Here is a 63558-nt window from a genome sequence, read left to right as displayed (position 1 = left end):
CTCTCATATGAAGTATCAAAATTTAGTCATTGGTTAGTAACTTACAGTTATTCATATCACTTCTTGGATACAGTTGTCCAAGATGAATAAGCATAAAAAACAATAATATACTTGCTCCAGCATATCTCGTCCAAAACATGATGCCTATAATAAGGGAAAACAACTAAAAAGTGTACATACATTAGGCTATACAACTATTTGCTACATTTCTACATTTTAAATGGATTCTTTAAGATCATAAATGTTTCATTTGAAAAATTACCTTTGTTCTTGATTTCCTGCGAGATGTGATCAATGTCTTCCCAGAAACAGGTATAGCTACCTTTTATACCTTGCTTACGTCTGCCCCGTTGTGTGCGTGTGTGCATGACCAAGTGTGTGAGTGTTCCCTTGCTGACCTTGTAATCCATTAGGTAAATGAAATAAAGGACTGAATATGTACTGAAGTTTCAATCAACAATATTTTATCTTTGAGATATATGGAAAAAAAGCACCCATTTTGTACAGAAAAAAAATTATGCTGTTTTTTTTTTTAATTCAAACCTTCAGATTGTTACATGATTTACTGACACATAAATTAACATGTAATTAACGTTGTCCTTAATCTCCACTATAAACACACATATCAAGTGTCAAGGTTGAATGTTTGCTTTGCCTTCACTATCTCTCAATCTTTCCATCTGCAGCAAATCCACAAGACCTTGGTTTGGATTGTGCAGTTTCATGCCTGATGCAAAGGTAATTCAATATTTTCATTGCCAGATGGAGAGTCACATTAATAACAAACTGAGATTGTAGGAAATGACAATGGCAACATGCAGACATATTCTCAAAAATGCACATTCTCTTTTCTACCGTATTTTCAACCCTGCAGTTTGTTTGAAGCCTTTTGTCTAGATTTTGTGTTACTGTCAATTTATTGTTCTGCTTCCGTTTACAAGTCCTTTTTTTAAGACAAGAAACTTTATAGTTGGTTTTAATAATTGTTTTATTAAATTGTTTTAATAATTGTGTTAAGTGAACACAATGCATCCACATTTTGCTTAGGGAGCACATGATGAAAAACAACTTTCAACAGATCTCCATTACTTTTTAAATTGCATTACAAAAATGATGGCTTGAATATCATGTTCCTAACCACTACTGTTTCTGATCAGACCCATCAGCTATACCCCTTTATGACACTGCCACTTCAGTTGAACTATGGAATCAAATACATGCAATTTATTAGGAAATATTATTTTAGTCTTTCGACTTCAACATTTGATGTTCAATTCAATGTTACTTATAATTCCTTTATAATTATTCATAAAATTCACTAGCAATTTCAGAGTGAAAAACGCTGGTGAACCGTTTACTAAACACAAAACTGACAAAAGCAGAATTTAAATATTCTTCTATAAATCTGAAATTGAAACAGCAGATCTAACAAACTATTTGTGGTCATTAATAATGGAAGTGACCACAAACTATAGTCAAAATCTTACTCAGTTTTTTTTCTTTTGAAGACATTTAGGCTGGAACAAACATTTTCCCAATCTAACTCCAAACTGCAAGATTCAGAAAAGGTGCACATCTTTCTATGGTTACTGACAGATGAATCAGCCCATAACAGGCCACGGAGATATTATACCTTCTCTTCACTTTAAAATGAATTGCAACAATCCCTCATGCAATTTAATGCCACTACTTAAAAATGTATTAAATTTGAGCAGTAGGTTTTAAGGCCAGAAAGTGTGAATTAAGACAAAAATGTGACCATTTTTGTGTGTGACTACCCATGATTATGATTTGAGATTCAAATGATCAATTTATCCTACCTCATTTATAGACTACTTCCATTCTTTGCACTTCCTGACTGGATATCACTTGACTAAATTACAACTAAATTACATTTAGTTATTTAGTAGACGCTTTTATCCAAAGCGACTTACAAATGAGGAGAATAGAAGCAATCAAATTCAACAAGAGAGCAATAAAATGTAAATGATATGACAAGTCTCGGTTAGCCCACGTAGCAAGGTTTTTTTTTTAATATATATATATATATATATATATATATATATATATATATATATATATACACATACACACACATACATACAGGTGCATCTAAAAAAAAATTATATTGCGAAAAAGTTCTTTTTTATTGTAACTTTTCAAAAAGTGAAACTTTCATATATTCTAGATTCATTACATGTCAAGTAAAGCATTTAAAGTTTTTTTGTTTTAATTTTGATGATTAGAGCTTACAGCTCATGAAAGTCAAAAATCCAGTATCTCAAAATATTAGAATATTTACATTTGAGCTTCATTAAATGACCATCCCTACAGTATAAATTCAGGGTATCTCTTGTTCTTTGAAACCACAATAATGGAGAAGACTGCTGACTTGGCAATGGTCCTGAAGACAATCATTGACACCCTCCACAAAGAGGGTAAGTCACAGAAGGGCATTACTGAAAGGGATGGCTGTTCACAGAGTTCTTTATCAAAGCATATTAAATGCAAAGTTGACTGGAAGGAAGAAATTGGATAGGAGAAAGTGCACAAGCAACAGGGATGACCGCAAGCTTGAGAATACTGTCAAGCAAAGCAGATTGAAACACTTGTGAGAGTTTCACAAGGAGTGGACGGAAGCTGGAGTCAGTGCATCAAGAGTCTCCACGCTCAGACGTCTTCAGGAAAAGGGCTACCAAGCCACTTCTGAACCAGAGACAACGTCAGAAGCATCTTACCTGGGCTAAGGAGAAAAAGAACTGGACTGTTGCTCAGTGGTCCAAAGTCCTCTTTTCAGATAAAAGTAAATTTTGCATTTTGTTTGGAAATCAAGGTCTGGAGTCTGGAGGCACAGAATCCAATACTCTAAAAAATGCTGGGTTAAATACAACCCAGTGCTGGGTAAATATTGGACAGAACGCATACTAGGTTGTTTTCAACCAACTTAAATGTTTAACCCAACCGTTGGGTCAAAAAGAACCCAATCGCTGGGTTCGTCCATATTCAGGGCTGGATTGGTAATCGGGCATATACTGGGCATTTTCCCGGTGGGCCGACAGAATGTTTTAAAAAAATGTTTGCCAAGGACCATCAGGCAGGGACAGCAAGCAGCCAGTGTCCCATTGGTTTGTCTCTTGTATTGACAGCGTAAACCACACAATGCCAATGCGCTATAGACGGAGCGATGAAGTATTTTGCTCACCTAAAGAAAGCTTCACAGCAACTTCTTCCTCGTTGGCTTTTCCCACATTTTCACAGCAGCTTTATCAAGAAAGGCAGCAAGGTTATTTTCGTAAACTAAAACTAAAGCCCTATTCGGACGGGATTAGTTTTACAGGGGTAGATGGGGTAATGTAATTTTACCACAGGACGTCTGTAATATTAATGGCCGAGTCGCACGGGATTAGAAATCTCAGTAGAACTATCAGAAGTGGGGGTTTTATGTTACTTCCTGAATGTAAGTGCTCTTCATCGTTCTGTAACAGTAAAAATGCTTGAGGTGGTTTACACAAGACGAGTGATGCTCTGAGTGACTGACAGAAGGCGTGACTATGTAGAGAGAGAGTAAGTGTAGCGTGGCTGGTGTGGTTTAACTAATCCTGCATAATTTTATGTTGAAAAGAATTGAGGTTTGCCACTGACTTGACCCTCTGCTTAGAACGCAACTGAAAGCTTCTTCAAGCGCCTCCATATTTGAAAAAAACGCGGAAAATGACAGGAAATGATGGAATATGGAACATATATTATTACAGATGGTCTATTCGCACAGGATTAGTATTACTTGAGGTAATTTCTCCGGACCTTTTTACAGAAGGTAAAAGTTGCCGTAATCTTTACTGATATTGTCTGTAATGATTACGGAGATGGCGCATTCGGACAGGACTAAAATAACTGAGAAGCTCTGGTAATAATTACTTTACCCCACCTCTCCATGTAAAACTAACCCCGTCCGAATAGGGCTTAAGATGAAAACAAAATTCGTGAAATAAAATAAAAATGCCAAAATATTTGAAAAACTAAAATGAAATTAAACTAACAACAGTTATTGAAAAACTAACTGAAATAAAATAATAAACAAAAATAAATAATCGTTTTCGTAATCATTACGTTCTCACCCCTTGGCTGAAAAATATATGAGCTGTGTGGCGGTTTAGGGAAATACCTGTAAATGGCGCATCTCTGACGGAGAGACGCAAAGCAGTTTAAGCAGAGTCCTGCACGGGTCCCGTTTGGTAAACGTGCACCAGCAGTACTTAACAGAACACCCAACCCGTTATCCGACAGCAGCACTAATTTATTTCTGTAGCCTTCCAGACCAGAACCATTTGACAAAGACCGAGAGTCGCAACCCAAACCGGACCTGCATTAGGCTAATCTACATCATCAAGTAGGCAAACGTATTAATTTTCTCATGTAACACAAGTGTTGCAGCTCCCACCTCCGGAGACCCGTGGACAGATTACTGTGAACACTGTAAACACAGAAAACAAAGAAAAGAAACGGGAGTCGCATCTGCTCTCTGCCAGCTCCTGTTTGTGTTAGGAGTTGCTATGAAGACAGCCCTATATGTGATCTTCCCGTTTTAAAATAAGTCTCTGCTTGGATTATTCATAAGAAATATATATATATATATATATATATATATATATATATATATATATATATATATATATATATATATATATATATATATATATATTTACACACATAAAAATAAGGGGATTCATGAATGTTCATAAACACTTTCTGTGGGTACCACACTCTCCCTGACAAAAAGATCAAAGCTTCCCATAACCCATAACACTGTAACCATTCTCAATAAACAGATGTTGTAACCCCATAAGGTGTGTGGACTGAAGGTAAGTACCAGTGAGGGTAAGTAATGGGTGTGGTGTAGTTTTGTAAACCCCAAACAGGCATGTGTGGGATGGAGTAAGCAGTAACTGAGTTCAGTGTGGGGGTGTAGGGGTGGATCACAGGTTGGGCCAACATGTCATACGTATAAATCTGCCTTGGTCTCCTCTCCCTAGCTGACCATCTCACACTGGTCTCTTCTTCCATTCCCAGAGCCTCAGCTCTGTCGACAAAATCACCACAGAAAGGCTCACTTTCAACTGGATGTACTGCCTCAAGGTCAGTAGCTGCCCTTCTCTCTACTGGACTCTCACTTGTTCTTTGCATTTCTCTGTCCTGAATCTGCCCTGAGCTTTCCCTTCCCGGCATAACCTGAATGTTTTCCCTTACAGGAACTTGCTCTGGGGGACGGTCACTTCCTAATGTCGGCAAGTTGACTGGGGCTCTTAACCAGTATCCTCCTGCACTACTCTCTGCATCAGAGCTGACCAGGTCACTGTCTCTGTCATCCATATAGTCATTGCTCGTGAGTCTCACTGTCTTTTTCTTTCTTTCAGGTCTCGTGGATCCAGGTGTCGCCGCTGGAGCTTCTACAGGTAGGTCGTTCACTAGTAACAACAGGTTTCGATATAGTGTCCTGGTCTTTCCACGGTCACTGTTCTCAGGATATATGACATACACAGGGTTGTTTGATACTTGTTCCTTCACCACATATACATCCCAGTAGGACCGTAACTTTCCTGGGTCTCCTCGCTCCCCAAGGTTCCTGACCAACACTCGGTCTCCTGCCTTCAGCACAACCCCCTCACCTTCCGGTCATACTGCGCTTTCCCTCTCGCACTTGACAGTCGACTGTGGCTCTCCGCGATCTGGTATGCTTCACTCATTCTGTGTGCCCACTGCTTTGCATACCCCTTTGGTGTGATTTCTTCTGTTGGTTCCACCAGGCCGAAGATCATGTCAACTGGAAGGCGAGGATGCCGCCCGTACAAGAGGAAAATGACTCATGCCGTGTACAGTTGTAAGCATGCACAATTTGAGGTAAGTGATCGTTCCACCTCTCCTTTTCCTTGTCCGCCACTGTTCTTAACATTTGTAACAGAGTCCGATTAAACCTATCAACTGGGTTGCCCTGGGGGTGGTATGGCGATGTTCGAGAGTGGCCAATTCGAGTGAACTGTTGGAGAGTGCGGAAGAGTTCGTTTTCAAACTCACAGCCCTGATGTAATTTAGCCGGATATCCAAAGCGTGGAACGTAATCTTGGAACAGGCGCTCTGCTGCAGTCCGCCCCGACTTTTTCTTGGTCGGGTAAGCTTGGGCGAACCTTGTGAAGTGGTCCATGACCACCAGGATATATTCATACCCTCTGCGTCTTGGTTCCAGGTGCAAGTAGTCAATGCATACCAGTTCCATGGGTGAGTGTGTGGTGATGCTTTATACAGGGACACTTCCTGGTCACGTACCCTTCTATCTCAGCCTTACTGGATTACTGGATCATCTTTCTGAGCTTGAATCAGTTCACTTTGTTCTATTGTGGGCAACACGGTTGCGGGTTGTTGTGACTCATCCACTGTAGAAATGTACAAAGCAGCAACCCAGGCCACGTCTTTTCTCTCTGATACATGACTGCCCTCCAATGCCGCTTGTATCGCCCCCATGGGTAGTTCTTCTGTGCACTCCGATTCATACACTTCGGTGTCCAGAGGAAGACGAGACAAGGTGTCTGCGTCGATGTTGACTTCCCTGGTTGGTACTTGATGTCAAATTGGAAGTCAGACAACTCCCCAATCCACCGATGGCCTACTGCGTTGAGCTTGGCCGTGCTCATCACGTGCGTCGGGGGTTGTTGTCGGTATACACCGTGAAGTATGGGGCGTAGAATAAGTAGTCTCGGAATTTTTCACATACCACCCACTTCAGTGCCAGGAACTCGAGTTTACCACTGTGTAACCTGTAGTTCTTCTCTGTTGCCGTCAATATCCTTGACCCACATCCACATATCCTTGATACCCGATGACCCACAACTTCCCGTCTTTTCGCTGATATAGGATAGCCCCCAGGCCCCTTTCCGATGCATCTGTGTGGAGGGAGAAGGGTAAATTGAAGTTTGGATATGCCAGCACAGGTGGGTTTACTAACATTTCAATTAGTCTTTCCAGGGTCTGTTGGTGGCTCCTGGTCCATTCTACTGGAGTCCTGGAGGGTACTTGCAGACCTTTAACTTTGCTCCTGCATTGTGGACCCTTTGCTGTCTCAGGCTTTGCTTGCAGCAAATCATACAAGGGTTTTGCGACCCTGGATAAATTTTGGATGAATGTATAGTAGTAGCTGAGAAACCCAAGAAGCCTCCTCAGATCACCCACCATCAAAACTTGCCCTAGCATCTTGTGATCACTGCCAAACTTTCGAACAAATAAATATGCATAGGCTAAATCACATCATACACACGCTTATAATTCTTCATAAATAAAAATAAATAAAGAAAATAACATTCAAATGTGAGCTTTTAAATACGATTGCCGTTATTATTGAATTTCATTAGTCCCAATCATGATTTATGCATGGATGTTTACGGAAAAGTGCGCAAGACACAACAGTTACAATATCATCATGATTATGGAAGAGACATAACTAAATTAGGCTACGTTTATTTTCATATTAAATACCTCAACACACCATTAGATATGACATTAAGCGCAACTTGTGAAGATTTATTTGGTAAAAAGGCTTGCTTCCTTTGGTGTATATTTGTATACTTTTACCATCTATCAATCTCAGCATGGGTTAATTTTGCAGCTAAACGTTTGCCTCGCTAAGGTTAAATTATGCCTACGTCTTTTTTTGGCCTTCGCTCTGGAAGTGATCTGTTGATTCTGCTAAACTTTAATTAAAACAAACTAAAACTAAACTATATAAAAACTAAACTAAAACGAACAAAAAAATTAATGAAACTAATAAAAATTAAACTGAGTTTCATGCAAATTTGAAAAAAAAATTTAGAATTAAAATTTTTAATAAAAACTAATTCAAAAATTCAAAACTATAATAACTTTGCCAGGCAGGAGGAGGAGAGTAGAGCAGTTGAATCGGCAAAATGCTTGATAGGGACTCGGAACGGAGGCAGGCATCTAATCTAACGTGTGCACGCACCATGAGTGTAGAATATGCAAACACTTCTTAATAAAACGTAAATTCATCCCCCACGATTTTTAGGCCAAGTCAAATATGTTCATAGAGGTTTCCATGGGCCAATGTCAATAAATCTACATTTAAATAAAAAAAGAGATGATATTGTCAAACCTGACATTTTAGTTTTATCCAAAAAAAATTTGAACAGTAAGATTTTTAATGTTTTTTAAAGAAGTTTCTTCTGATCACCAAGCCTGCATTTATTTGATCCGAAATCAAATACAGCAAAAGCAGTCATATTGTGAAGATTTTTTGTCCCAGGCCACCCCGTCCATATTTTATCCAGCGCTGGGTTGTATTTAACCCAGCATGTCTTAGAGTGAATCTGCTTGAAGTCCAGTGTGAAATTTCCAAAGTCAGTGATGATTTGGGGTGCCGTGACATCTGTTGGTGTTGGTCCATTGTGTTTTATCAAGTCCAAAGTCAATGCAGCCATCTATCAGAAGATTTTGGAGCACTCTATGCTTCCATCTGCAGACAAGCTTTATGGAGATGCCAATTTCTTTTTCCATTAGGACTTTAGCACCTGCCCACAGTGCCAAAGCCACTTCCAAGTGGTTTGCTGACCATGATATAACTGGGCTTGATTGGCCAGCCAACACGCCTGACCTGAACTCCATAATCTATGGGATATTTTGAAGAGAAAGATGAGAAACAGTCGATCCAACAATCCAGACGAGCTGAAGGCTCAATAGTGCCTCAGCAGTGCCACAGGCTGATCGCTTCCATGCAACACCTCACTGATGCTGGAATTTGTGCTAAAGGAGCCCCGACTAAGTATTGAGTGCATAAATGAACATACTTTGAACTTTTCTGTTTTGCAAATACTTTTTTTGATTAATCTTAGGAAATATTCAAATATTTTGAGATACTGGATTTTTGACTTTCGTGACTTTCTAATCATCAAAAAAAAAAAAAAAAAAAAAAACTTTTGAAATGTTTTACTTTTCATGTAATGAATCTACAATATTTATTAAAGTTTAACTTTTTGAAATAAGTTACAAAAAAAACTTTCACGATATTCAAATTTTTTGAGATGCACCTCTGTGTGTGTGTGTGTGTGTGTGTGTGTGTGTGTGTGTGTGTGTGTGTGTGTGTGTATATATATATATATATATATATATATATATATATATATATATATATATATATATATATATATATATAATGATAAGTGCTGTCAATAGATTCAAAATGTAATCGCGTTAATCACAGTCATGAACTGTGATTAATCACGATTAATCGCAAATTTAAAATAAATAGTAAAAACAAATCTTTAGCCAGCTGTACATTGTCCCAGTAGTCTATTTTACAATTACTTGCATTCAAGTCATCCTGTGTGTAGCACTGCAGAATGTAAATATGGTTTTAGCCACAAGAAGCCCACTATAATTAACAATAATAATTGACAAACAGCAATTTGACAAACAAGGACACTGATAAATTTATCCATGGTGATTTTTTATTTATTTATGACAGCCTACAAACAAACATCTACATCCGTGGTGCGCCATAATCATCTGGCATCCTCTCAATGTTATACCTGAAAAAAATTAAAATAAAATTATAAGTTATATTAATTTACACAGGCGATAAGATAATATTCTTCTGTTACAATAATCGGTCGGACGTGAAGCAGTGCATGCCAGGTAGAAATTGTGTCTGACTTGAGATGGTGACAATGCCATGTCACTGTAATGTATGCCATCAAAGTTTTGCGAGAGCGATCTGAGAGCAGTTGGCTGGCTCAATCTGCGCAGCTTCTCCAGAGGGACCGTGTGCGTTTCATGTTATTCTGACACCTTCATTTCCGGTATTGCTCACAAATCTGTTTTTATAATAGAACTAACTTATTTCCTGCATCTCTAATACAAAAATAAAATTAAAATAAAATGCAATTTTACTAGTATTGCCCTGTGCTAAACTTTATTCATCTATATTCAGGGGATTTATTAAGCAGTAATTAAAATTGAGCGAAAAGTGTTTGTTGCAAGTTAAAAAGGTTCGAAACGTCTGTATATTTAACAAATATTGCATCTAATCCACTCAATCTATGAAAAAGTACACAAACACTGCCAGACCATCACTACAGAAAGCATCCTGTAGTAGTTTGTACATAACCTAGACTTTCTCACTTGCACTCACGAGCTGATAAGGCAAACCCGCCAGACCCACTCCTCAGTAACATCACGGTAAAACTTAGCAAAGAGAGCTTGAGTACCTGTGATTGGAGATGTACATGATGGGGACACCTGGGATCTTCCGAATCCTCCTTTTTAGGTCCCTGTCCACCGTGGCCACAATGTAACATTTGTGCTAATGAAATAAATGGGAATGCTTTAGTCATAATATAAAGGTTATCAACTCTGATTAGAATTGTTTCATAATCTCACTTATTTTATTGACTTGTGAATTTACTTCATTTTTACTCCTAATATATATTTGAGAATCTCATTTTATTTATTTGTTTTGTGTGTTTGATTGCTTGCTTTTGTGAACCCTCCACATTTGCTGTGCCTTAACCTTCATAATGCATTCAAAATCTGCATTCGACTTTGCATTCCTGGGTCCATTTTTATTAAAATAAGATTATTAAAACAGTCACATTTCTGAACTAAAGCCATATTGTATCTGATCAGTAACTTCTAATTAATTAATGAATATGCAATTATTTTAAAGTTTTGAATGTTAGTGTTTTTGCAACATTTTAGCCTCTTTTTTATTAAATTGAACCATGAAAAAAATGATCATCAATCGGTGTGCATATTCATGTTTATCAAAATTCAGTCCTAATGGTGTGTGAGAGACATGGGAAAGAAGCAAATTTTTTGACAGAAGTTGAATTCCTGTAGCTTCTGAAGAGTAACAGCAAGGTCATGCGTTCGATTCCCAGGGAATGCATGAATTGATCAAATGTATAGGCCTACTTTTAGCACATTGTTAAAAACAACAACAACAAAAACGTCTACCTGTGTATAACTGTAAATGATCTAACTCACTGATCAAAAAAGTCTGCATAACATTATGTGTTAAGCCTCAGTTGTTACTCGGGTCAAAATTGGACCTGAACACAAAAGGTTTTATGGTTACATCTCTTAAAACATAGATATAAATGGCCACCCTGAATTAGCTGAAGTTCAGTTATCTTTAAAAGAAAAAAAGTATCAGCTGTATGCAAAATGACACACATTTGGTTTTCGACCACTGAAAATGTGTACAATTTAACTAATTCTTGGAGCCACGCTATGACTCCATTATATCTCTGTAAGCATATGAAGATACCAGAAAAAAAAAGATCTAAAAACCAAATTCTACAAGGATATTAAGATATCTTTAATACATTTTTGGGGAAAAATTATATTTTTTTACCCACCGTCACAACTGGCATATAATGCAACACAGATTGCTATATGTAATTTGGTTCCAAATCTCAGGTGAAAATTGTTACAAATAATGATGCTGCCATTTTAGAAAAGGTAAACAATTATAACCCCAAAGATCACAAAGTTCTCATACCTGCGTTACTCTTTGCACCAAGCAGTCATCAGCATATGTTCCTTTGTGTGAGCAAGGTAATCGATCAAAGCGGGGATCTTTTGCAATCCTATAAATAAAGTCCAAATCAGCATAAAAACCAAGGAAGAAAGCGTAGCCACTTTCATACATAAAACCTGTTAAAACCACAGAAAAATGCCAATTTTAACTTTTCTGGTAAATGCACCCTATGTGTTAAGCCTTTGCGGGGCACTGGGCTAACGCAGCTGATGCCTTAAATACGTGGCGATACGGAACAGTTGGCAACCCTATAAAATGCAGAATTGACTCGGGAGGGGCCCCTGGGCTGCAGCCCATGTTGCCCATTAGGATAGCGCGGCCCTGAATGCACCACATCTACTATTCACATCTATTATCTACACTGTTACCATTCCAGATGCTGACAACTTTTGATGAAATGACCAAAAATAAACTTTAATACCCTGGAAACAGGGCTTCTCTCTCTCACTCAATTTTTGGGATTTTGCATAGAATTTGTGGGTGTCAGAGAGCCGCTATCAATATGACGGACACTGCAGGAAAAGTGTGATGTCTGCCATTCGCAAATCAGAACAGCAATTACGACAGATTGATTCTATTGTCCTCATTTGTAAGTCACTTTGGAAAAAAAAAAGTCTTCTAAATGATTACATGCAAATGTAATATAAACTCTGTTGAAACTGTAACGATATCAAATTGGTCAAACTGTTTAAATGTCATTTACGGCTGTCCACAATGTAGTTAATATTATGACCACTGCAGTGGCACACACTTCAACAAAGGTGGAACTGAAGTTACTACTGCTTAAGCCAGCAAATGCTGCAGCTGATTTACCAGCATTTCAAAAACTCTTCACACATGAGCTCTAAAAAGAAAAATGCCTTTTAATTACAACATTGCGACTAATTACAAGTCTAAGCATGACATGCTAAGGGCAAACAAAGCTAGTAATTTTCCCTATGATAACAGAAATTTCTGCAAGATATTTATCATGCATATGGATTTAATTTTGCATTAAAATTATATATTTTATATGACTGTATTTGTGTAATGAGCATTAAGCTTACATACCATGTTAATGTATTTGTTCATTTTGTTCTGTAAAATAGTGAATGGCATGTTTGTTGTTCCTGATGCTGAGCTGCTGTACTATGTTACACACTGTGTGCTGTTAGGATGGCGTTTTAGGGGATATATTTTTAGGATCAACTGCCTCAGAGGTCTAACAGTGCTCATCATTGACAAAATGACTACGATGGCCAATCAAATCAGAGAAGACTAGCTTTACTGTTCAGAGTAGCTGAGTGTGTGTCCCACCACTTTAGTTTTAACAGTGAAAGAGTGCAAGATGCAAGTAGCTAAACATATTTGCCAACTGTTTTAGGAAAGAAAAGTGAAACAACCGACAGTATTATGCTTTTTTGTTTAAGTTTTTTCAGTTTTAGATAGAAAATATAGGTGTTATTCATGTAATTCACAACTGAATGTGATTTAAAGTGAATGTGCATATTTTAAAATAAAACTATTATTTGCAAATAGTTCAATTTGATTTTACAAACTAAACTTGTTTTACAGCTTTTCATTATTCCCTTTAAATCTTTCATTTAAATAAATAAAAACAGGACATTTAAATAAAAAGGATTATTATTATGCCCCTGTCCCCAAATACTGGTTTGGTCCCCAGTGTTCAAGACACTGATACTGTAACATGTATGTCATGAAAGTGTGCATTACCGCAAAGCCACTCGAAACTTCATCCCTAATTTCTCAAGCTCAGCCATCACACAGTCCGTTATGCAAGGAACACCTGAATGACACAAAAAAAACAAAATTAGCTTAATTATTAGCTTGAAAACTACAAATGTTAGTAGTTTAGTCAGATTGTGTAACTTGTGTGAAGATTAGGGGCTGTATGCATAAAGCACTCAGACAGGGTAAAAATGTATAGGCCTAAACATTTATATTAATACATACAGGGAATTAAAATTGGCCTTCCCATTTCATTCATCCAAAATTATTCAACAAAGAAACCTGTTACTAAAATACCATTTTGTGTTGTAATAAATCATGAATTAATGAATGGTGTCATATAATACTATTACATCAAACCCTTGCAAATGTACTACTGGTTAATTCAGTGGTTGAGTTTTTTTCTACACAACACTTAAGTGTGATCTGTTCTTAAGAGCATTTCTGAAGTTTGATGCATATGACCCCAGATCACATCAGTGGAGATGCCACTAAGAGCCAATAATAGAAAAAATAAATATATATATTTATTTATATATATATAAAAAGGGGAAGTCGTGGCCTAATGGTTAGAGAGTCGGACTCGTAATCGAAAGGTTGCGAGTTCGAGTCCCCGGCCGGCAGGGATTGTAGGTGGGGGGAGTGAATGTCCAGCGCTCTCTCCACCCTCAATACCACGACTGAGGTGCCCTTGAGCAAGGCACCGAACCCTCAACTGCTCCCCGGGCGCTGCAGCATGGCTGCCCACTGCTCCGGGTGTGTGTTCACGGTGTGTGTGTGTGTGTGTGTGTGTGGATTTGTTCACTACTCACTGCTGTGTGTGTGCACTTGGATGGGTTAAACGCAGAGCACCAATATCGAGTATGGGTCACCATACTTGACAATACGTCACGACTTTTTAAGTTATATATAGTAGGAGAAGTAAATATTATATCATTCATTATCATATCACAAATTATGTAAGCCTTGAATTTTTCACCAGGCCCAACGGTTTAAAATCAACAATCAAATCAATGAAAATTACCATAATTTACTCACTCATGTCATTCCAGACCTGTATGACTTTCATTCTTCTGTAGAACAGGTAAGATATTTTGAAGAATATATATACACACACATATAAATACACATATATATATATATATATATATATAGATATGTATGCGTGTACATGTATTCATAATGGTGGTACTTGGAAAGCCAAATCATTGTCATTTAACCCTGATAACTGAGCCGCTGAAGACACGGTGGATTACTTTTGTTTTTGAAGGTAATGTGCCCCTCGGTTAAACATAAACGAGTCTGTTTACGCGAATCATATGTGATCCAGCTTCACCTACAGAAGAAGTGAGTATAAAGTTTTTTTATGAATCTTTGCAAATTGCCTTTCCTAATAATGTGCTAGTTAGCAAGTTCTGCGACAAACGCGGCTGAAGTTTACAGCCTCAGAGAACTGCTCGTCACTCCACGGAAGAGGAAGTAAACTTGTGGAAAATGAGCATCCGATGACCCCTTTAAGTATAAAAACTATAACAATAATTAGAACTATAATTAAACTAAACTAAAATAAATTAAATAAAAATCTAATTAGGTTACAGGTGAAACAGTTCTATTTCTGCTGTTCTACAAGCACCATCTACTGTCACAGGGTGAATTTTCATTTTCATTTTGCCTGGTGCTGCTTTTCTGCAGACCGGCATGGAAATCAACATGCTGACTTATCCATTCTTTCTTTTGTATTTTATTTATTTTTTACAAAATATGGTTAAACAAGATGAAACTGTTTTAGAGAAAGCTTATTGTTTTGATGATTACCTCAGACTATTAATCAGTTTAATTCTCTCTCCCTCATCGCATGAGGTTATGAAACTTTTTTTACTCAATATACAGTATGCCTCAATAACAGAAACTCAAGCTTTTTTTTTTTAAATTCCAACAGTTTTATCAATTTCATAACATGTTAAAAAAGATTTTTGTTCAGTTTTTTGACTAAAATCTTGGTTCATTTCAAGATAGAAATCTCTTTAATTTTCTGTTAAAAAAACAAAAAACAGGAACCCTCCATTTTCAGCCCTGTATCCACAGGATTATGATGTAAACTCTGTATTAAATACAGCATAATTTTTGTTCAATGTTGCTGCAATGGAATCTCCACAGTGATCATGACATGTAGGCAAGTATGGTGTCCAATACTGGTGGCTGAACTTGTGCTGTGCATTTATCCCATTCAAACACACACACCCCCTAAACACACACCCGGAGCAGTGGGCATCCATTTTTGTTGCGGCGCCCAGGGAGCAGCTCTGGGTTCGGTGCCTTGCTCAAGGGCACCTCAGTCATGTTATTGAGGGTGGAAGAGAGTACTGTATATTCCCTCCCCCCACCTACAATCCCTGCTGGAATTGTAGACTCGAACCTGCGGCCTTTGGGTTACAAGTCCAACTCTCTAACCATTAGGCCAAAACTGCCTCATAACACCCATCCTCTTCCACATTAGCATTGATGAAAGTAATTCTGAGAATGTGGAGACTTACATTTAGCATAGAGGCAGTCCATCATTGACTGGACAACATCTAATTTGGCCTTAATAGAAAAGTTGATAAAGTTGGTATCAACAAGGATGTAATATGGAGGTCCAAGCTGGGTGTTGTATTGAAAGAACATACAAGATGGGTACTTTGCTCTGAAAGAAAGATAGGTTGAGGCATAAATTATTATAATTAATGCAAACACATGCATGCAAAGACTCAAAAGCATTACTCAACATATTACTATAATTATCACTACAGGAATTATATAGACGTTTAAGAGAACAGAAGTTTTTGCTCTGAAATTTGAAATTCATTTTCTGCGATGACGTGTGACGTTCGACTAGGCCAGCCAGAAGTTATAAATTTGATTTGATTTGATATTCTGATGTACAAAATCTTCTAAAGTGATAATTTACCTAAGAAGACTTGGTAATACCACTGGTACAGCTTGTACAGTTGTACAGATTACTTCTTTTTGGTGCATGAAACTTATGGAAAACATTGACTTTCATTATATGGACAAAAACAGCCAATTAATTCAAATTAGGGGCTCTATGGATCATAGTTGTTCTGTGATCTGTTTGGACCAGCCCCACCGTTTGGCACGGATGTGATTTGTGGATTAGTTGCAAAGTTTAACCATCATTGACTGATGCACATGCGCTTCTAAGTTTTGACAATTAAACATTCAAGCATTTTTAAAAAATGAAAGAAGCGAAGAGAACACAATTTGGTACCCTGCATGCTGTTTTCTGCGCACACACCAAGCGTGTTTCAGAAACTGCAAGAACACAGAATTCAGTTTTCTGTTGCGTCTTCTCGCACATGAATGGACACATACCTACAAATTTATCTCAGAATACGTTTTTCAGCAAGTTTTTGTTCAACAAGCTGTTGTTGGTCCCATTTTATTGCTGACTGTTCTGTTATTATTGATAATGTTTGAACTTTATTAGGTTGGTAGTATTTGCTGTGGTATCAAAGTACTTAAGTAATAAATAGAACACAAAGTTCATTTTTGCGTAATATGAATTGATCTGTGAGTTTTGTGATCCATTGAGCCCCTAATTCAAACATCTTTTGTATTTCACAGAGAGAGAGAGAGAGAGAGAGAGAGAGAGAGAGAAGAAAATCCAATGAGTTTGGAATGTTGTGAAGGTGAGTAAATGATGACAGTATTATCATTGTGGGGTGTACTACTGCTTTAAAATATTTATATGAAAAATCATTAATGGTAAATTGACAAGTATGGATAAAAAAAATAAGAAGATGACAGTTTGTCTGCAAATATCTTGTTTTATGAAAAATTTGTCATGTCTAATTTGAAGTCTATCCAAAAAAAGAGTAAGGACATTACAATAACAGTTATTTCAATTGAAAATTTGGAAAATGTACATTTATCATAAATAGTTTGGATGTATCTAGTGATCTAGCTGCATTACTGGACAGTAGTGTTATCACGGTACCAGAATTTCAGTAGATGAAACTAATACAGTAAATTTCGGTACTATAGCAAAACTATTGGGACTACTTTACATATTTTAATTAAACCTTTTTAAATTAAAACAATACATATTTTAATTGTTTAATTAAAAAAAATATATAATGAGTTAATTATTAATGGTATTAAGTAGTAAACAATAAGTTAAAACTTAAAACATTAGCATGAAGCCTTAAAATAGTATTGCATTAAAAAGATCAACACATAATGCACAATTATATTTTTATAAGATATTTGTCCTGCACTCTGGAATCTTTGCAGTGTGTAAATTGCAGATTGAAAAATAAAATTTTTAATCAAATTATGAACAGTTTAGCCTACATAGAGAATCCAAGTAAAGAGCACTCACTTTATAATCAATGAAACTAATATCACTTCACTTCACTCGCTATAGACTTGACCTCTATTTCAGTGGCACTTGTTTCTGAAGTATTTTTTCAATAAATTTTCCATAGGGATTTTTAAAAATATATATTTTTTAAACCTCTTTAAGCCATGAACCAAGTCAAAGAGCCTCAAGGTGAACCAAAACATTACAAACTTTTTAGTTGAAGCAAAAAAGTATATGAAAATCTGACAAAAAGACATGTACAAGACGGTATATCTAACGGTTTTGGTGAAGGAAAAAAAAGTCCCATGAAGTATTGATGAGATAATCGAATTAAAAACGATGGTGAAATATAAAATTATTCAGAGCTCATTTGGCACGCTTTGTTCGCTGTGACTCAAACTGAAATTTTTCATGCTCTTCACAGAGCGCTCATACAAATACAGTAAATACTAAAAGCTGCTGCCTATTGGCAGGTACTAGATCGATCCACTACGCTCTATTACAGGTTTTGCAGAAAGACTGGTATGCTTACATTTTTCAAATTTAAGTATCGACTTGGTACTGAAGTACAGGTACTTCAAAACTACTGGACAGTATATAAAAATAATTTTAAAGTTTAATTTGATTTGAAATAATATTTGTATGGTACAGCTAAATGCTCTGTCATTTTAAATTAAGTTTAAACTATTTTGTTTTACATGTGGGGATGGAGTTTACCATGATCCTCAAAATGCTTTATTAAATAGAATATGGAGAGGCCACCACTTAGAGCTTTGAACTTCTGTTTGGTTGTATTATTTTTAATACATGAAGTTCAGATTATTATTTATTATTCTTATCATTTATTAACTTTATAAAGTACCATATCTAAACTTTTCACTAAAAGCAATTCTATATTTGGAGAAAATATTAGAATAGATATGATCAAACCGTACACTGTGAGTCAATGTTTATATCTCATGCCATTCAAATAAGCATATTGCAATTTCTGCACAATAATAAATCAGCATGCACGCATCAACAGATGCAAAGTAACACAAACACAATCCGAAATATAGAATTCAAACTTACACTTCTTGTTCTTTAATGACTGAGGGATCCTCTTTCTTCTTCTTTTGTGTTTTTGCCCTGTCCTGTTCTTTTCTGGACAAAAAGAGAAAAAAAGCAAGGTTATGAGATGCTACTTTTTACAGACTGTGCATACTGTAGCAAATTGAGTTATTTTCAACTCAATCACTAAAATATGCATTTTCAAGCATCATAAAATGAATGCCAGAAATTATATTTATAACAGTAAATGGATCTTATAAAGAGTGTTTTACATTGAGGCCCAACAGGAAAAATAAATGGCAGTAACATGGTAATGTTACTTTGCTCAGCGGACTACATGTCTGTGTATTTTCTGTACTTTATACTCATACAATATACTTTTCTGTACATAATATGAGTTTTTAACCCCTTAAACACCCCCCCATCCCCAATTTCAGCCCGTGTTATAAAAAGCCAGGCACCATTTTATTATTTTCAAATCTTACCCCAAACTTTTGAATAGCAGTGTATCATGGTCTCTGTAAAAGTTTTAAGCAGCAAAAACTGTTTTCAACATTGATATTAAAAGGAAAAAGTTTCTCGATAACACCAAATCAAAACAACCCAAATTTGGACTATAACGTTTGTGTAATTTATATCAGTTTATTATTTCATTAGATTCTCTCTGTGACACGCTACCAATATTATCATCTTGTGAGAAGCATTTTAATCCATGTGTTGCTAATAAATAATATAATACAATACAAACGATGATACTCACATCCTCTGATCCTTTAAACTGATCATTCTTTTCATCGTGGCATATTTTTTCTGTTTCTTCTGTTTTCCCTAATTCACACAAACACAAGTTGTCACTCAACCAAAGAAGAAATAAAGCCATTGTGTGCATTGTTAAGCATTATTGAGATAAACACTTTATTTTACCATGACGGCTGAAAATGTCCTCGTGTGCGACAACGAGTCCTCTGACGTCAACATTATGCGACACTTTCCAAATTTACTTACGCAGCGTCATTTCCTGCGTCATCTGTGCTAGCGCTAGATCCTGCGGTGTTTCCGGTTCTCAAAAGACATCCATCAAGGTAAATATCTAGAAGACAATACTGCAGCTGTTGTCTAAATATGAATAGTAAAGAGTCGTACAGTACTTTATAGGCTTAATTGATTACTTTTAACCGCATTGTGGGTATTTCAGTACTGAGTGTTGTTTTTCTATGGCATTGTGTGATTGTTCTGGTCGTATATGTTGTGTTTATGCCACTGATTCGAAGTTCAGGATATGTAGGTTTGGATTGTTATTTAGGTAGGCAATATATGCTAACATTTTTCGGGGACTTTATTTTTGTGTATTTTGCTTCACTAGTATGCACCGATGAAATATATTGAATATTAAAGTCTGTACTGATAACAGGACTTCAATGTTTAAAGACCTAAACGACATCATGGAAGAGCTGCAGTAATTATTTATATACATTTATATACATTTTTTTTCCACATTATGAAATGTTGAAGCATTTTGCGAAATGCTCAATTTTTATTTTTACATCATTCTGTTCTCTATAACGTTAACGTTACCCTGTAAAGCAAAAACCAATCTATTGAGGCAAAGCAGATTTGTGGTAACCTTGTAAATTGTAAAAAACTGAAAATGCATACCAGAGTAAAAACCAAGCCATGTGGTCAAAGGAACAGACACAGGTTTGTGTCGAGGCACAGATCTTGAGAAGGCTCAAACATTTTCTGCTGCATTGGAAGCTGCACAGGAGCACAGTGGCCTCCATAATTCAGACATGGAACAAGTTTGGAACAAGTAGAATTGTTCAAAGAGCAGGTTGTCCGGCCAAGCTGAACAATCAGGGGAGATGTGACCAAGAACCTGACAGATTCACTGGTTGAGTTCCAGAGATCATGTGTGTAGATGGGAGAAACTTGCAGAAGGACATCCATCACTACAACACTCCACCAATCTGAGCTTTATGTCAGAGTGGCCAGATGGAAACTTGGAATCCCCCCCCCCCCCCAATAAAAAACGGCCCATGATGAAAAATTGAGGCCTCTTTAAGGAGGAAACCAGGAACTGCTCATCATCTGTGTAATATTATCTCAATGTTGTAGGTACCATCATACTGTATTTTAGAGGCAGGAACTGGTCAATGTAGAAGGAAAGCTGAATGTAGCAAAATACAGAGAAATCCTTAAAGGGATAGTTCACCAAAACATGAAAATTAAGCCGTTTATTCACCCTTATGTTCTTACAAAACTTTTTTTTTTACATAGAAGATATTATTTTAATATTTTATTTTTTTCATGTGATGGAAGTCATTGAGCTCCAATATTGTTTGGCTCTCAACATTCATCAAAATATCCTTTTTTTGTGTTTCACAGAAAATCCCCAAATCTGAGATGTGCAAAGCTTGTCGCATTATACCCTCGACCTGAGGCTTTAATTGCCGCTCAGTGTGCTTCATCTAAATATTAAAGGGATAGTTCACCCAAAAATGAAAATTGTCATTTACTCTCCCTTAAGTTGTTCCAAATCTGTATTAGTTTCTTTCTTCTGTTGAACACAAAAGAAGATATTTTGAAGAATATTGAACATGACTGTTGTTGCTTGCATAGCATCGTGCCAGGTAGAGGTTGTCTACAGTAGACTGAGCTGTTTCAGATCATTTGACCTTTCTGTCAGCATTCCATAAATAGAACAAGGCATCAGTTTACTGTTGGAGATTTGTGGCCCACATTGTGCTGCATCCAGTGGAGACAGAATTTTATTGTCTTTAGCCACGTCTCATCATGTCGTACCACTCACGTCCAGTGTAGACACGGTGCAAAAATGTGACAATGAAAGGGTTTGAATACTTTCTAAATGCACTGCAAATATTTGTACTTAAACAATCAAACAATGCTTCACAAGTCCTAAATCATATGTATGCTGTCCTTTTCCCCAGTAGGAGAAGACATGGGAGAAGTACTCCAGACCAGATAGGACAGCAGAAAGCAAGGCAGACCCTGAGCTCACAGAGGTCTGAGTGGAGCCGGAACATGGTCTAATGGACCGTCTCTTTTTGCTGACCTTCGTCTTCTGTTCAGTCTCGTGGATTTTCTTCTGGGAGGTGCGCTGGAAGAAAGGCAAGGAAAGTCAGATTGAAGAATGGCTCCAGAGACACAGCCTATCCGAATACAAGTATTTGTTTGAAGGTTAGTTCAACACTTTAAAAACAAACACTTTTAGTTTATAGATTTGCCTCACCAGGATTGTTTAGAATATTAGAAATATTAGAGCATTGGTTTTCAACCTGTGGGCCACAACAGTATTGCAGGGGGGGCCGTCAATTTTTATTAATAGAAATAATAATATTGTTAATATATGTAAAAATGTCTAGTCATAATTAAATATTACGCCAATTTATCGAACATATTTTTGCTGCATACATGCTGCAACAGATTTAAACATGGATAAATGGTAGGGGTGCTCCGATCAGGAATTTTGAGGCCCATCATCGATCACAGAAAACACTATCTGCCAATACAATCACCGATACTGATCTCTTTAAAGCCTTCTATTTATCATGTAGAATTATTTATAGTGATAGTCCAATCAGGATTTTTAGACATTTATTCAGGGCCTGAATTTCATTTTTGAAAATGGGTGTAATTGGCCTCTTAGGTGACTCTTGTGAGAGGGGATTTTTTTAATTTGAGGGGTGGAGGGGGTTATTTTTTTATAGGGTTGAGCCGATAGACGATGCCATCATCAATCGCCAATGGCTGATAGACATCATGATGGTGAGCCGGCATCGTGATCCCCCGCAATTCGGGCCGCATCCCAATACCGTCCGTGTTCAGAAAGAAAATGACGTGTAGATGGAACCCCTAAAGGGAATAAATACGAGATGGGATTCGTGATCGCACGTACTCTTTTTGTACTGTGACAGTACTTGCCACACATTTTACAAGATTATATGATTGTCAGTGGTGCTCAGGATCTGCAAATCATTCGCCATCATCCTCACTCATCTCTCCTTACTCTGTTTAGTGAAAATTATGTACTGTAATGTAACAGGCAATCGTTATTTGTTTTCCATGCCTTTCTGAATACGGATTCACGTTTCGGGCACACCCCCTAAATGAGAGTATGACAACCACAAAATGAACGTTTTCATCTTCATTGGGATTAGAGTTGAATGCTTACGGACATTTTGCTGTGTTTTCTTTGGGTTTAGGAAATAGAATAAAATAAATTCCATTGCCTGTCCTCTCAGGAAAGCTGGAATCAGTGTTTCAAGTACCCCAGGCACATCATTTTTGATGGAGTGTGGAGTGGAGTGGAGGTGGAGTGTGCGTCTGAAAAGTCTCCTGTTTGATGGGACGTTCTGTGCATCTAAGGGGCTGTTTACACCTGGTCACTTCATGTGTTTTTTCTGATCGCTATCCGATCGTGAAATGACCAGGTGTAAATGCCCTCCGAAACGCATTCGAGACGGATATCAATCCGATCGCTCAAACCACTTCAGGAGGTGGTCTCGGCCGCATTCCAGATGAAACTGGATAAGTGTAAATGCATCTGGTTGTTGAAACCCCATATGCTAATTTCACTCCTCCCAAAATAAAAAAAAAATAAACGTGTGAGAGCGTTTTATAGGCTAAATGGTATTATAATCCGATATGACAGCGCTAATGCCACAAGCGTCACCGCGGATGAGTAGCTGAGTATCTCCTCAGCAAGTCGACACGCAAACTGGCATGAATGAAACTGAAAATAAGTCGCAGATGCTCAACACACAATCATCTTCATTAAAAGTAGTAAGACTAACCTATCTTTCCAGTGCTGATGCCGCGCGGTCTCTGATATTGAAATGAGCTGATAATGAATAAAATGCAGCACATATCGATTGCTTTCATCGACGTGAACTCCGTTAAATTTGCATATAGTGCGGAAATTGAAAAACGAATTTATATCCATTTTGCAAACACACATTTATGTGGCCAAGTGTAAATGGAAACATTTTAACATGTCAAATAGATATCCGATCAGAGAAAACGCATGAAGTGACCAGGTGTAAACAGGCCCTAAAAAACACAATTCTTTAGCAGTTGTGTGGGGGGTGGCCAAACCTAGCTCCGCCCATGCATTAATTGCGTTAAATATTCTGAATATTTTCTAATATCTGTAGGGCTCTATAAAATCTGTTTCACCCTTCATTCGTTGACTGGTTGCTGTTTTTTCTAGCAGTTTAGTGGTTACACAGTGGTTACAGTTTTTATATATTTAAAAATATATATATAATTTTTTTAAAATATATTTTTCAAATATAAACATTTTGTGGCCAAGTATGGTGACCCATACTCAGAATTTGTGCTCTGCATTTAACCCATCCAAGTGTACACACAGTAGTGAACATACACCCGGAGCAGTGGGCAGCCAATGCTGCGGCGCCCGGGGAGCAGTTGGGGGTTCAGTGCCTTGCTCAAGGGTCTCACCTCAGTCGTGGTATTGAGGATGGAGAGAGTGTTGGTTATTCACTCCCCCCACCTACAATCCCTGCCGGACCTGAGACTCGAACCCACGACCTTCAGGTTACAAGTCCAACTCTCTATCCATTAAGTCATTACTGCCCATACATTTATGTATGTATAATTGACAAAAAAAAACATTATCTCTTATAATATGATATAATTGGCTAAGAAATAAAATACACTGCTGGACAATAACCAATAATTTGTCTTCTATAATATTTTTGATAAATATTTTACTAATGACAATTTTATGATTATGATTGTACAATCAGTATACACACTACAAACACTTTTTCCATTTTTATCACAGAATAAGGCAGAAAATGATATTTTATGGCTTATGTACTGTAATTAATGCTGTTAATTACCACTGTATAATTCATATTTCTTACCTGGAGAAGACTTGAAAAACACACATAAACCATATCGTCTTCACGTTTCATCCGTTTTATGCTTGTTATTCAGCTTAGCTACAGCGATAGCGGGATGCCTGTCAAAAGTTATTATTACTTCTCATATGAGTTTGTCTTAGACTTTCTGCGGGAGAGCACCCTCCAGCTTTGAGTATGAATGAAACATACAGCGCATGAGAGCGTTTAGCGCTCCGTGATGTTCACATCGACGTGACTATCTTTAATCTTTTAATTTAAATCTAGATTTATTCACATTGGCCCTTGAAAACCTCTACTTTAACACACCTGACCGAGAAAAAGTGCAGGAGAAGAGTTTAGGTTGTATTAAAAGTCGGGGAGACACCTCCCCCGCATATTGTACACCCACGCTACAGGGATCCACCGCAGAGGGATGAAAGGTTGCCGACCCCTGTACTAGATGATCTATTATCTTGTAATAAAAATTAAAGTAGGTTAAAAAAAAAATGAAGGTATAAAATGAAAGGGTGCCAGTAATCAAAAAATAATAGTTTTCGCGTTAAGAATCTTATAACATTTTCTTTCAATTATTTTACTTAATTAAAGATGTACAGACTCTGGAGGAGCTGAGTTTATGTGTGCTGTCTCGGCTGGAGGAAGTGGTAAAGGAAAAGCATCACTGGAGGGCGATTACTGAGGCCCAAGTGCAGCTGCTCAGAGACTTTGCCTTCCAGGAGTGGCTTTGTTCCCAGAGCCTGGAGCACTACTATCACACGTGAGTTCACATACACATCATTGTCACTCAGAAAACATCAACAGCTATGTTGCATGTATCAGCTTTCTAATGGGAGAATGAGAAGAAGGAATCAAATTGTTAGTGATTTCAGAGTTTGTTTATTTTGATGACTGAGTGATGGATGACCGAGTGATGGATGAAAGAATGAGAGGAGGTCTGGTCAAGCCAGGTTCAAGTGCACCCTTAAATGTGTCACGCTGTGGTGTAGATGAACACGCATGAAGATGAAGATGAACGTTTTTAATAAATCCACATATAGGTTATCCATACAGAGGAAGTCCTTGTTGTTGTGACAAAATGATGATGCTCCTTACTACTTATGTTACTTCTGAGAAAGTACAGCTCCTGTAGCCATCTCTGATATGTCTTTCTGCTTGATAAATGGCAGAGAAAGTCAGGAAGTTGAAACATTCACTCATCCGTCTATCCTGTCTGTCATATAATGTCTTTTCTATATACTGTATTTCGGCAGCCTGAAGACCCTGGGCTGCACTACCCTGGATGACATAGCACAGTTTGACAGCCAGCTTCAGCTTTCTCTAGCAGCGTGGGGCTATTACTACGAGGATTACATCAAACTGTCCACAGGTGTGAGGGTCCTCCAGGCATCTAAGGGAAGTAGAGATCTAGACTACGAGATTCAGCTGGTGCATAGCCTTGCTGAGAGGCGGCTGAATGAGAAGTGGTCTTTTGGTATGTATCCTATTGTTGAATTTATTTTTAAAGGGGTCATCGGATGCCCATTTTTCACAAGTTGATATGATTCTTTAGGATCTTAATGAGAAGTCTATAGTATACTTTGGTTAAAATTTCTCAATGCTAGTGTAAAACAACACCCTTTTAACCCTGTCAAAAACAGCTCTGTTCACAGCAAGCCGTTATGATGCATTTCCCTTTAAATGCTAATGAGCTTAACTCACCCCGCCCCTCTCTTCTGTGGGGTGACGCGCGGTTCTATGAGAGACTTTAAACTTTAGCCACATTCATCGTAAAACTTACTAATTAGCACGTTATTAGGAAAGGCGATCTGCAAAATTCATTAAAAAACTACTCGCGTCTTCTGTAGGTGAGGCTGGATCACGATTGATTCGTGTGAACGTACTCATTTAGGTAGATCGTGGCGCATTCCCTTCAAAAACAAAGGTAATTCACTGTGTCTTCAGCAGCTCAGATGTTGGGAGTAAATGATGACTGCTGTGTTCATTGTTACATCCAACAACAAAACACCTCAATCGCTTAGGAGTCATTCTGGTCTACACCTGCTCCGGCGTCGAAACAATGACGGACTGTTTCATAGGATAAGAACACGCAGCCTCATGAATAATTTAACAGACACCGACGCATCATCGATGTACTATAGTCCATTGCCACGTCGCAATAACTAAAAATAACTAGTTTTCTCCAACAGTTAAAATGATCGGATGCTAACATTGTCTTCTATGATGTGCAACACAAACACCTCTGCTAAAATCTCAGAAAAAGTAGTCTGGGGTTTCATGACCCTTTAAGTCATTTGTTAAAAAAGGATCAAAAACAGAGGTCAAAACATCTAGTGCATGTTTATTAAATAAAGTGCATGTATTGCAGATAGAATACAAGACTTGACAATCCCCAAATCTACATCAGGAAGATTAACAAACTTAATTGCTCTAAATGGATTGAATTTGGCCAATGAGAGAACATTAAAACATACAATAATGACTTCTAAAGCCATTTTTTGTGAGACCTATTTAGTGCTTTTGTCTGCAACGGTACTGAAATCCCTTTAAAGTGGTCATATGATGCTATTTTTAAAGATCATTTTGTTTATTAGGTGTAATAGAATATGTTAGCCTGATTTAAAGGGTTAGTTCACCAAAAATGAAAATTAGCCTGTGATTTACTCACCCTCGAGGCGTCCTAGGTATGACTTTCTTCTTTCAGACGAATCCAGTCGGAGTTATATTAAAAATTGTCATGGCTATTCCAAGCGTTATCATTGCGGTGGGAGGGTGTTTCTGTTCAACAGTCCAAAACACGTCAAATAAAATGTGCGCATGCATAATAAAGACACAAAATTCGTTTAACATTTTGCTGTCAATAAATTCAAGACTCTTGACAAGACAAATAAAATAAAAAAAATACAATTTTGTGCAGACTAGTTTTATTTCTTAGCCCATCTCCCTTTCTTTCAGTAGCGGAAATTTAAATGTGAGATTCTGAAAACGAGATCTAAATCTAGCAGGAACGGTCGGGTCGTGAAGAAAATTATTCTAAGTTGACAGCGAGTGAACAAAGAGTGAATCTATCGCAGGAGCGTGTGGGTGCAGAATATAACCTCGCTTGTTTTGCTCCTGTGATTTGTTCTCAAATAAATGTCCTTTTTCTTAAATCAGAGAGCAAAATAAAGAAAAAAGGGATTGGTATTAATGATTTAATGATGATGTGATTCATATAAAGTTTGTTTCAATGTCTCACCTTTCAGCAGGAGCTCTGATATTTGGCTGTACCATTGCTCTGTGCTTTCTGATAAGGGACCTCATGTTTTACGTGATTGGTAAGTCAATCACTTGATACCATTATATTTAAAACTTAATTATGTAGTTCTAAAATGTGATAAAACAAATATTTTGGTCATTCCACGAAATCGGTGCCTTTTGCGTCCCTAAGAAATAATCAAACACAGATTTAATATAACAACGAATAAATTTGCAATTCAAAAACATAATACTATATATCCTTTCATCAATATTACATTAAAAAAAAGTCAATTAAATATTTACTAATTTAAATACCATTTATGCTGATAAGGGTAAGGTTTTTGGCCTGTCCCTCATTATGATTTTTCTTTTTCAGCAGGACTTTTAATTTGCAAAATGAAGGCTAAATTATATAAAAATCACATTTGCATATTGTTTTAAATATAGTCTTATTGTTAAGAAATTTTTTGGCATAAGTATGCATTTTTTCTATTAAATTTAAATAATTTTATTGGTGTCCCCTGATTTAATGTCAGCCCTGTTACCTTCATTTTGAGTGAACTTGACTATTAGCTAGAAATGAGCAAATTACTTTGAAATCGTCAAACCTGTTACTTTTCATGGAAACAGTTTCTGACGTGGGTAATGCTTATTTTACCTGCTATAGATTAGGTGTCACCCTGTTTTTAAAGATTGTCTGTGTAAAATGCAAACATATTTAAAGGTCACCCTGGGTGTATTATTAAGCTAATGCCATACAGTGGGGAAAAAAATATTTGATGCCCTGCCGATTTTGTACATTTGCCCACTGACAAAGAAATTATCAGTCTATAATTTTAATGGTAAGTTTATTTGAACAGTGAGAGACAGAATAACAACAAATAACAATCCCCTATCAATCAGCAAGATTTCTGGCTCCCAGGTGTGTTTTATACAGGTAAGGAGCTGAGATTAGGAGCACTCTCTTAAAGTGAGTGCTCCTAATCTCAGTTTGTTACCTGTATAAAAGACAACCTGTCCACAGAAGCAATCAGTCAATCAGATTCCAAACTCTCCACCATAGCCAAGACCAAAGAGCCGTTCAAGGATGTCAGAGACAAGATTGTAGACCTCCACAAGGCTGGAATGGGCTACAAGACCATCGTCAAGCAGCTTGGTGAGAAGGTGACTACAGTTGGTGTGATTATTCGCAAATGGAAGAAACACAAAATAACTGTCAATCTCCCTCGGTCTGGGGCTCCATGCAAGATCTCACCTCGTGGAGTTTCAATGATCATGAGAACGGTGAGGAATCAGCCCATAGCTACACAGGAGGATCTCGTTAATGATCTCAAGGCAGCTGGGACCATAGTCACCAAGAAAACAATTGGTAACACACTACACCGTGAAGGACTGAAATCCTGCTGCGCCCACAAGGTCCCCCTGCTCAAGAAAGCACATGTACAGCCTGTCTGAAGTTTGCCAATGATCCAGAGGAGAACTGGGTGAAAGTGTTGTTGTCAGATGAGACATGTTTTGCAGATGTTTTGCGACGGGGTCAAATACTTATTTCACTCATTGAAATGCAAATCAATTTTTTTGAAATGCGTTTTTCTGGATTTTTGTTGTTGTTATTGTCTCTCATTCTACCATTAAAATTATAGACTGATCATTTCTTTGTCAGTGAGCAAACATACAAAATCAGCAGGGGATCAAAAAATTTTTTCCCCCACTGTATCAATCATGAGCATGTTACATTTTACTTAGTATTATTGGTATTGTTACTATTACTGTTGTTGTTAATGACTGGGATAGGATGATCAGTCTCAATAAAACAAATTTTTTTCCATAACTCATCGTCAATAATGCATCCATATAAATTCAGTTACAAACAAGAGCAGCAAAGTGACTGCAGACCTTCACCCCAGTCTTGCAATGTTCAAGAAAGTCTTGGTCTGGTTTCACAGAAAGACCAAGATCTGATCATCTTCCTTGCCTAATTGAACCAGATCAGTATATTTGAAGTTCTGTGAGGGGACACAGACAAACAGATGGATTGCTTTATCTAATTACAATACCCTTAAAACATTAGATCTCTTAGAAATGCAATGTGTTAAACCAACAATGAGCTGACTTAAACTGAAAAACTGTCTGTTTACTATTGTCATACAACAATAACTAAGTGCAAAATAATATAATGCAATTTAAAATTGTTAAATTGTACAGTATTATGTAAACAAATAAGTGCAGTGTGATGAAGAATGTGTGTCCTGTCACAGTATACCACTGTGACTATGACGTCAATCCTGTTACTGTCATTAATTTAATAAAAATTGTAAAAATTATATTTGATACAGCCTTCCAGGTTTTTCCATTGTAACTTTAACTATATTTTATTTTGAACAAAGCCCTTTTTCTCCTTGTAAAAATATATATTTTTCTTAATTGATGTGGTCACCCTCCAAAATTAGGATGTTCTTGGTCATCTGAATGACAAATATAAAAATATTTTAAAAAATCCAAAATTTGTCAACAATCCCAGTGAAAAGAGTGACTAAAATGCTGCTCATATATCTGAAAACTTATCACATAGTTCTAATTAAAATATAATATCTAGTAATGGTTGTGTCAGTAACAGGATTGACAAAAATACCAAAACATGAGGTAGAAAATAGTCATAAAATAATAAATTACATAGCCTGAGATGGAACAATACAATTCCTTGTCATTTCATGGATATTTAAAAAAACATTGATTAAACTTATTTTATGTTTTAATTTTCCAAGTGGAAAAGGCACTGATTTCATGGAATTACCCATTTTTATTTGTCAATGAATAGCATGATCTATGATATACACTGTATACAGTACTGTTATCACAGTCTTAGAAATGTCACTGATTGTTTAAGTTATTTTGTTTAGAACAAATGAAGAGACTTTTTGCTAGTAGGATATACGTTTACATTTCCAAATAATAATTGTTTTCTGGATTCAATGCTTTAATATATCATTAAACAGTCAATTCATCATTTACTCACTATCATGTTGTTCAAACCCAGTATGATTTTTTTTTTTTTTTTTCATGAAACAGAAAAGAAAAAAATTTAATTACATTTACATAGCTCATTCCTATCCAGCAAACACATGCAGGGACCAGGGGCTGCAAGGCACTGAAGTACAAAAATATTATTTTTATTTGAATTTGCGTTCCCCCCTAATGCCGGACATTTGGAGTCGTCCTAACCACCCTTACGCCATCCCTCATCTTGAGTATCTATAGAGTAGTATTGCATCCTTCATATCTCCAAAGAGTATTTAGTTTTATTATATTCATAAAAGAAAGATACAGATTTACGATTCTGTCCAAAAACAGCCGAGCTCCTGGAGGGGAGCTAAAGAGTCACAAGCGCTTGTGTGCCGATTGCCAACAAAACACAGAAATTTGATGCAGTTTCACTTATCGCCTGCGGTTCCGAATCATGACCAGGATCTTTTATAGCTGGGACTGCTCCATCTTTCAGTATCAAGCGACGTGCAAATCCAGTGCCGAACTGGGCCTTGTTTATAAAACATTCATCACCGAAATGACGGGAACAAATAAACACTTGTGAAACTCCGTTTCTGCCCCAGAAAAACAAACAGCATTCAATGTTCACATAACGCTGGGTTGTTTGGGAAGCTGAACAAGGTTATCTTTCCCTCACATCCAAAAAACACACTCCTTTAGAGACATTTTTCTTGAGCAAGTCCTGTGCAGTGCTGCCGATGATGTTGAAGGGCATGCTCTCGCTCTCCCTCTGGTTGATATGTGCACGCGCTCTTTTGGGAGAAATGCCCATACAATGACGTCATGAAGGACCATGCTCGTAAAAATTTTTTTTACGAAACTTATACAAGCCCGAAAGGAGTGTATTACTCCTATCTTTGAAAGTGACATGTGGCCAAGTATGGTAACCCATACTTGGAATTAGTGCTCTGCATTTATCCCATACTAAGTGCACACACATTAGTGAACACACACACACACGGAGCAGTGGGCAGCCATTTATGCTGCGGCGCCCGGGGAGCAGTGGGGGTCGGTGCCTTGCTAAAGGTCACCTCAGTTGTGGTATTGAAGGTGGAAGAGAGCGCTGTACATTCACTCCCCCCACCTACAATCCCTGCCAGACATGAGACTCGAACGCACAACCTTTGGATTACGTGTCCGACTCTCTAACCATTAGGTCACGACTTCCCGCTATTACTTACTGCATAGAATTACTCCGTCATACGTTTAAATCCAACTCTTTAACACTGTAGATAACTCAGAATGCATGAAATAGCTTTAGACCAGGAATCCTCAAATATGGCCCACGAGATCCACATTCCTGCAGAGTTCAGCTCTAAAGGTCAACTAAGCACTCATGAAAAATCCTGTTCTACAAAATAAATCAAATCATACAATTTTAGAGTAAATGATAATTTTTTTCTTAATTCATGCAAGTTTCAGTGAGTTTCATTTTCTTGGATTAAGGGAAAATACCTTTTTAATTTTTTTTATGTTGTCACACTTTAGTTTGGGGACCAGTTCTCACTATGAACTAACTCTTAACTATGACTTTTACCTCAGTAAACTAATTTGTTGCTTATTATAGTAAGGTAGTTAAGTTTAGGTGTGGGGTAGGATTAAGGGATCTCTAAATAATGGTAATGCAGAATAAGGTATTAATAAGTGCTTTATAAGTACTAATAAACAACCAATATGCTAGTAATATGCATGCTAGAAAGCAACTAGTTAATGGTGATAATTGGTCCCTAAACATGTCTTTTACATTTATTAATTGTCAGTATTTTAAGACTCATATACTCTCTTTAGGTGGAATAACTGTTTCCATCATCGCATTCGTCTTTACCATCAAATTTCTGTGTGAGCTTGCTGCTCGTGTGGTCAGCTTCTTACAGAATGATGACCCTGCCCGACATGGGGACCGCAGTATCTATGACTATGTGCGGGGTAATTATTTGGACCCACGCTCATGCAAGGTCTCCTGGGACTGGAAAGAGCCACAGGAAGTGGGTCAAACCATGAGTTTCCGAGTGCAGGTGAACAATCACAAGTTTTTCTCAAAAAGTTGTTTTAATGTTGTATAGTCTGTACTGACTCTATAATTGACTATAAATTGGTGCTTCATGCAGCTCAGTTAAAATGACTACAATTCATGTATTTATTAGTTGTTTTGAAATCCCCCTCCCAGCTCTTTTACAAAAATGGCCAGCCTTTTCCTGCACACAGACCTGTGGGATTGAGGGTGAACATCACTCACATAGAGCTGGCTTTAGAAGTCCCTGTGACCCAGGAGGTCCTTCAGGAGCCCGAGTCTAATGTAGTCAAAGTGGCCTTCACTGTGCGTAAGGCTGGACGCTACGAAGTAGCTGTCAAACTTGGAGGCCTGAATGTGGCTTACAGCCCTTACTACAAGATATTCCAACCAGGTAAAATGCAAGTACAGATTCCTAATTCTTACTTTTCTAATACTCTGTGTTTGGAATGAGGGACCTCGTATACAAGGTTTCGTCTTAAATGTCAGAATTAGAATTCATTTATAAAACTCTAGGAATATAACCCATTTTACTTATATGCAACCCACAACCCTCATATAATACTTGGTTGAAAGACCTGCTTTTAATACAGCAGCCAGTTTTTATGAATAACAGTCTTAATTTTTTATAGCTTCTATTTGTTTTGGTGCCTTAATTTTTATTCGTTTTTACATCTCATAGGGCACATAGACTATAGGTTATATCGACTGTGTGTGTATGTAAATATGCACTGCTCAGAAAATTTAAAAGAACATTTAATCATCACAGTATAACACCAATCTATTAAACATTAGGAATATTCAAACTGTCCAGAATAAGTGATTTTGAATCAGTTTAACCTGCTTTTGTGCAAATGAGAGTGACAACAATGAAAGTGTCAACAAGTACTCTAGAGAGGCAACAGCAAGACAGCCCCCAAAATGGGAATGGTTTTGCAGGTAGGACCACAGACAGTTACCCTCTCCTTATCCCTCATGACTGATTTGTTTCTAGTTTTGTGTTGCTACAGCTGTGCATGTTTCTGACCAAACTGTCAGAAACGGTCTCTATGAGTGTGGCATGAGCATAGATATGTGTAGCTAGATGCCCTATTAGCCACCGTTTCTATGGGCTGCTATACATAAGCTATCTGCCATATTGGAATGTCTGTGAACACTCTAGAGCAAGTTGCTGGTGCATCTGCACTGCTACTGTAGTTACACACATGTATAAATATTTATATCTTCAGTAGATTTCAGAAGAGGCTTTTGCTAACCTAACAAGACAATAATAATACAACAAGACAAAGCCAACAAGGCATTTAAAAGGTACTTTAGTTAAAAAACCTGTAATATTGAGTTACTGCATATTAAAAGCACAAACCAACACATTCTTACTTGTGAAAGGTTACTCAGTTTCTTCAAGAATTTATTTTTAGGCAGTTATTACAACCAGATGCTGCATAATGTTTTTGCGTTTTGAAACTCGTTGATTGTTATTGTGAGTCACGACATAGACCATTCCAAGATGCCAAACGCGCCAACGTAATTGGAGCGGTTGAACATGGCATCTACATATACCTATGGGCATGAGGGCCTGACGTCCTGTAATGGGACCCGTGCTCAAAGTCCAGCACTTTGCAGCTCGAATAGCATTTGCCAGAGAACACCAAAATTGCCAGGTCCACCAATGGTGCCATTTTGGCAGTGGGTCAGTGATGATCTGGGGAGAAATATCCTTGGAGAGTCACACAGACCTCCATGTGCTAGCCAAAGGTGCCCTTACTACTGTTTGGTACCGGGATGAAAACTTCAGAGCTGTTGTTGGCATTGACTGGCCCTTCCCCAGACCTAAATGCAAATCTCTGCTACGTTATGTATTGGAGCATCCAAAGCCAGAGTGCTCAGTGATGCCCTGATCTAGGTCTGGCCCCCAGGACATCATCCACCATCTCATCGGGAGCATGCCCAGATGTTGTCGGAAGTGCATACAGGCACGTGGGGGCCATACACACTACTGACTGACCTTGAGTTGCTTCGATGAAATTCATGCCTTTTTCTGTGTGATTTTTTTTTTAAATCTAGCACTTAGTGGGTTAATGAGTTTGGTTTCCATTGACCATTGTCACATAAATTTGTTCTAAATGAATTAGGAAATATTTTCAACTTCAGTATTTCATTCATTGAGATCCAGTGTATGATTTAAGCGTTCCCTTAATTTTTTTGAGCAGCGTATATGAATGAATGAATGAATGAATGATGCATTTATATAGCGCTTTATTGTGTATTGCTGTACACCCAAAGTGCTTTACAATCATGGAGGGGGGGGGGTCTCTCCTCAACCACCACCAGTGTACTGCATCCACTTGGATGATGCGACGGCAGCCACACTACAACGGCGCCAGTGCGCTCACCACACACCAGCTACAGGTGGAGAGGAGAGAGAGTCATAGAGCCAATCAAGTGTATGGGGATTATTAGGAGGCCATGACTGACAAGGGCCAGTAGAGGGAATTTGGCCAGGACACCGGGGTTACACCCCTACTCTTTGCGAGAAGTGCCATGGGATTTTTAATGACCACAGAGAGTCAGGACCTCGATTTAACGTCTCATCCGAAAGACGGTGCTCTTTTTGACAGCATAGTGTCCCCATCAGCATGGGTCCTAACGCCCCATACCGGGGCGTTAGGACCCACACAGACCGCAGGGTGAGCACCCCCTGCTGGCCTCACTAACACCTCTTCCAACAGCAACCTAGTTTTCCCAGGAGGTCTCCCATCCAGGTACTGACCAGGCTCAACCCTGCTTAGCTTCAGTGGGCAACCGGTCTATACTAATGAAAGGTCGTATTTGACACTTCTCAACTCAACAATTTGTGTTTTTTGGTCTAGGGCTGGGCAATATGAGCAAAAATTCATATCTCAGTATTTTTTGGTTGATTTACCGTATACGGTATATATCTCGGTATTTTGTATTTGGATTAAACAAATAAAGTGAATATAACCATGTAGGCATATTTTATGTGCAAAAAAGGGTTAAAATCACATTACATTCTAACATTGTGACATTGCAATCTAAAAACAAAATGAGTGCTTTTAAAGCAGAAGTTAAATTTACTAAACTAAAAATTAAAATAATAAAAAAGCACCCGACTAAGCTAATTGAGTAAAAAGGTTATTTTGATTACCCCGTTACAGTCACTTTACAGTTAATGCTATCATACAAATACACTTACTTGTAGGTTTAAAATTCTACATATGTCACATTTATTGTCCAACTACAAATATTTTAGCAAAATTTATATTTTAGTCACGCTCCTATTTCATTGTGCTCTGTCTGTTTGGCGCGCATGCGCCCGGTGGCGCTCGTTTTTAAATGAAGTCTGAAGTTTAGTAGAGAATCGCAAAGCAAAAGCTCATGCACTTCTGACAGCAAAATGGAAATATTTCCATGGCTTTCTAGCATTTATAGATGGAGAATATACCTACGAAATATAAGTTATGCATTTAGGAAAACAGCACATCTCAAACACATTAAACAGTGCGTCTTTGTCAGCGGTACACGCAGACTTTCTGTCAGAGCCGCTTTAAACTGAAGCTATAAACTATTGGCTACTATATCTCGATATACCGCCCAGCCCTAATGCTTGCATGACCAATTACATAAGTCACTTATTTAAGTAGTATTGTGCAAAATTGTATTAAAAAAACAATTAAGCGTTTTGGAAACACTGTAACAAAACTGAATTAACTTGAGCTGTTATACATACATTTAGCCAATGCATGTGCTGAAGTTGAGTAGCAAATATGGCCAAGTCAAAAGAGCGCTCACAAAAGCTGAAGCTATAGAGAACATACATTATTACATTAGAAAGTCTATGGCTGCAAGACTATTTCCAAAACACTTAAAGCTCCTCGAGACACAGCTGACAGCCTTATTCACAAGTTTAAAATATGTTGTACCAGAAAAGCTTTGAGGTTGTTGAAGAAAAGGCACAAAATCATCAAGGAGAAACTTGAAATTGAGAATAAAATGTTTGATTAAAGCAACTGAGTAAAACCACTCAATTTACTGTCAAAGACTTGCAAGATAGTTTCATGAAAGGAGGCAAAAACATTTCAGTACAATTTACAAGAATGGGAAACAGTAGAACTGTTTTTTAATAGTAATTAGTAACTAGAAATAAATCATTATTATATTATTTTGAAACATTCTGCTGTCCAAACAACTTTGTCTTCCAGTGTAAGTTAAAATATGTATGTTTGCAGTCTCTAAAAAACACGCTCGCTCTACAGTATAGAAAGTCCTGTAAATGGGCCACGAAAAGAATCCTTTGCCTTTTTAAAAAAAAAATTTTTTGTAATATAAAATAATTATCTGGTAATATGTTGTTACATTTAAGCTTACATTGAGCTGTGCATTTAGAAAAACTTTCTTTTGTAGTAAAATGAAAAGATGCTGATGACAAGTGACATGAATTGCATGTGTTGCAGGTACAGTGGTCCCATCCAAAACAAAGATAGCGTATCACTTCTCAACACTGGTACTGACTTATGGCCAACAGCACACGCTGCAGATAGAACCACGGGATGAGTATGGCAACCCCACCAGTAACTCTGTCTCACTTGTGGATGAGGTCAATTACAGCATGCATGTCCACCCAGTAAGGACACTTACTGCATACCCAGAGTTTTTTTAATTCAAACTTTCAAAGTTTGGATATATGTCTTAGCATTAAAGGGGTTTCAGGTCCAGCAGAATTTGCTGAGTTTCCATTCAGATCTCTTTTTCTTACTGTTCCTACAGTTGGGCACAGTGGATGAGGAGAGCTCAGATGATTGCTACAGCACATCAGTATCAGCAAACAAACCACAGTGCCAAGTTCTGATGAGGCTTACCTTCAGGAAAAAAGGCTGCTTCAGAGCATGCATCTCATACAGGGACCAGCCCCTTAGCAATGGGGAGTTTGACATCATTGTACTCAGCGGTGAGTTAATCTTGGCATTGGAGAGCTTGTTGTAGAGACTTTTTACCAACATGGATCCCACCTTGTCACCAAATTCCATGAAATTTCCAGTGTGTTTAGAAAACTTTTCAAAAAGAATTTGCTAAATTTTTCTTTACATTAAATCACAATTTTTCGAAAGACATGCAACATAGGTAAATTGGTGAAACTAAATGTAAAACAAAAACAAATCTGCCGGTGCAGACAAAATACAACTCTACTGAACATACATTCTCAGAAAGGTCTTAATATGTATCTCAAAACATCAATATATAGTATTGAATGAATATCTAGTATTGCCAGTGCTAAAATGTATTGCTCTGAATGGCCATATTCAGATTAATCCCCACAAGGTTCTGCCTGTTCTTGTCTGGCCACAACCCACAATAGTACTTCCTTTGGTTTGCGATTTTTTTTTTTTTTTTTTTTTTTTTTTTTTTTTTTTAATGAACATTTTGTGGAAAACTTGAGTAATTCCTCATTTAAACCTGACTGATTCAAGGTTTTGGCCCAGTCTGTTTCAGTGGTGTTCAGGCAGATCTGTTGCCAGTCAGTAAAGCTACTATTAATGTAACCCAGGGCTTCCAGACCCAACGCTATATCCCAAGATACTCCTAACGTGTTTTCAGTACGAATCAGAGACAAGGGGTCACCCAACATGTCAATAGGAAGAATCGCTGACAATTTTGACTGATCTACAAGCTGATCTAAAAAATAATGTAAGATCACACGCAAGACTGTGTTTCTTCCTGTTGTAGCCCGCAAAAAGCTAACAATACAAGTTGTTTGGACACTGGTTTGCAGTGCAAAAGAAAAAAAAAATATGAATGAGAAGATGGTTGCTTGCAGAAGGCATGAATGCTAATGTTTCTCTACAGATCTGACTCTACCCCCCAAACTTTCCCATGCCCTTTATCATGGCTATATCAGTATCACATTTCACATTGCAGGACTCTGATTCGGTGACAGGTCCAGATATTTAGCATGCTAATGCTGGGCACACATTTTTGTCAATTAATTAATTAATTAATTTATTGCTTTTGTATAATAATCTTTCAAATCAGTTAATTCCAAGGATCAGTAATATGCTAATTAACATTTGCCACTATAATCATAAATGTAGTGGCTTCCTATCCACCCAGGAACAGGTGGTAAGATGTTCTTCACGCATAAGTTGGAAATAAAGTCATTGTCCATGCTAACAATCCATTTCTTGCTTTGTTCGTTTAATGACTGAGATGCAGCGTTCAACAAACATGTGTATTCATGGTTCAATGGCTCTTAGGATATGGTAAGAACCATATATTCCCGGCACCTGTTACCCTCCCACACACACAACCATGAGGGTTTAAATCATATGACATACACCAACTCCTCCCATCCGCCATCTAGTGGCTAAAAAATTAAATTTGGCTCCTACAATAAATGAATGGAAATGATAAGTCATGGAGTTTTAGTGATCAAAGTGTGGGAACCCTGTTGTTCTCTTCAATGTAATTGTAAGGGCAACAAAGACAGAACACAGCAGATTGAATACATAACATCCAGAAGAGTGGAAGCACATTGCTGTAACCTTTTCTCAATGTCTTTTCGCCATTATGCACTCACACAGAAAATGAGAAGAACTGTGTGGAGAAAAATGTATCTACCCCAGGCATAAGCATCTACTTTGAGGCCTACCTCTACAGCATGGGCACTTACAGTAGTTGTCCATGGCAGTTTCTAGCATCCTCCCAGCTAGCCCTGCAGAGACGGCCCTCCATGGGTGATGATGAGGAGGAACATGACTCCCCTGTAGAGGGGCTGTCAGAGAAGGTCAAGAAACCAAAAAAGGTGTATTGCTATATCTCACCAAAGGTAAAATAGATTTTTAATGGGTTAATGCATTTGTGTGGTTAGTTTTGTTTGTTAATATTGGCTCTTTGTTCATTTAAATACTGACTGTGTTTCAGCAATTTTCCGTGAAGGAGTTTTACCTGAAAATTATTCCTTGGCGCCTTTTCACTTTCCGTGTGTGTCCTGGAACTAAGGTTATCTTTTTTTTCAGACTATCTTCTTTTCTGAGCCATTTGTGACCCTGGAGCACAAAACCAGTCTTAAGTCGCTGGGGTATTTGTAGCAATAGCCAAAAATACATTGAATGGTCAAAATTATAGATTTTTCTTTTATGCCAAAAATCGTTAGGCCATTAAATAAGCATCATGTTCCATGAACATATTTTGTAAATTTCCTACTGTAAATATATCAACTTGATTTTTGATTAGTAATATGCATTGCTAAGAACTTCATTTGGACAACTTTAAAGGCGATTTTTCTCAATATTTAGATTTTTTTGCCCCCTTAGATTCCAGATTTTCAAATAGTTGTATCTTGGCCAAATATTATCCTATCATAACAAACCATACATCAAAGGAAAGCTTATTCATAAAGCTTATGAAAAATGTACACTTATGACTGGTTTTGTGGTCCAGGGTCACATTTTACCAAAAAAAACTATTATTTTGCTGACTGCAAAAGCTGTTATTTTATTCAAGAATATATATTTTTCTTTTTGTTGTAATTCTGGCAGTTCACTTACCATGGACCAGACCCTGTTCATAAATACCTAACACTGGTAGTAGATGATGGTATTCAGCCTCCCTTAGAGCTCAGCTGTAAGGACAGAAATATCATGGCTGCAACCTTTATCCGCTTTCTCCACAAGAATATTGGTTAGTGTGAGTGGCAGTGTGCCGTAAATACAGTCAAATTTAGATATATTGTTGTGTTTAATTTGTGTTTTTGTTTTGTGTGTGTTTGCATCTTCTAGGTGGATCAGAAACTTTTCAGGATAAAGTGAACTTTTTTCAGCGGGAGCTAAGACAAATTCACTCCAAGAGACCTCGCACTAAAACCTGCCTGAAAATCAGCCGTCACTCACTCCTTGAATCGGTGAGCACATCTGGAAGATCATTCCTCATGGGCCATACAGAACAGTACAGAAAGATAGAACAAGTCTCTCAATACTCATATAAGCCTGCAGGCCTGCACCATTTATTTCTAGGAATTTAAAAAAAAAAAGTGTTTCTTTGGTGTAGTGCGGTCTCTGAATTTTATGGGAATTAAAAGTGACACTTTCCCCCCCTTTTTTCAGTCTCTGAAGGTCACACGGAACTTTTCTGTGTCGGATTGGAGTAAGAACTTTGAAGTTGTGTTCCAGGATGAGGAAGGTCGGTTAACCAGTTGATGTTATTAGTTATACTAATTATTCTTATGCATTTCACAAAACCTGTCAAGAGCGTAATAAATTACATAAAATAAAATTACACACATTACATAAAATAAAATAAAGCCTATTTTTTAACCATTAAGATTTGTTTTCGTTGTGACATTTCATTACTTTTTTTTTTTAACCATTAATAAACCTATAATCATATTTAAAGGTTGATTTGTTCTGTGTGTTTGGGTGTGTTTATTAGCTCTGGACTGGGGTGGACCACGGCGTGAGTGGTTTGAGCTAATCTGTAAGGCTCTGTTTGATACAAATAACCAGCTTTTCACACGCTTTAGTGACAACAATCAAGGTTTGGTAAGTCATAGCTGTACAAAACGGCTTTTTATGCTGCTTGATATTGAAAACTGGTATTTCTTATATTATTTTAATGTATTGTTGTAATTATAAACACTGTTTGTAGCGCAAATAGTTTTATTGTATTTATTGCATTTTGTTATTTTTCTAGTTATTTACCTAAAGCACCTTATTAATTGGAAGTCTTGCGCATTCACTGAAAATCACTTATTGTAATGTTGCAAAGTGAGGTGCATAAAGAGTTCTGTACGATTGTCTGTGTATATTATGCTGGGATATGAGAAAATATTTTAAAGGGGATAAAATGACACTCATCAACTTTAAATGGACTGTCGTGATATACACATTGACTTTTTAATGTTGATGTTGGTCAAGTGTTGATATGGAATGAGCTGTTCTATGTTTTTTTGGGCAGGTCCACCCAAATGCTGATCGCCCCCCTCACCTGAGGGTGAAAATGTATGAGTTTGCAGGTCGAGTGGTGGGGAAATGTCTGTATGAATCAGCTTTAGGTGGGAGCTACAAGCAGCTGGTACGAGCCCGATTCACCCGCTCCTTCTTGGCTCAGATAATTGGATTACGAATTAACTATAAGGTGACAATTCATTTATAACCTTCTAATAAATATACATTTTAACCTGTACTGATATAGTTTATGCCTCCGTTACAAATGAACACTCATTTTAAGAGTAGTTGTGTCTCCTCTCTTTGGGTGTAAATTTTGTAAAGCATACCTGTAAACTTGTCACATTTGAAAAAGACCATTTACATGATTCATGCAAATTCAATGAGATTTTATTTGGGGGATGTTTCTGTTCATACCAATTATATATGACAAATATAAACTTTTTTTTTTAGGCTGAAATGTGAGGTTTATCTAAACCAGGGGTTCCCAAACTCGTTCCTGGAGCCTCCCCAACACTGCACATTTTGCATGTCTCCTTTTCCTAACACACCCATTTCAGGTCTTGGAGTTGCTACTAATGAGCTGACGAGTTGAATCAGGTGTGATTGATAAAGGAGACATGCAAAATGTACAGTGTTGGCGAGGCTCCAGGAACGTGTTTGGGAACCCCTGATCTAAACATAGTAAGTATATAGTTCTATTTCTAATATCAGAGCCCCTGTCAACGTTTTTTTTTTTCAGCTCAGAGTTTGCAAATACTCTTACTTTCCTTGATTGAAATTATATGAGTGTTTATTTTTGTTTTTCTTTGCTTTGGCAGTACTTTGAGACTGATGATGAGGAATTTTACAAAACCAAGGTTTGCTTTGTTCTTAACAACGATGTCAGTGAAATGGACCTGGTGTTTGCAGAAGAAAAGTATAGCAAGTCAGGACACCTGGAAAAGGTAGTCATCATTAATTCAATGAAAAATTAAATCTGTTCATTTCATTCTTGATTCAAAATACGAACATACAGTTAAGTGCATGCATGTATGAAAGTGCTCTTAAGGCAGGGGTGTCCAATCTTGTTCCTGAAAGGCCAACATCCTGCAAAGTTTAGCTTTAACTTGCTCCAACACACCTGCCTGGAAATTTCTAATGGGTGTAAAGACCTTGATTAGCTGGTCCAGGTGATTTTAATTAGGGTTGGAGCTAAACTCTCCCTGCGTTCCATTCGGAAGGGCTCATCCCTATGCCCTAATCCCTTCAAAGGGTTTACCCTCCGGAGTGAGAGCTTCGAAGGGTTGAAGGGTGTAGGGGACCAAGCAACTGTTTCTTGAAGTGACCTTCTGCATCATCATCCCGTGCCCACACAGAGGCGCCTTCATCATGAAAAGAATCTGCGCAAAGGATCATGGGAGCCAGAAGTGTCAGCTGTACCCTTTGAAGTGGCTAGTTTTGAGCACTTCGGTTTGGAACGACCCTTCAATATGGCGGCCATGATTGTTTTCACTCCGAAGTGCCCTTCGGAGGATGATGTATCCTGTTTGGAACACACCGTCTGTAGGACAGTGGCTTCCAGGAGCAGGTTTGGATACCCCTGCCTGAAGGGTTATTTGAAGGTGCAGGTGAATATTTGTACACTTTCACTTATAGTAATAATATTACAGGTGGTGGAATTGATATCTGGTGGTACTCAAATTGCAGTGACAAATGAGAATAAAATTCACTACTTAAACCTGTTGGCCCAGTACAGACTAGCCAGTCAGGTGCGAGATGAAGTAGAACACTTCCTAAAAGGTAAGAGCCCAAGTTTCTGACTCTTTATTTAAACTTCTGTACGAAATCTCCTTAACTGAATGACTTCTGTTCAGGTTTGAATGAACTGGTCCCTGAAAACCTTCTGGCCATATTTGATGAGAATGAATTGGAGGTGAGAAATTACATTAAACTGTAGATATACAGCAAATTAGAAGAATTGAAAATCATTCAATAATGGAAATGTATTAACAATGCTCCCTTAAATATAGTTAAGGATTTCCAGAAAAAAGACCACATAACAATGTTTTTCATAGCTGAACCCCTTTATCTGAGCATAGTTCCATAAACATCCCCTGGCTGATACTTTCTTGAGGGAACACTATTTTTTTCTTTCTTTTTTTTTTTCAGACCCTTTTAGCAACTTTCCCTCCCCCCCAAAAAAGAACATTGCACCAAAGCTAGCAACTTCTTGACTGGACTCTGGACTCTAATTGCCAGTCCAAATTTAATTTTTGTGGTCATTTATCTGGTCATAATCTGACAAATACGATTTTTATGAATCCATTTCAAGATGCATTCATATGTGTGTCGGCATTATGAGTTTTCTAAATAAGAAATTGGACATGAACAGCCTCTCAAGTCGTATTTACTACTGGGAAATATAGTGATTATTTTGATACTCGAGTTTCCGAGTTAGGCGGGCCATAAACTTTAAGCATGGTGGAGGGGACAACTATTTCTGCTGTCAATGCTATTCTTTATTAGGTTTTTTTCCCCAACAACTACATCACCCTGTCTTGTCGTTAAAGTAGTACCTATATAAGAACAATCATTTTAAGCATATTGCATGCATTATAAACAGTGAAATAAGCATGTTTTGTTTTTCATGATGTTAAGGCACCCTCACTAATTTCAGAAGCACCCTCAGTGATTTGATTCTGGAACCTGGAACCTGTACCAGGAGATTATAATTTTAAATATTTCTATAATATGTTTATATATTTACCCCGTATATTAAAGCCTCTTGTGCATAGCCCATTTACACGATGTACTGTATGTTTTGAGCGACCATGCTTGGTCCTCTCCGATACAATGGCCCAGATTGCACACAACATTATGATGAAATTATACCACAATATATAATTTCATGATGATAAAGTTTCCAGGATTCTGCAATGTCTGTTTTATAATCATATTTGTCTCTACTAACGCAAGTCTCTGCATTAGTCCAGAGACGGCTCTAGTTCTCAACTGAACTGAACGGGAGTAGCATTACTTTTAAAATTTGACCAAAGGAAACTGTCCAAACCCACAAGACCTTCGTTCATCTCCGGACTATTTTACCGATGTACTTGCTATGTTTCTGGACCTGGGAACATTGCAGTTGTGTTGCTGTCTATGGAGAGTCTGAGAGCTCTTGGATTTAATCAAAAATATCCTTTAATTTGTGTTCCGAAGATGAACAAAGGTCTTATGGGTTTGGAACGACATGAGGGTGGGTAATTAATGACAGAATTTTCATTTTTGGGTGAACGAACCCTTTAAAAATACAATAATCTTTTTTTTTTGTCATGGTTAAAAAAAACGAAAAATAAATGGATGTAAAAGTTCACGGACCAAGTATACATACAATATCCGTATTGAATTTTAATGCTATTGCATGACTGTTGAAATGAAATAATAACACTTTACAGTAAGAGCCCATTTGTAACATTAAGATTAATGAAAGCTGTAGAAGTGTCGTGAACTAACTTTAATGATCAATATAATAATTCATATTAATATTTTTATTCATTTACAAAGTATGGGTCATTACTGGGTTTTTTTTTAGTAAAGCACTATTTTAGTTTTCGTTCAGTTTAAAAACTATCAGTTGATTAATCTGCATCAGCCAGTGTGGTCCAACCTAAATATCGGTATCGGTAAAATCCACTATCGGTCGACCTCTAGCTTTTCTGCCTTGTTTCCTTTTTCTCACACCACGTAAAACGTAAACCTATCAGATGTAGGAAACATGCTAAAAGTCAATGCAGAAACAAGGTTGTGTTGTTGAGATGTATGTCAGCCTGGTATCCACACGTTATTGCCCTTCTATAGTCCTGTCCAGATCTCCTCGTGTAACAGCCCATCTCCCGGTATCTCCTCTGTGCTATTGAGATTGTGCTGGGAGACTTACCATACCTTGTGATGGCACGCATTGAATTGCCATCCTGGAGGAGCTGGACTACCTGTGCAACCTGATTGGGTTGCAGGGACTGCCACATTGTAGTAGTAGTGAGAAGGACCCTAAAAAAATGCAAAACTAGAGAAAAATCTGTCAGGAAGGATAAGTAGAGAGCAATTGTTTGTGACCACCTCCTGCAAAATCATTCTTTTTTGGGGGGTTGTCTTGCTGTTTCCTCTCCAGTGTACATGCTGTTACTTTCATTTGCACCAAAGCAGGTAAAACTTATTCACAAGCACTTATGCTTCTTAACTGGACAGATTGATGTCCCTAAATTTTAACTGACTTGGCATTATACTTTAAGTGTTGCCTTAATTTTTTTGAGCAGTATAGTTGGGTCATTCCGTGTCAACTCAACCAGAGGTCTCAGACTCAAATTTTTGTTAATATATTGCTGTTCACGGAAAAGTGTGCAAGACACGACAGTTACAATATAATGATTATGGTTAAATAAGAAAAAAAGACATATAACCAAATTAGGCTAAGTTTATTTTCATATTAAATATCTCAACACACCATTAGATATGACTTTAAGTGCAACTTGTGTAGATTTATGTAGTAAAAAGGCTTACACCCTTTGGTGTATATTTGTATACTTTTACTGTCTATCAATCTCAGCATGGGTTAATTTTGTCGCTAAACGTTTGCCTCTCTAAGGTTAAAGTAATCTGTTGATTCTGCTAAACTTTAATTAAAACTGAAACTAAAACAGAAACTGAACTATATAAAAACTAACTAAAAATGTGTTCACAAAATAAAAACTAAACTAAAACTAAATTTTTTTTTAATGAAACTGATAAAAACTAAACTGAATTTCTTAGCAAATTTGAAAACGATATTAAAATAAAACGAATTTAAAAATTCTAAACTATAATAACCTTGGTTTATACGTGAAATTCTGGAGGGGATGTCGGATGGTGTTGCGTGGTGACGCATGCCATTAATCGATCTATGTACTATAACATGTAAAACGGGAACATGCAATGATTAATCTAAAAGCACCTCATGTAAACACCTTATTCATAATATTGTCTTATTCAGAGTAAGGTAAATAATTTGATTACTGATGTCCATGTAAACGTAGTCAATGTTTAAAAAGTTAAAGCCTGTGTAAAGCTATATTAAATAAATGTGTGTTCTGAGTTTGTCACAGCACAGAAAAATGTGTTAAGCACCTAGCCAAATTTGAATGTTAAAAAAAACTCCAAGTAAATAAGTTATAAAAAATCTTGAAAATAAATAAGCAGTATTCTCTGCTCTCAAGTTTGTAAAGTTTGTAAAACTAGCTGGTGTAAAATGTTCTCTGCAGAGTGTAGTGAATTTATTTCGACAACCTAGGGAGGCAAAATAGTGTAGTGATGGGTACTCATGTCACTAATGACATTATGATATTTGGATCACGTGTCACTTAAGGTGTGGTTATGAGTACATCACATAAGAAAGATTGGTGGGATCTTGGAGCCTTGAACATGAAGCGCTGTAGGATGCTGATCTCCTGGAGCACCAAAGGGTCCTAAAATCTGGAACAAGCAGATGCGGCCCTGGAGTAGGTGCAGAATGTCCTTGCCTGGAACACGCAAGCAAAAGTACCTTGAAGTGTCCTTGCCAGAGCTTAACCTTGTTGCAAATGTCTGTATGTCTTCTGCCTCTCTGGACTAGAGACTCAGAACTTGGTCAATCCACTTTGTCTCTCTAGGATGGAGACTTAAGGCATGTGTTGTTGTCTCGCTGGACAAAGACTCTAAATGTGACCCTGGACCACAAAACCAGTCTTAAGTGTCAATTTTCCAAAATTGAGATGTATACATCATCTGAAAGCTGAATTAATAAGCTTTCCATTGATGTATGGTTTGTTAGGATAGGACAATATTTGGCTGAGATACAACTATTCGAAAATCTGGAATCTGAGGGTGCAAAAAAATCAAAATGTTGAGAAAATCGCCTTTGTTTCAGCTATTAAAATAGTTCAGTTTTGTATGTAATGGCAAAGTGATTATATTTAGTTTTGTTTTTTTATTGTTAATTTAGAAAAACGTTTGGAGCATTTTTTTTTTGTTCGTTAAATATAAGTTTTTGCTTTTACAGTAAGCTGATCATAGTCTATGTTCGAGTCATAGTCTGCTGCTGCTGCTGCTGGACACTAAACACTGTCAAACCGCAGCAATTTTTTCTTCATCAATAATTGATGGATGTCTAAAATATAAAAATAAGGAGAAGCCTAAAACAGGCCCGAGTCCTGGCCCGCGTCTGAACTATGACGTAAAAATTGGCCTGAAGCCCGGCCCTAGAGGCGTACAAAAGTTGGAGCCCATCGGACCAGGGCTAAAATGCAGGGCTTTACTGCTAATGTCTCACCCTTGGAGAACGGAGACTCAGAACGGTGTATCTGCTATTGTCACTCTGGATGGGACACTCAGAACGGATATCTGTTACAGTCTCTCTGGACGAAAGACTCTGAACTTGATCTGTTAGTGTCCCTTCCCTTTTGGGACTCGGAACAAGGAGTGTCTTTTGGGAAGGTATCTTTATCCCTTTCCGATGAGGAGATTGTAATTTGGCACTTCTCCATTTCAGTTCTGTGATTGGCTGTTTCATTAAGTTTCTGGTTGTAGTTTGGTAATTAAGTTTCAAACACAGTTATGAATCCAGAGGTCCTAAGGAATTTCTGTGGTGGTCACAGGCTAAAATCTTTGGTTGTCTTCTTGCCCTCTAAGAGGTGTCTGGCTGTTGTCCTGGCATGTTTATCTGATGGCATTGGACAGTTTGCTCCACCAAGATCCAATAAAAATGTAACAAACCTTTGTCCACTGTTGTGGTCAGAGAGGGGCCCTGCCATAAACTGGGTCCTGGAATGTGCTGTCCACCACAAAAGCGGGCATTGGTGGTGATCCTTAGCTCTACATGAAGGTGGCTCTTCACTAAATTTAATCCACCTCTTCTTGATATCATAATTTTTTAGGAAATTTAAATAAGGAGACCGAGCTGTTTTGTAAATGATGCAACCAAGTAATATGCATTTATGTGATGAAGGCATAGCTAGAAAGCAAACTGTAGGCTGTAGTAACTGATGACAGTAACTCGCGATTGAGTGGGCGAACCACTGGTGCTAATGTGTTCTAGTTATTAAAGTTCGAGTCTCAGGACTGGCAGGGATTGTCAGTGGGGGGAGTGAATAACCAGCGCTCTCTCCACCCTCAATACCACGACTGAGATGTCCTTGAGCAAGGCACCAAACCCCCAACTGCTCCCCGGGCACTGCAGCATAAATGGGTGTGTTCATGGTGTGTGTGTGTTCACTGCTGTGTGTGTGCACTTTGGATGGGATAAATGCAGAGCACTAATTTCGAGTATGGGTTACCATATTTGGCGACATGTCACGTCACTTTCACTTAAAGTGTTAGGGGGGAGCCATGCTCAGTAGATCCAGTGCGTCATCAAGAAAAAGGCCATCATTCAGGCCACCCAAAAAATCCTGAACACAAAAATGGTGAAAAACTCCACAATTCAGTACTACATAGTTCACAGTCTTTGTAAAACATTTTCAGCAATACATTTCTAACATTTATAATGGGTTTAGAAACAAATCTCTAAACTGCCATTTACATGGACTTTAAAGTTATGACTGTTTTGTCTTGTTCCCAGTTGTTGATGTGTGGTACAGGAGACATTAACGTGCAGGACTTTAAAGCTCATGCTGTAATTGTTGGAGGGTCATGGCACTTCAGAGAAAAGGTAAGTGACTTACCGGTAATATTAAATGTATTTCATCCTTTTTTCAAGGTATGCACTTACCATAAGTTTATACAGAAAGCATGGTATTACCAAACACATCTTCATAAATGTTATTGTACAAGCACAAGGTGACAGAAAGCATTCAATGTAGGCTTCCCATGTGTTTTGAAAAACTAAAAAATTGATGACAAATTTTCCAGTCCTGAAAAACACTTAGAAATGAGAGAAAATTATTTAAAATTACCAGTTTACCACTGGTCCAAAACAATTAATGTTTATAATGGAAAACTTCAGGAATGCTTACTTTTGTCAGTGTGAAAATTGTTGTGTTCCCAATGTGCTGTTCATTGATCAGCTTTAAAGGGTTTGTTCACCCTAAAATGAAAATTAGCCTGTGATGTACTCACCCTCGAGGCATCCTAGGTGTATGTGACTTTCTTCTTTCAGACGAATCTAATCAGAGTTATATTAAAAATTGTCCTGGCCCCTCCAAGTGTTACCATGGGGGTAAGCGGGTGCTCTGTCAACAGTCCAGAAGACGTGAAATAAACTGCACGCATCCATAATAAAACGTGCCTCACATGGCTCTGGTGGTGAATAAAGGCCTCCTGTAGCAAATCCATGCGTTTTTGTAAGAAAAGTATTTCAATATTTCAAACGTACAGTGCCATGAATTTTTTTTTTTTCTTTTTTGCATATTTGTCACACTTAAAAGATTAAGATCATCAAACAAATGTTAATATTACACAAAGATAATGCAATTTAATACAAAATGTGGTTTTTAAATGATGATTTCATTTATGAATGGAAAAAACCTGTCCAAACCTGCCTGTCCCTACGTGAAAAATGAATTGCCCCCTCCTGTTAAATCATGAAAGAACCAGGCCTGATTACTGCCAGACCTGTTGAATCAAGAAATCACTTAAATAGAACCTGTCCGACAAAGTGAAGCATGCTTAAAGAGCAACACGTCATAAGAAATTCAAGAACAAAATAGTTGGAATAGTTTCCTGTCTGGAAAGGGTTATAAAGCCATTTCTAAGGCTTTGGGACTCCAGTGAACCACGGTCAGAGCCATTATCCACAAATGGAGAAAACTTGGAACAGTGGTGAACCTTCCCAGGAGTGGCCGGCCTACCAAAATTAATCCAAGAGCGCAACGACGACTCATCCAAGAGGTCATAAAAGAACCCAGTACAACATCTAAAGTCCTGCAGGCCTCACTTGCCTCAATTAAGGTCAGTGTTCATGATTCAACAATAAGAAAGAGACTGGGCAAAATGGCATCCATGGGAGAGTTCCAGGGGAAAAGCAACTGCTGCCCAAAAAGAACACAAAGGCTCGTTTCACATTTGCCAAAAAATATTTTGATTATCCCCAAGACTTTTGGGAAAACATTCTGTGGACTGATGCGACAAAAGTTGATCTTTTTGGAAGGTGCGTGTCCAGTTACATCTGGCATAAAACCAACACAGCATTTCATAAAAAGAACATCATACCAAGAGTCAAACATGGTGGTGGTAGTGTGATGGTCTGAGGCTGCTTTGCAGCTTTAGGACCTGGACGACTTGCCATAATCAATGGAACCATGAATTCTGCACTGTATCAGAAAATCCTGAAGGAGAATATCTGGCCATCAATTTGTGACCTCAAGCTCAAGCACACTTGGGTTATGCAGCAGGACAATGATCCCAAACACACCAGCAAGTCCACCTCTGAATGGCTCAAGGAAAAACAAAATTAAGGTTTTGGAGTGGCCAAATCAAAGTCCAGACTTAAATCCGATTGAGATGCTGTGGCATGACCTTAAACAGTCCATTCATGCTCAAAAACCCTCCAATGTGGTTGAATTAAAACAATCCTGCAAAGAAGAGTGGGCCAAAATTCCTCCCCAGCAATGTGAAAGACTCATTGCCGATTATCGTAAACTCTTGTTTGCAATCACAGTGGATTCGAACCCAGGTCTCTCACACCAAAGGCATGTGTCTTATACACTGCGCCATCACCACCCGACATTTAGGGGGCAATTACTCTTTCATGTAGTGCCAAGCTGGTTTGGACAACTTTTTTCGCTTAATAATTGAAAAACTGCATTTTGTATTTACTCGGGTTATCTTTGTGTAATATTAAAATTTGTTTGATGATCTGAATCATTCAAGTATGACAAACAAACGGGAAAAAAACAGGAAGGGGGCAAAAACTTTTTCACACCACTGTAATAAACTTTTTTCTCACTTCCGCTGACTGTCATGCGTGCAAGCCGTTCCGGCGGATGACGCAGGACGTATGTGTCGTACGCGTGCGCGCCTCTGAGATACTCTAGTTTCACGAGTTTGTTTACAGCAGGGGTGTCACACTCAGTTCCTGGAGGGCCGCAGCCCTGCAGAGTTTAGTTCCAACCCTGCTTCAATGCAAATAGCATGTAGTTTTCAAATAAGCCTGAAGGACTTAATAAGCTGGATCAGGTGTGTTTAATTAGGGTTGAATCTAAACTCTGCAGGGCTGCGGCCCTCCGGGAACTGAGTTTGACACCCCTGGTTTAAAGGAACAAAGGAAGCAAAGTTTCCATACTTTACCAAAGGAAAACCAGTCTCCTCTTGGCTTATATCGAAATCCTCTGACATTTTTCTTTACAAATCCTCATTTTGTGCTTCTTATTTGTGACCGGCATTTTGTTTTGTTCTCTCTCCACATTCATTACTAATCGCTCAATGCAGACATCCTACATAATCCGCCAGAACGGCTTCCACATAGGGCGAAGTGAGAAAAACGTGTCTATTACGTTTGAAATATGGATATTTTTCTTACAGAAACACATGGACTGTTGACAAAAAGCACTTGCTTACTCCTATTGTAACGCTTGGCGGAGCCAGGACAATTTGTGAACTAACCCTTTAAGAGAAGTATTTTCAATGACGCTGTTTAGTCTTGTGTTTGCAACAGCTAGCTTGCATTATTAACTACTTTAATGTTTGCAGCAAACTGCTAAGCAGCTGCCTTAACATTAATTTAGTAACTTGCTAACTAATAATACTGTCAAAAGTAAGGGTACTTCGGTACCTAGTCAACCCTGACATTTTAAAAACTTAATGATACCAGCCTTTCTGCTGCACAGGTAGTACCATGTGCACACTCAATTTAATTAAATTCAAGTCAAAAGTTTCTATTGCAGGGGTGTAATACACCATATAATACACCCTTGCCGCTTTCACTGCTCTTGTGTGACTCTTCAATCTATCCACATGTCCTGTGTTTATAATTGCAATTTATTTTTTAAATTTCAAAATTTTAAAATTTGTCTGTCTCGTGTGATTTAATGTATGTTAGCCTATTGACTAACATGATTGATGTGAAGTTTGTTTGTATAAATGTAAACAGGCTTGTGTAAGTAAATTGCTCAGTGCAAATAAAGAGAAGTAATGGGAACCTGGTATTTCTATTAGAGGTCGACCGAAATGGGTTTTTCTCTGGCCGATACCGATATTTAGAAATCAGGGCAGCTGATTGCCAATATATGGTGTATTACATATACCCTTTTGGACCATGAGGGTGAGTAAATGATAACAAAATTTTCATTTTTGGGTGGGTGAACTATACCTTTAATAATATTTATTATTATTATTACTATGGAAATTTGAAATTATTATTTTTAATGAAATGATAGGCCTACTATAAATAAGAAACTAAAACTGCCAGTAGGTGGTGGTAAATGTCTTAATGAATTAAGTCATTGAGTCATTCATTCATTTGATTCATTCAAATGGCTGATTCATTCAGGAGTGAAGTAAATGGTTCTCTTGAATGGTCCATTGAATCATTAGGCTTGTTCGACTTGAATCGCATCATCACCATCAGACCGACGGTGTATGACATCAAAGTCTGCATGCTTTTGAATCGCTCTCACGTAGGGGTCGACCGATTATCGACCTGGCCGATTATTGCCACCGATATTAAGCATTTTTATGATAATCGGCATCGGTCATTTTCAAAACCGATGTGCCGATAAAATTATTTAATTTTGAAACGCGCTATTTGGCTCTGATGCAGCCTGTCGGAACTCACCACTCTGTGGCCTAGAGCAGTCTCCGCCCACCGCGCATCTGATTTGTTGAGAGTCAGGAGTCCGACCAATCAACGTGGAAGACTAAAGGCACTCTCACACCGAAAGCGCTTGCTAACTGGTGCTGCTTCATCATGCATCAGTTCTCTCTCAAAGGCAGCAGCAGACGTTGCTCAAGTTGCAATAAATTACAATCCACTACACTGAAGTTGTAAAAACCTCAATTTTATCTATTTATGGTTTCCGAGATGGGGGAAACGCAGGGGGAATCGCAGAATCCAGTCATATAAATAGCATTTACTGTATAACGCGGAGTCACGAAATTAGTCAAAAGTTTGGATGAATTAATCAAAAGTAGGTCAGTACACTTAAATCGACTCATGATATGGACTATCTGTAAACATTAAGCTGCAAAAAGACTTTAAATATGAATTCTGCATGTTCGGCGTGTCTCTGTATATGTGAATGGCACAGACGCGCGGTTTTGACACACACACACACTGAAGTGCGCGACGCTCGCGGTGTATTCCGCATCTGCCATGTCACTAAATGAGGACATAAATATATGAACATCATCCCCAGAACTGCTCTGAGAGTTACTTCATGAGCATTTGACTGTTTCGTTTGAGTAAAATGATCGTCATATCATAAATAGGCTACAGAAACTTAAGAGGTCCTCATGGCAACCCGTCAAAATAAAAGTTCGGTTTATTTACTAATACTACAATTATTACAACTTTTGTTTAAAAGAACAATCCCACAATACGCTATTTCTTCCATGTTTTAATTTTAATAGTAAACACATTTGTTTGCCAAAAAATAGAGTTCAACTCTCATTTGATTAAAAGATAAATTAAATTAATGTTTTATGCCTTCATTTGCACTGCTCTGTAAATTAAAACTAATGGAAATTACTGTCACATAGGCCAAGACTAAGATACTGTCACATAGGCCAAGATTAGAATGACGGAAATTGGGACATTTCAATAGGCTATTGAACCAAGTAAGCTTATAACAGGCTATTAGTGTTATAGTTTCATTAAAATAGTTGCGGTCTTCTTCGCAACTTCTACAATGGAAATATGAAGACAATTAAATTACTTACACTTATTATATACATTGCGCTTTTTAAATTAATCAACTGATGTGCATTAGATGATGAATTGAATAGTCACCTCTTGTAGGTTATGATTTAGTCAACCGAAAATAATTCATGAAGAATTATGAGAGGTTATGCTATTACACATACATTTCTAATATGTAAATTATTGAAGACAAATACTTACATTTCCCCAAGCTGTTTAGCTGTAGTATTTAGTATTCATAGGCTTAATCATGAAGCATACAGTGGCCCCACTTTTAACTCTCTCTTTATATATTACCCTTATTGTAGATGGATGCATGGAGGAAGACAAGAGTAAGAAGTGCAACCAACACTAGGGAAGGCCGGTTTTGTCAGAGCCCTTGTTATTCTTAATTTTGACATTCATTTTCATTTTCACACCAGACATATATATATCGGTTCAATATATCGGTTATCGGTCTACTTGGTCTGTAATAATTGGTATCGGCATCGGCCCTGAAAAACACATATCGGTCGACCCCTACTCTCACGGTTCTTTGGTGTCATACACAGATCTATCTGTGCAGAGCAGCTTCAAATCAAACGCGCCTAATGGTTCACCCAATTTGTTCAAAATGTGGATTAAGAAATGAAATGCCGCTGTGTGTTGCTCAGAGATTAACAGTTCTGCTTTGTCTTTATATTTTCATTGGCAAAATTGGGCAAAACAGACAACATTGTGTCTAAAATAACACAATATTACCGTATTGACCGTTTTTTTTTTTGGAAATACATCTGAAAAAACGGCGTCATCTTATATTCAGGGTCTAGACTTTGACATGTCAATAATAGACCCACAAAAATAGTTTGCGCCAAATATGCGTAAAACAAGTGTGCCATGAAGTACGTAATGTAATGTGTGTTGTAATAATGTTAGAAGATCATGAGTGAAAACAAAAGAAAAAGAAAAGCTTACAGTGGCATGAGTCGTGACTGTCTTGTTAGCCTGATGGGACCAAAATTCCTCTGTAAGTGATTTTAAAATGTAAGACAGTACCCAGATTTGAAGACTACAATAAGATTTCACTTCTACTGTTACTAAAATTTTGGTGGGCTACTATGTGATGGATAGACTAAATGTTATATAATTCAGATGGGTTACCTTTTATTTTTATGGTATATCAAAAAGTGTATATTTTAAATTGTGATTCTACCAGTATTTACCATACTTTCAAAGCAAAAATTTAAATAGGTAAAATAAGCAATATGAAACTTTTTTTTTTAATGTTTTTCGTCAGTAAAACATAAGATTTTGTTTTCAAAAAGCCTTTTTTAGGTACATCTGGAAAAAGGGGGGTCGTCTTATAAACAGGGTCGTCTTATACTGGTCAATACGGTAACTTCTTATTTATTGAACTGCTGTATAAGATCAGTATCACATTTGCACTCGTGTGATATTGCACTTATTGCTCATGTAATACTGCTTAACTAAATGATGTAAATTTCAGACAAAAACTCAAACGGACATTGTTGCGTCATATCTTGAATTTGGACATTCTAACTACGTTCTCTAGACTCCATCACGCACAGTCACAGTTTCAGTGTACTCATGCAGGTCTGTGTGGTTGTTGTAGGTGGCTGCCTCTTTAAACATGTTCCAGTCTGTGCACTGAAAGCAGTCCTGTAGTGCTGAGGTGGCATTGTCTGGCCATACTGTGATCTGCTTTTGAACCGGTTTGGCAAGTTTGAGAAGTGGTCTATATGCTGGGATTAGCATAACAGTGATGTGGTCCGAGTACCCGAGGTGGGGACAGGGTACAGCCTTGTAAGCGTTCTTTACTGTTGTGTAAACAAAGTCCAGTGTGTTGTTTCCCCTTGTTGCAAAGTTCACATGTTGGTAGAACTTTGGCAAAACTGTCTTTAAATTTGCGTGGTTGAAGTCACCGGCTATGATGAAAAAGCCATCGGGGTTATGTGTTTGTTGTTCACTGATGGCGCTATACAGTTCACGAAGCGCGTCGTTAGCGTTTGCACACGGGGGGGATGTAAACCGCAACAGTAACAATGGCCGTGAACTCCCGCGGCAAATAGAACGGTCGACACTTCACAAACAAACTCCACCAGCGAAGAACAGTGTTTTGATATTACCGCAGCATTGTTACACCAGTCTTTGTTGATATACACACAAGGCACCTCCGCGGGTCTTACCAGACAGTGATGAATCTCTATCCGCTCGGAAGCTGGTTAGCCCATGCTGCTGAATGGCGGAGTCCGGGATGTTGTCGTTTAGCCATGTTTCGGTGAAAACAAAGACACAACAATCCCTTGCCTCATGCTGTGTAGACCGACTGAGTTGAATTAAGTCCAGTTTGTTTTCCAGAGAGCAAACGTTTGAGAGCATGAGTGTTGGAAGAGCCGGTCTTGTGGGGTTAGTTCTTAGCCTAGCTCGTATACCTCCGCGCTTACCACGCTTCTGTCCTCTCTCACACCGCTTGCGACGCTGCCTTGAGCGGGTAGCATCAGTAGGCGAGGCCGTGGTCTCGAGGTCCGGCTTCAGCAGTAAACAAAGGCCTCGTAGCTTCTCAGTAGCCGCCGGCGAGAGTTGGTGTTTGTATGCGTTGCCGATATCCAAAAGACTTTGGCGATCATAGATGAGTTTTGGGGTGATTTCCTTATGAATTAGCAGTAAACTGACACTATTTGGAGACGAACAGACGACATTAAAAGACATAAAAGCACCGTCTTTGGGACCCGGAGCAGCCGCTGCGTCTGATCGCACCACCATCTTGGATCAGGATAAATTACAAGCTATTTGTTTAGTTATCTATTCAGAATCGTAGGAGAATATGAGCTCTATGTGAAAAAAAAAAAAAGTGATAAATTTATCCAGAATTGTGCATATTCCTATGTTTGACTGACTGTTTCTCCCATGGCAGTGACGGGCAAATGTAACTCTGGGAAGTCGGCGTATCCTGACCGCATCACTGTCTTTACTGGGTGTTTTTAGGGAATATCTGCATTTATTCACAGACGATTTGATTAGCAACTCATGTGGTGGACTGTCATGATTTTGGCTAATGCGAGACACTGAATACCCTGCACTACACCAATGAGACTGACAAGACCATGCATCAACAGATTCTTAGCTCATTGACAAATATCTGATCTTGTAAGATGTTCTCCCTTTACACAGAGCACTGTACGCGTGATCAGCAAATCGAAAGTGAAAGGCGCGAGCACTCATTCAAAAGGATTTCAATTCCGCGCATATTGATAGTGGCTCCCTGATGCGCGAAAATACAGTATTAGCACTTATGTGGGTGTGGGCGGTAAGAAAACGAAAAAAAAAATATATATATATATGAACCTCAATAGAATATCACAACAATTTTGTGATTGGCTGTTATGTGTGGGTCAGGGTGGGCCAAGCTTCTGAAGCCCCCCGTGGAGCCGGGCCTGGTTTCAGGTATGTTTATGTTCATGCATTTCTATCATCTGTTTGAACTCGCCGCTGTATCTTTCCAAGAGATGTAAAGAGTTTGTTGTTTTCATTCCTTCATATGCATTTAATCCATAAACGGTCTGTAAAAAGCATTCACTAATTCAGGAAGAAATTAAAATGTAAATATTAGTAGTGAAATTTTACAGTGGTGCTATGAAATAAAATGGTTATTTTTCTAAAATACTTAATTTCTGCCATATTATGCTTTTAATTATGATTAAGCTTATTGTAATGTCAATCATTTTTTGATCTCAAATATTTTGGTGGGTCTTGAAATAGATTATACTTGTCTAGGTGGGTCGTGGAATTGAAAAGTTTAGGAACCCCTGGCTTAATGCATTGACTAAATCGTGTGTCAAACACATGGCACACAATAGATTAGAAGCACAAATATTCAGATATACAGTATACAGATATATATAGTACTCAAAATATTCTGTGAGCCTGTACATGCATTATGAGAGAGTTTACCTAATAAGCACTCAGTACAAGAAATGGCTGTACTGCCTGCAGAGCTGGCAACAATCTATACATTTGATGAGTGCATGAACGTCTGGTTGTATTTTTGTTTGTGACTGGTCATTTTATGCCTTGGTTCTACTTGAAGATATAATGACAATATGAAAATAATGGAAAATCAGCCAGAGGCAAACACTTTTTCAACACTGTATTCACATTGATGTGACTGTATTAACATGCACATGATATCCAGTGTTAATTATTGTACATATCTATGATTTTTGTATAAGATGACTTGATATTGGAATGTGTTTGACTTCACAATAATATGCTGAGAGATCACAGCAGGGGATGAATGTGTTAAAGTGAGCTAATCCGATTGTTCTGTTGTTTAGGTAATGAAATGGTTCTGGGCGGTGGTGTCATCCTTCACACAGGAAGAATTGGCGCGTTTGTTGCAGTTCACCACTGGCTCCTCGCAGCTCCCACCTGGTGGCTTCAATACGCTTTGCCCCTCCTTCCAGATTATAGCAGCTCCCACACACAGCACGCTGCCCACAGCACACACCTGGTGAGCGCACACGTCAAACTTCTTCTGACTTCCACAGAAGGACCAAAATCCATTTCCCAAAATGAAATGTGATATACAGTTAGGTCCATATATATTTGGACAAAGGCACATTTTTTTGTTATTTTAGCTGTTGATCAAAACATGTACAGTTATATAATGAATATGGGTTTAAAGTGCACACTGTGAGCTTTAATTTGAGGGTATTCTCATCAAAATTGGAGGAAAGATTAATGAATTACACCTCTTTAATTTGTACCTCCCCCCTTTTTCAAGGGACCATAAGTAATTGGACAATTGATTCAAAAGCCATTTCATGAACAGATGTGGGCTATTCCAAACCCAGTCTTTGATGTCCATGAGTTCCAGACGTAAGGCAGCCATTGCATGCAAAGGATTCTCAACAAAATATTAAAAATTATAATTTTATTTATGATATTCCAATTTCATTTGAGCCTCTGAAAATGGGGGGACTGTGCATAAAAATGTTTCTAATTCCTAAGAATTTGATGTTATATTTTTGTTCAACCCACTGAATTAAAGCTTAAAGTCTGCGCTTTAATTTCATCTTGATTGTTTCATTTTAATTCTATTCTGAGAAGCCAAAATTATGAAAAATGTGTCCGTGTCCAAATATATATGGAACTAACTTTAACTATAATTTTCTTAAAAATTTAAATTTCAGTTATGTTATGGTTTTATTACTAATATTCATCTTAAAGGTGACCTATTATGCCCCTGTAAATGCAAATGAGCTGGTGCTCCCAGCCCCCATTTCAGAAGAGGGCAGACATTCAAGAGGGAGTCTGTGGAGACTCATATGTTGGTTTGTGCGTGCTAAAAAACACAACATGTCTAATGCAGCATCAAGCAGCATCAGCGAGAACACCGTAATGGCGGACTGCTGCTTCTCAATCAGGGCTGTGTTTACGCTAATAGGGTAGACACAAATGGGCGGGACTTTTTCCCTACGATGATGTGTACGTAGGGAGAATCTGGAATTTCTTGTTCTGAGAGACTGTTTATGATTTATTGGGATTATAAAAAAATGAGTGGGTGGATTTTTACCATTATAGGCTGGTTGTATAACCAGCCTATAATGGTAAACTGCGGCCACACAATTGTGTTTAAACACCTTATAAAAGTCATTTTTGCATAATAGGTCCCCTTTAAGGTTTTTGCACTTGTTGCCATTTGATTAGAAAAATTAAAACATTATTTACTTAACAATAGCTATCATGATTTTTTTTTACACAATAAAAATGTTTAAATATACTGTATTAATATATTTCTAACAACATAAATATAATTTTATCGGACACATCTATAGGTAAAAGTGATATTTTTGTATTAGGCTTGCATGTTTAACCCCTCTTGCCACCTTGTTCTGTTTTAACCAGTTTTAACCAGCTGTGCCTCCCAACATATGACTCCTACGAGGAGCTCCACAAGCTGCTGAAGCTGGCCATCAGTGAGGGGAGTGAGGGCTTTGGTATGCTTTGAAACATCAGTCCAGCTCAGGCAGAAACAGAGTTATCTCCAAACCTCCTTTTTTCATGAACATGTCACCACAGTGTACTTTAAAGTGTACTGTAAAGGAAGGACTTTGATCACAAGATGCCTCTGGGAGGATTCAGGAGTCATGTACATATGTATTTAAAGACTGTTCTACAAGATGAAAATAAGAAAATGATTTTTTTTTCAGATAAATGCCTCTCTATATGAGTGCAGACATAATTAAATGGCCTACATAAGTGTCAGGATGCTTGTTTTGCATTTGACATATTTTTTTTTTATGGAACATAGTAGACTAAGGGATGATGGCAATGACTGCATACCCTCTACACTTGGGCCTTAACTGATCAGGGAAGGTTGTGTATATAACTGCTATTTTATTGTATGCTTTATTTATACAGTGTGTATATTTTCCCTGTAACGTTCATTTGATATTTATGAAAAAGGGACTTTGGACACGTTATAATGTTAACATCTTTTTTTCCATCTTTGGGAATTTCATAAATTATTAATTTGTTTTTCTCAGAGATGTTCATACTGTTTCCATTTCAACTGTTTTGGGATCAGGCATCCCAGAAACAGTTAAATGTTTGTTTCATATTTCAGATAGCTGACTTGCAGATTTATCAAATGTGCTTTTTGCTCTCTTCTTGAGCCCCTTAATTTTCATTTCGGACATTATTACTGAGCATATGTAGAAAACTAGTTATGATTAGATTTAGCTTAGGATGTCCATTTAAAAAAAAAAAAGTTTATAGTTCTAAAATATTATTACAAAGACACAAGATCCTACTGCAAAACTACTTTTATTCTGAAATCTTTGAGCAACATCTATGCATCATACCAAACAAATCCCCAAACAACATATAACTCTGGTTTTTGCTTCTTTTGTACATATCTGATGCTGTTTAAAAAAAAAAAATTTTAATGCCGCTACAAAAGTAAAGTCTATTTGTGAGAGGAAAAAAAAACAATGCACAATGGCTGACTGTTGAAGAACAATAGTGAAATGTTTTCCACAGAGCCTGTAGCAATATTCTAGGAGGTCACATGCAAATCTGGAGTGTCCTTTTATGACCACAACAAACCATTTGCAAGGACACAAAATGCTAAAAAATGACTAACTTTGTTACACTGTGCTCCTCTCATTATTTATATATATATATATATATAGACAGACACACATTTTCTTTTTTTTTTCCATGTAGATGTCCTCTCGGGTTTCCTCATTTCTGTGCAGATGGCTACAATTGATATTTTATTTATGCAACACAATAAAAAATAAATAAATAAAAAATTAATTGTAAATGTCATAAAAAATGTGGAATTGTAATTCAAAGCATAATGTTATGGATTAGCTTCTCTACTAAATAAAATTCCAAATTTATTCCAGCATTAAGAAAGGCACTATATCAGTAACCAGAAACAGAAAGGCTCTGGTTACCTAAAGGAGGAAAAAGAACTGAAGTACAATAAAGATACATATACCATTACCAATCCTTGCCTTTTTGTCTTATATAGCTCTATATTCAGCCTTGTGTTACTTTATGATTAAACCACAATTTAACATCTCTTTTGTCTTGTCACTAACTTTTGTACTAAAATATTGCAAAATAACTAAAGCATGCATACGCACAAAATACTAAGTGAGCTTAACTGTGTTGAGATTAAATGCAGGGAATTATGATATTTAGCCTATAAGGAATTCTGACAGAAATCATCTGAACTGGATGTTTGGCTAATATCCGAAATATAGCCTAAAAAACTGGTTACTTTCGTAACCCCAAGTTCTTGGGTTTCCATCCTAAATTGCGAATTTAATTTATGCGAATTTACAGCTGATTCTGTCCCCCACACTTTTTTGACCCACCGCCAATATTTCCACCTGCGTTCTCTGATTTGTTAATAAAATTTGAGTGAACTAACATTCAGCCAATAACAAGGCGAATCATCTCTTGGGCGTCTGCCATGAGCTTCAAATCTCCGCTGCTCTGCCGGTTTCATTCATTCACTTCTTTGCTCTTTGGCGGTCTGGGGTAAAATGCACCGGTGTTTCGAATCTACTGAGTCAATGATTCAGTTACGCATTCATAAAGACAGTCACATACTTCGTTCTTGAATGAATCAGCTGTTCAAATGAATCAATTGAATGAATGATTCAGTGATCAAATCAGTGACTTGCCGCCACCTACTGGCAGTTTTAGTTTAATTTTTAAAGTATCTTTTTCTGTTATTTAAATCATTTAATATTTCTATATTTAAAAAAAAAATACAAAATTAAAAACCTCTGAACCTCATTAATCGTCTGAAAATACGCAAATCTGAAGTATCCCTTTACATTCTTACAGTGCAAAACACCCTAGGCATGTTTATTAAAGAGTTATATTCATTAGAGTAGAACATCAGATGAACATGATAAACATCAGACGGACAGGATCTCAACATATATATAAAACAAATGACAAAGTGCTTATTCTGAAATATGAAGATTTATGCTCTGTATAGCCTACACATATTCATTGTAATTTTGTTATAGTGTTTTTAATCGTACAACAGGCTAACTTGACTGCAAATGTTTCAACAATGATTTCGTTAACAGCATTCGTTTTGAAGCAGGTGATGATTTAAACGGTGGTTAAATTATTAATAGCATACATAACATTTTAGGCTACTCCTGCTTTTCAGTATAACAGAGTAATATGAGGCTATTGTATTATTAAAATTAATTTCTGATACTAATACGTTCATGTTTAATAATTCCTGAATAATGAGCTTACATAAAGAAATGGCTATATT

At 37.5% G+C, this 63558-nt stretch overlaps 2 protein-coding genes across 3 annotated transcripts; one reads left to right on the top strand and one right to left on the bottom strand.

Annotated features, from left to right (window-relative positions):
* Positions 1-9485: 9485 nt before the first annotated feature.
* LOC306850543 (rRNA-processing protein FCF1 homolog) lies at positions 9486-19710 on the bottom strand. Its single transcript, XM_079386223.1, has 8 exons — positions 19665-19710; positions 19501-19568; positions 18762-18833; positions 15862-16010; positions 13313-13385; positions 11561-11648; positions 10266-10360; positions 9486-9587 (listed from the first exon to the last, which is right to left on the bottom strand). The coding sequence occupies exons 1-8, from the start codon at positions 19665-19667 to the stop codon at positions 9539-9541; spliced, it is 597 nt and encodes a 198-aa protein (XP_079242349.1). The 5' UTR covers positions 19668-19710; the 3' UTR covers positions 9486-9538.
* Positions 19711-19743: 33 nt separating this feature from the next.
* On the top strand, positions 19744-61010 carry LOC306850426 (apoptosis-resistant E3 ubiquitin protein ligase 1-like). Of its 2 annotated transcripts, XM_079386084.1 has the most exons (22): positions 19744-19822; positions 21689-21938; positions 25235-25403; positions 25897-26117; positions 27889-27960; positions 32717-32943; positions 33096-33333; positions 37412-37581; positions 37725-37905; positions 39536-39780; positions 39876-39953; positions 40493-40634; positions 40733-40854; positions 41057-41132; positions 41382-41491; positions 41907-42086; positions 42718-42843; positions 43549-43678; positions 43753-43811; positions 49506-49595; positions 59075-59250; positions 60648-61010. In XM_079386084.1, exons 2-22 carry the CDS (start codon positions 21791-21793, stop codon positions 60748-60750), a joined length of 3063 nt encoding a protein of 1020 aa, XP_079242210.1. In that variant the 5' UTR covers positions 19744-19822; positions 21689-21790; the 3' UTR covers positions 60751-61010. The 2 variants fall into 2 exon arrangements, with proteins under 2 accessions (XP_079242210.1, XP_079242211.1); XM_079386085.1 differs by lacking the exon at positions 27889-27960.
* Positions 61011-63558: the final 2548 nt, after the last annotated feature.

Source organism: Barbus barbus (genome assembly GCF_936440315.1).
Source record: "Barbus barbus genome assembly, chromosome: 30".
Classification (NCBI taxonomy): Eukaryota; Metazoa; Chordata; class Actinopteri; order Cypriniformes; family Cyprinidae; genus Barbus; species Barbus barbus.
Note: the sequence above shows the minus strand (reverse complement) of the source record. Positions and strands in the feature narration are given on the sequence as shown.

What these genes read in the sequence shown, in the direction of transcription:
- LOC306850426 (XM_079386084.1), top strand. Translation starts at nt 21,791, where the DNA reads ATGGACCGTCTCTTTTTGCTGACCTTCGTCTTCTGTTCAGTCTCGTGG. An exon ending in AGTAGAACACTTCCTAAAAG is followed by an intron (nt 43,679 to 43,752) that starts GTAAGAGCCCAA and finishes ACTTCTGTTCAG; the next exon opens with GTTTGAATGAACTGGTCCCT. An exon ending in CATGGCACTTCAGAGAAAAG is followed by an intron (nt 49,596 to 59,074) that starts GTAAGTGACTTA and finishes TCTGTTGTTTAG; the next exon opens with GTAATGAAATGGTTCTGGGC.
- LOC306850543 (XM_079386223.1), bottom strand. An exon ending in GGACTGCCTCTATGCTAAAT is followed by an intron (nt 13,386 to 15,861) that starts GTAAGTCTCCAC and finishes TGTGTCATTCAG; the next exon opens with GTGTTCCTTGCATAACGGAC. An exon ending in AAGTTTCGAGTGGCTTTGCG is followed by an intron (nt 11,649 to 13,312) that starts GTAATGCACACT and finishes CTTTATTTATAG; the next exon opens with GATTGCAAAAGATCCCCGCT.